The sequence below is a fragment of the Eschscholzia californica genome, unplaced genomic scaffold, assembly GCF_041429995.1.
Source record: "Eschscholzia californica isolate CP2 unplaced genomic scaffold, dmEscCali1.0.p SCAF_6, whole genome shotgun sequence".
NCBI lineage: Eukaryota > Viridiplantae > Streptophyta > Magnoliopsida > Ranunculales > Papaveraceae > Eschscholzia > Eschscholzia californica.
The window spans coordinates 23712194-23782503 of record NW_028238483.1 but is presented as its reverse complement, the minus strand read 5'-3'; the positions used below and the strand labels follow the sequence as shown (position 1 = coordinate 23782503).

At 37.2% G+C, this 70310-nt stretch overlaps 5 protein-coding genes, 1 long non-coding RNA gene and 1 pseudogene across 7 annotated transcripts; 3 read left to right on the top strand and 4 right to left on the bottom strand.

Annotated features, from left to right (window-relative positions):
- Positions 1 to 10574: 10574 nt before the first annotated feature.
- Positions 10575 to 11997, top strand: LOC147532682 (uncharacterized). Its single transcript, XR_015227269.1, has 2 exons — positions 10575 to 10662; positions 11728 to 11997. It is a non-coding gene; the product is annotated as an uncharacterized LOC147532682 (long non-coding RNA).
- Positions 11998 to 14865: 2868 nt separating this feature from the next.
- Positions 14866 to 17234, top strand: LOC147532681 (F-box/kelch-repeat protein At1g67480-like; annotated as a pseudogene). Its single transcript, XR_015227268.1, has 2 exons — positions 14866 to 15825; positions 16261 to 17234. The product of XR_015227268.1 is annotated as an F-box/kelch-repeat protein At1g67480-like (transcript).
- A 513-nt stretch (positions 17235 to 17747) lies between these two features.
- Positions 17748 to 26881, bottom strand: LOC147532680 (mannosyl-oligosaccharide glucosidase GCS1-like). The gene is made up of 22 exons (XM_086645764.1): positions 25775 to 26881; positions 25593 to 25666; positions 25187 to 25438; positions 24269 to 24443; positions 23987 to 24073; positions 23769 to 23837; positions 23567 to 23660; positions 23251 to 23333; positions 22694 to 22801; positions 21783 to 21904; positions 21478 to 21585; positions 21303 to 21376; positions 20830 to 20955; positions 20668 to 20735; positions 20394 to 20543; positions 20219 to 20269; positions 19691 to 19747; positions 19038 to 19190; positions 18813 to 18904; positions 18542 to 18651; positions 18153 to 18216; positions 17748 to 18047 (listed from the first exon to the last, which is right to left on the bottom strand). Exons 1-22 carry the CDS (start codon positions 26081 to 26083, stop codon positions 17903 to 17905), a joined length of 2571 nt encoding a protein of 856 aa, XP_086501890.1. The 5' UTR covers positions 26084 to 26881; the 3' UTR covers positions 17748 to 17902.
- Positions 26882 to 27304: 423 nt separating this feature from the next.
- LOC147532679 (uridine/cytidine kinase UKL1, chloroplastic) lies at positions 27305 to 33749 on the bottom strand. The gene is made up of 14 exons (XM_086645765.1): positions 33358 to 33749; positions 33122 to 33213; positions 32806 to 32875; positions 32572 to 32690; positions 31472 to 31568; positions 31016 to 31095; positions 30093 to 30287; positions 29539 to 29622; positions 29396 to 29456; positions 28479 to 28539; positions 28294 to 28387; positions 28132 to 28204; positions 27754 to 27836; positions 27305 to 27673 (listed from the first exon to the last, which is right to left on the bottom strand). Exons 1-14 carry the CDS (start codon positions 33557 to 33559, stop codon positions 27527 to 27529), a joined length of 1458 nt encoding a protein of 485 aa, XP_086501891.1. The 5' UTR covers positions 33560 to 33749; the 3' UTR covers positions 27305 to 27526.
- Positions 33750 to 34838: 1089 nt separating this feature from the next.
- On the bottom strand, positions 34839 to 37784 carry LOC147532678 (uncharacterized protein At3g27210-like). The gene is made up of 3 exons (XM_086645760.1): positions 37311 to 37784; positions 35744 to 35821; positions 34839 to 35646 (listed from the first exon to the last, which is right to left on the bottom strand). The coding sequence occupies exons 1-3, from the start codon at positions 37507 to 37509 to the stop codon at positions 35162 to 35164; spliced, it is 762 nt and encodes a 253-aa protein (XP_086501886.1). The 5' UTR covers positions 37510 to 37784; the 3' UTR covers positions 34839 to 35161.
- A 5750-nt stretch (positions 37785 to 43534) lies between these two features.
- On the top strand, positions 43535 to 47671 carry LOC147532677 (ribulose-phosphate 3-epimerase, cytoplasmic isoform). The gene is made up of 8 exons (XM_086647961.1): positions 43535 to 43765; positions 44517 to 44521; positions 45544 to 45606; positions 45754 to 45860; positions 46103 to 46200; positions 46778 to 46870; positions 46958 to 46999; positions 47322 to 47671. Exons 1-8 carry the CDS (start codon positions 43652 to 43654, stop codon positions 47466 to 47468), a joined length of 669 nt encoding a protein of 222 aa, XP_086504087.1. The 5' UTR covers positions 43535 to 43651; the 3' UTR covers positions 47469 to 47671.
- A 294-nt stretch (positions 47672 to 47965) lies between these two features.
- EMB3011 (RNA helicase family protein) lies at positions 47966 to 58827 on the bottom strand. The gene is made up of 18 exons (XM_086647960.1): positions 58583 to 58827; positions 58102 to 58214; positions 57868 to 58003; positions 57544 to 57759; positions 57010 to 57083; positions 54999 to 55260; positions 54726 to 54896; positions 54446 to 54591; positions 53937 to 54016; positions 53398 to 53506; positions 52684 to 52861; positions 51645 to 51874; positions 51375 to 51554; positions 51121 to 51192; positions 50836 to 51012; positions 50201 to 50262; positions 49914 to 50066; positions 47966 to 49811 (listed from the first exon to the last, which is right to left on the bottom strand). Exons 2-18 carry the CDS (start codon positions 58105 to 58107, stop codon positions 48212 to 48214), a joined length of 3852 nt encoding a protein of 1283 aa, XP_086504086.1. The 5' UTR covers positions 58108 to 58214; positions 58583 to 58827; the 3' UTR covers positions 47966 to 48211.
- Positions 58828 to 70310: the final 11483 nt, after the last annotated feature.

Here is a 70310-nt window from a genome sequence, read left to right as displayed (position 1 = left end):
GTCTGTCTTCGTTGACTTTGAGTGTTTTTGAACCCTATTGTATTTTTGAAATGTTTTTGAATTTTGTGGGTACATTCTCTGAAAACCCTCACGAGACAAAACTCGTCCACTAGGGCAACCTAGGGGTTTAACGGCTTGTTGCATATGCTAAATGCAACCGGGATTCCTCCGAAAGTGAGTTAGGTTTTTCTTTTATTTTGTTTTGCTCGAGGACTAGCAAAATCTAAGTTTGGGGATGTTTAATGGGTCATGAAAATGTCCCATCTAAGTCGTTTAATTTAGCCAAGTTAGTCGGTTTCGAGTCTTTATTATAATAAAATGGTTGGTTCTCTTGATTAGGTGTCTTTTGCGGAGTTAGACGTGAAAAACGGTTAAAAACGAGGAAAAGATGCATGAAGGGTATTTTGGTCATTTTGAGTCAAGGAAATTCTGGTAATTTGGCCAAGGTCAGTGCTTGGTTGAAAAGTAGAGGTCGAGACGAGTCCGTAGGAGAAAACGGAAGTCAATTCGGAGTCTGGATGAGTGAAAAATGCAAAGTCAAAGTCAGGTCAACATTTGGTCAGCTTTCGGTACACCTTCGGGCAAGTTTCTGGCCGCGGTATGCTTGCGGAACACGTGGCGCGCAAGGGAGGACGGTATATCTAATTCCCGTGTTTCCGCTTAACATTTAAATGGCCCCTATAGGCCTGATCTGGTGTAGCGCGCTGCAAGTTAGTACGATGGTCCCGGTTCCACGTTTTAATCTCATCCGTTGGCTTCCGCGTCCTTCAGATCAACGCACGAGGTTTCTCTGCCGGCCACCGATCCAATGTAGCGCGTTTTAACTAGCTTCGGTAGCCCCATCTCCACGTTTTAATCTCAGCTTCTGGCTTCCGCGTTTTCAAGATCCGACGGCTTCGAATGATCTTTCTCTTTTGCTCTAATCCCGTGCGAACCGAAGCTGTTTAGCTTACTTGCTACCGACGTGTGTCACTCTCTTAACAGCCCAGATCCGCGCGCTTCCAAATCCGACGGTTTCTGTGGCCGATTCACCTTGATAACTAATACCCGGCTACACCAAATCATCTGAAACCCATTATAAACCCTAGCCGCCAACCAGATTGTGTTTTTTTCCCTAGAATTCCAATTTTGACCCTCATCTTCCCACTTTTTACCATTTAACCAAACCAAAACCAAAACCCACCTATAAATAAATCCCTTTCTCCTCCATTAAAACCTAGACTTGCAAACCCTCTCATACTTCCTCTTACCTAATCTTTCTTCTCTACTACTAAATCCATTTCTTTTCCATTCTTTTTCCATCTTCTTCTCTACTACTATTCTTTCTTCCATTAATAGTCTTCTCCTTCTTTCTTCCATATTCTTCTATCATCTTTACCCACTTCATCTCTTCTTTCCAACTTCTTTCTAGATCTAATTTCTTCCTTTTCTTTCTTTTTCTTATTTGGGTTGCAATAAAATAGCTATTACTTGGATTTCTTGGAGTACAATTCTTGAACACAAATGGAGCAATCTTGGATAAATTAGAGATACATGGGAATATGGATTTTGAACATTCTTGGTGATTTCTTTCCATTAATTTCTTAGTATTTTCATTTATTTTACAATGTCAATGAATGTCACTCTAGATTCCATGTATAGTTAATTTAGCAATCTAAGGTTGTGAATGAAACCCATTTTGGATCTTTATAATACTTGTTCTTGATTAATTAAATCCTTTGATGTGCTTTAATGTCTATTGATTGTTTATCTATATGGATTGGATTTTCTTTCCATTACTCATGCCTCATAATTAGATATTTCATACTTTCGTTAAGTTGTTAGATGGAGTATGCTTTTTATACGATGAATAATAGTTTAGCAATCCGAATCTCTATAAGGTAGACAATTAGAATTAGTAATTATAAAATTGTTTTAACTAGAACATCATCCGGAATCCAAATAGTTCATTATATTGGATCCCGAGTAAATACAAAAGAGATTTAAGTAATTAAGTGTTTGTTTTATATAGTGAAATTATGTGGTGGATTTTATAACCTTAGATATCTTCTCCCCTCTCTTAGATAGTTTAGATAGTTTCATTTATTTTCTTATTGCTTATATATCAATCATCAATTTTATGAGGGGTGTGTGTGTGTTTTAGTCTAAGTTAGATATTGACATCTTGATTATTGGGTTAAACTCGCATTCAATATCCGAAGTTACCTACCTATCTCTTGGGACGATACTCGATCTTATTTTCAATACTATAACCTGACCCCGTATACTTGCGGGAATAGACCTATTTTCGGGCCTATCACCTGACCGGCCACACTTAAGGGATTATCAAAATACCCCAAAAGGGTATTTTGGTAATTATCTTTTCTGTGACTCGAAAATAGAAAACCTAATCTGAATGAGATTCTAATTAGGGTTTGTCTATATATTGGGTCAGTTGAGAACAGAAAAGGTGTGGATTTTTCTCTAGTGGAAAAATATACAGCTCTCTCTCTCTCTGAATATACAGCTATTGGAGAGAGAGGAATATAGAGAAAAAGCTCTCGTTCTATCAATCTAGTCAAGAAGAAGAGTTCTTCTCAACCTTCTAGTAAGTCCTAGCAGTCTGAAAGGAAGGGAGATCAAGTCTATTCACTCGGTGTCTCAAGTAGAGGAGCTACAATTGGAGCTCTCGATCTTTGCATGCGATTGGAATGGTTCGAGGGAAAAACGCGTTAAGGTATTTATCCCTCTCTAGTTCATTGATTAGTTTATGCATAATGATCCTGGGCAATCTAGTGTTAAACATATGATGTTTGAGATTCCGCTTACAACACTAGTTAGTGTATAGGATACACAAAACCCCACAGTGGCATCACGAGCCGGTTGCATGAAACTATCTCTGACTAGTCGAATTAGATTCGAGCTTGATTGATTAGATGATTTTATGTTTAAATAGGGATTTAGACATGAAATTGATTAGTTTAAATTGGATTTAAACTTAATCGGATAGAAAATTGAAAGAGTTTCAATGGGAGGACTTTAAAATTTTGAGTTTTTGAAAAGAGTTTTCAAAAGAAAATTTTAAAGTGGATGATTTTTTGAAAAGAGTTTTCAAATTGCTGGTTTTTGGATGAAGATTCATAAAAAACAGCAGCAAAAAGATGGAAGAATCGAAAATTGGAAGGAGATAAGGTGCTATCCAGGAGCCGGACTGACCAGGACGCGTCTGGCCAGTCGCAGACACTCGGGACGCATCCCAGTCCTTCCCGGACTGGGAATCCGAGAGCGTCTCGGATAAGGACGCGTCCGAGTTTTTCTCGGACAGGAAGACGCGTCCGAGAGCGTCTCGGACTGGGAGTCCGAGAGCGTCTCGGACAGGGATCCCGGAAGATCCGCGTCTGGCACTTGAGGCCGCGTCTTCAGGACGCGACCACAGAGAAGTCCGGATGCGTCTCGGATTGAGAATCCGGACGCGACCAGGACTGTTCCTTCCAGAACGCGTCTGGGACGCGTCTGATGAAACCAGTAGCTGTCTCGGACTAGGAGTCCGAGAGGCATGAGCTTGGATAGAGCGTCTAGGACGCGTCTGTGGGTCTGGGAAGTGTCTGGCCTAGGGCCAGGACTCGTCCACCCGAGGGACTTGGCACGGTCTGGAACGTGCCAATCCGGGTCCGACCTTGGCTCGGACCTTGACCGTGACTTGACTGGGTCTAGTCAAAAGGGTCCTTGACCAAGTTTGACTTAAGTCTTTGGAGTTAGACTCGGGTCTTTTGGGCCTTGACTTAAGTGGGAGGTTTCTATCTTCTTCTTCCGACTTTGACCATATTTTTTTTTCGAAAGCGACCCGGGCCAACCAAAGCCTGAAACGGAGTTTTTCCAAAACGATTTCAAAATCTTTTAGGATAAAACCAAACGAGCCATTAGTTAGACTTAAGGCACGTTAGACAAAGAGATGTCGGTAGTATCTCCCGAATAGCTATCTAGAACATAGCAAACCTAGATTCGACCTAAGGAAACGAATCTCATACATACTTGGGTGTTTTATGAGTGTCATATTATTATGTATGTATGGATGTGAATGCGGGTTCTAGTATGGCCATAGAATTTTTCTATCTTGTTTTTAAGCACGGATGGGTGCCCGATGTAATTAATTTAATTTCAAGTTTTATACGATCTGCGAATCGTTGAGTCTTGTAATTAGAGTTAAGGGTACAATAGAGTCCATTGAAGAGCCAAAGGATGAGATCGTGGTTCGAGTGGGAGAATTCAATGGATGTTCGAGGATGGAGATCCAGGCGAACGGAGGCAAAACAAGCAAAAAACCTAAGAAGATTAGATCTTTTAGGTTAGGGGCCATACTAGGATCATATTTGCTTGATTTATTTTCTCGCGCGCATTTACTTATTTACGTTTTGTGTGGTGTATGATTATGTTAGAGTTCACAGTAATGCATGCAAACAAAAACGTAAGAGTCCCCAAAAAGAATTTTGAGTAATGCCTACCCAGATTAAGACACCTGTTGAGCCCTTGTTCATCGATGGTGGGTCATGCCAAAGCAGGGTGTCATCTTTTACCTCGGGACAATACGGGTAGACCTTTGAAGAGGTCTACATGTCTAAATGGTTATTCTCAACGAGTCAGCAAAAGGGTTTTGGATTTCGAGGTAAAAGGATGAATTGAACACATAAGTGTTATTCATCAACCAAGAGTCATATGAGATATGATCAGTAAGGAGTTACTCACCCAGGAGGGTGAAGTTAAGGGCAGTGCCAAAGTACGCTTAACTTCACAGGAATGGGGTCTTGGAATCATATTATTCAAAGGGGGACGGTTTTCACTGAATAATATGGCAAAAACCTGTTTTTGCAATGATAATAAGTTTTAGGATTTTGTTTTATTTTCTTTTAAAAGTAGAGGATATATGACTATTAGAAAATAGTTTTCCAACCTTCGTTCATTCCTTCAGAAGGAATTAAACGAAAATTATTTTCATGATTGGGAAGGAATCCGAGAAGCGTTCTCGAATTCGAAATAAAGAAAACATCCGAGAATATCTCATTCCTAATGTTCATTGTTTCTTCAGACGACTGAGGATATGATTATCCAAAGTCTTTTGTGAACATCCATAAAATTCTTCTCTCACGTAGAGATTAATGATATGGATGCATACACAACCATTCGACAACTAAAGGAAGAGTTCCACTAGAAGTCGTGAATGGAGAGGATGGTGCCTCTAAGAAAGTCGTCTTGAAAAGAACATTGAGGAAAAGTGAATCTAAGAAACGTTCTTAAGATTCAGTTACCGAAAGAATATAAGAAGAGTTCTTATGATTCAAAAGGTTAAAGGGTCGACGTAAAATTTTGGCTAGGCCATTCAAGGAAACTACCCTGAGTACTTGGAAGACGAAAGAAAAGGAATTATGAATTCCGATTCTTGTATCTTTGTTAATTAAGTTAATCTAGCAAGTTTTGTAGATTCCCTTCGTGGAAATAACATACTTGACTGAAAGAAGAAAGGATCCAAGAGGGAGCAGAAGCAAAGAGTTGCTAAGGATGCTGAAAGGGATCAAAGTCTTCTTTTAGACACTAATCTAGGTAGAACTTAATAAGAGTTATTATGTTCTTCTAGAAACATCAGATGTTTTAAAATAGTGTTAAATTAACGAAAGGTTCTTAGAGAACCAAGAGCATTAACAATGATACGATAGGCTATAATCAAAGGATTCGGAGAGGTCAACTCATGTTTTGTCATTGGTCAAATTGACATAAAACACATGAAGAAGATCTAACGGTATGGATTTCTAAGTCTAATGATTTTGAATCATACGACACATGTGAATTTTGTTCAACGTGGCCATTTGACAAAGTCACCTTTTAGAAAGGGATAAAGGGCTAGTAAACTAATAATTTTTGTACATACAGATGTACGTAAAACTATTGGTACACTAACTAGGGTCAACCTGAATCCACTTGACGAAAATATAAGTCATTCGATTGGATCGAGATGATGAATATTTGAATCAGAAATTTGATGACCATCAAAAGAAGTTGAGAAATAGTTTCTCACCTTGCTCCACAAACACATCATATGGATGATGAGTCTAGTGGGAGTAATCGAACATGTGAGACATGAGTCGATATGTGATGGGTTAAGGCCAATCTTCCGAACACTTTCTAGGATATATTCTCAAACACGGTCATTCTTCCTAACTAACCAAATTCCGTCAAAAGCTGAAAAGACACCATAAGAGTATGGGTTTGGAATGGTTCCAAAAGTGGTCTTTTCTGAAGGTCTATAGATATGAAACGTAAATGGTTTCCGAGAACCAAGTTTGCATATCAAGAAAGAATATTTATTTATGGGATAAATAAATATTGGGGATTCTTCCACAAGCAATCAGAGAACAAGTGGTTGTTGCTCATGGCGGTGTCTTCCTTGAAATAAGAGTTATTTCAAGAAGACAAGTGGGAGAAATATTAGATATCGAAGAAATTCGATCTGAGCAACAAAACTGACAGTGATGTACAAATGTCAGAAGTCGCGATTCCTAACTATTCTGAGCCGATAGAAAAGGGAACAGAGGAAGAGATGGTAGATCTCGGAGATCCTCCCGCGCAGAGCGAATGTGATTCGCAGGAGAACTTTCAAGGAGTTGAAAGTGTCTCAAAGTTGCTCACACCCCTTATAGACCTTGAAAGCTCATAAATCTGTCTCAGAGGATGGAGATCCGGCTGAAGAAGAAAATGAGCTAGCTACACAGAAGCTGTGACGAAATCACTCCGAAACATGGCTTGGAGCCATATGATCAGAATAGAATCCATGTCTGAAATCAAGTTTGGAACTTGGTCTATTTTGCTTAAAGGAAGGGTTCCTGTTAAGTCTAAATAGGTTTTTCAAAGTGAAAAACAGACAAGGATGGAAACATTGGTGTTTCCCAGAGCATGACTAAAGATCTAGGAGTTGAAATCTTCGATTCAGCAAAGAATACAAGAGTTGTTTTCTTTGGGAATGAAGAGAAATCTTGAATTTAAGAAGTTCAAAAAGGTTAGTGAGAGTGACCCAGTTTTCTTTGGTCCAGTATGTAGGCGACATACTAGAGATTGAGAACAACATTCTGATGTTGAAAACAGTTTAGAACTGACTCAATAAAAGGACCACATAAAGGTGAAATGCTTTTTGGGCACCAAAGATATATGGAGATGGATCGAGAAGGTGATAAGACTTGTTCAAGAAAAGGTCTTGAAAAGTCCAATGAGAAACACTCAAAACGGAGTATTTCTACCCAAGTCTCATGGCACACAGCTTAGCAAGATTTAGAATCTGAAGGATTCTGATGAGCAAGCACGCATGAGAAAGATGGTTATGCAAAAGGCATAAGATCGGTCATGTGGGACATGATTAGCATTCGCCTCGACGTCGCAAAGTACTTGGAGTATTTATGGTCGTCACCAATCAAATCCAGATGAGCTGATCTGGATCACACAATGTACTTGAGAAGAACTTGTGAGATCTCGGTATGAAAATAAAAGGTTGAAAAGTCATATGTTGCAAACTTCCAGAATAAGATGACAATCTTGACTTGGAAGAACAGTGAGCTGGAAGGGTTCCAGGCAGAGACTGTTGCAAACTTTACAAATAAAAGAAAATAGTTAAAACTTGGGAATTTTTATCTCAGTATGGCGATACTGGAGATTATCATCGAATGATAACAAGCAAAGTCCATATAGATTTGATCTATAAACTAAACTGTCACCTTAACTAAGTATGGTGGTAATACTAAGGTCATAGGCATTAAGCTTTCCTGAAAAGCTTAGACTGGTGAACTTGGGGGTGTAAGGAGTTACACGAGAAGGCTCAAGATTTACAAACTCTTATTATCAGAAATAATTTAATTATTTCGTCGTTAAATCGTGGTTTAGTATTTAATCGACGGTCCAAAATAATGAGGAATTCCAGATAGGTTTATCAAATACGTGATCTAGTAAATGGAACCATACTAAGTGAACATGGAATAGATTCATTATTTAGTCCCTAGTCCAGGTCATTGCATGGACAACAATGACTCAAGAAGACTAGCACGGGAATTGACTGATAGCGCAGTTCCATGGGTTATAGGAATATGGTATTTAAGTCAATTACATGGGTGTAGATTGGGGAATCTACACTGGATAACCCAAAGATGAGAGTTTTTCAAGGAGTTGAAAAACGTCACAAACTCTCATAGGCAAGATTGGAGAGATTCCGTAAACATGAGTGCTCCACTCATCTTATGTAAGGAATGTCGAACTTTGGTACCGTCAAACGCCGCGCCGTAAAAGGAGGTTATAAAGGCGGCATACTGGGGGAGACATGATAGACATGAAGTTAAGTGGGAGTACAAGACTGGATGATGTCCTCCTATTAAGTTAGGATTAAGTATCTCCGGGCCACTTGAGGAGAAGCAACTGGAAAATGTGTGGCCACACTCAAATGGATTAAGAGTTAATCATTTGAATTGACAGTTGTTCCCCAGATCAAGAAAGTCTGAACGGTGTGACGTATCAGATGAGATACTAAGCGACATGGGAATCGAGCATTGCACTTGTTTTAAGTACAAGTGGGAGACTGAAGGATTTATCCATTCGGTCTGAAGGAGATGTCCTTCCGAAGGAGTGTCCTTCGACCAAGGTGGCAATGCGATCAATTTGTCAGTTAGGATAACGATGACCACACGTAAAGATCATCCAGTCCGGTCCAATTAGGGGTCGTAATGCTTTGCTAGAAGCCAACTACGATAGTCGGATCAAGGAGTTGATTCGCGGCTAACATAGACCGGATCCTACAACGGGTTACACATAAGAGTGGTAGCTTGATCGGAGAGAATTGACTAGACGGGAACTGGCTAAAGTTGGATGAGATTCAACTGGAAAGCCCGAAAGGGTCCGAATGGAGATTCGGGACAAGATAGAAGGAAGGCTCATTGGGCCGGCCATGAGATGGCCGACCAGAGTAAGTGGGCCGGCCATATAAGGCCCATGGTGGGCTGCCCTGGCCGGCCACACTTAAGGGATTATCAAAATACCCCAAAAGGGTATTTTGGTAATTATCTTTTCTGTGTCCCGAAAATAGAAAACCTAATCTGAATGAGATTCTAATTAGGGTTTGTCTATATATTGGGTCAGTTGAGAACATAAAAGGTGTGGATTTTTCTCTAGTGGAAAAATATACAGCTCTCTCTCTCTCTCTGAATATACAGCTATTGGAGAGAGAGGAATATAGAGAAAAAGCTCCCGTTCTATCAATCTAGTCAAGAAGAAGAGTTCTTCTCAACCTTCTAGTAAGTCCTAGCAGTCTGAAAGGAAGGGAGATCAAGTCTATTCACTCGGTGTCTCAAGTAGAGGAGCTACAATTGGAGCTCTCGATCTTTGCATGCGATTGGAATGGTTCGAGGGAAAAACGCGTTAAGGTATTTATCCCTCTCTAGTTCATTGATTATGTAACATCCCATGTTTTCGGTTAAAGAAATAAATGACTACGGTTAGAAGAGGGGCTATTTGGCAATTAGAAAAAGTCAAATTGAGGGTCGAATGGTAATTAATGGAGGTTGAATTAGTTGGTATATATATGGAGGGACGTATTTATGAAGTACATGTAAAGGAAGGACTTAAAAGAAATTAAATAATCAACCCATCTCATGGAACGACATGTGGCATCCCATTTGCCTTAAAATGAATCCAACCCGGTTTCTTCCTTTGACCGTGCATGGAGTGGGATGATGTGTTGGTTGGAGAATTAATTTAATTTTCTTTAAATCTTTATGTGGACCCCACTTCACATATTTAATTTAAAACTCAAATTGAGGTTTTCTTTTAATCCACTGTAGAACAGAACCAGAGCAATGAAATAGCCGACTAGTTAATCTAATGGATTTTGGATCTTGTTGGTTCGATTTCTTGGCGGTAGATGGTCGGAATTCAACAAAATTTGTTTCAGGTAATTCCAATCGACTTGTTCTACATATCTATCCGTTCAGAATTTTGAATTTCGTCCGAATTTGGTGATTTTGTGATAGCTATTTCGTATACTGTATAGTGGTACTAATTTCATTTGGGATCGAAATTTGGAGCTATTTAGACGATTATTATTCGACTTCTTCTAATGATTTATGTTCAGGATCATGTTTAGAATGTTATGGACTATTTTGGGGTGACCATATATAGACGAGGTGCTGTCGAATTATTTTACGGCTCGAATTTCATATTTGGACTAGTTTTTGGAATAAATTGGAATAGAGATAGTTACCCGAATTTTGTCATATTTCATAGGAATGGACAGTTTCAGCTATAGATGTATATGGTGTGGTTCATTATATGATTTGTCAGCTTATGGAGACTCTAAAATGAGAAATAGAATTTATAGGAAGTTGGTTGATTGGTTCGTAGGCATTTCCGATATTCAGGAGACATAGGTACGAAGTTAGAGATCGATTCGATAGACACTTGAAGTGTTCCGAAGATAGCGAATTTGCTTTTAAGTTTTCATGGTTTTGTTTTAATTATTCTTTTTATTTACGAAGGTTCTTATCGAAGAACCTAATGTTTCTATTCGGTGTTTTTGGTTATTCTTCCTTATCCCAGAGTATGCGAATGAGGAGGAATAAGGTCGTCTGGTAGGCGGGAGGTCTTTGGTGAGCAAGGACTGAGGTAGGGGTTCTGAATCCTTTATCCAGCATGGTTTTATAGATAATGAATATGCTAGATTATACAGTTATATATGCGCCATTATAACTAGAGTTTAGGTAGCATGAAACTCGATTTATGTGATGATCTGAAATATGCTTGAAATGTTTTGATGCGATATGAGAAATGTTTTCGAACTGTTTTACGATGATTGTGAACTACTGGAGATTTTCTTGTATGTACCTGACTGCGGATTATGTCAACCTACGGGCACGTAGCCATTGAGGGTAGGATGACATGTGGACACGGTTGTGATCCGTGTGAGACCGGTGAGGTGGACGACACTAGTCATGAGACCTGTGGGAGTAGAGTGCTTCACTTGCTGGCCATTGGTGCTCGTGCCTCCAGTTCGAGGCTCAGGGACGTACTCCTGACCGCTCGTCTGGGAGGTGACATTGATTGGGAATCCCTCTGCTTTGTGTGTGATATGGCTATTGGTTGTTCCACTTCCGTGTTTGATAAGATAATGAATTGAATATGAATATTGGTTTTGATATACGAATGAAACTGATTTTGAAAGATCGCATTAGATGCATGACAGGGTACCGAAGAGAATGAGGTTCAGGTCCTTCCATGGGTATTGGGGGACGGCTCTCTTATTCGAACTCGGTGATCAAAAACTTATTTAGATACTTAAGGTATATATGTATCATGAGGTAAACTCTTCAATGATTGCGGAGTCCCTTAGTGGGAGAGGGGCTTACCGGCTAGGGGTAGGTCTCTTTCTCGAGGAGACGTAGTGCATTAGCTAGTGCCATAAATGGGCTGGTACTATCTAACGCACTCTAGGTTCTCCTGAGGAACTCTCCTCTTATTGGGAGCGCACCATGGGTGGGCAGCTAATCACTGCTATTGCTTTCTAGATTAAGGAAAATGGTTTTGTATATAGTATATACAGTAACTGGTTTGATAACTCGTTTTGCCATGATGTTTACAACTTATTAAAGGAACTTTGGAAAACGTGATGGCTTTTGGATTGGTCTTCTACCAGAATAACTCGTGTCGGTGAGTATTCTGACCCCCTACCAGTTGTTAGTGTGCAGGTGCTTTGTTGTAGCCTCGAGGCGGAGTGTGTATTCCAGCCGGTGATCTTGTCTGACGAGGCTAGCAGAGTTATGTCGTTTTATATGATTTTTCGTTATTTTCAAGTTATGTATTTATCGCAGTAACCAAACTCTAATATGTATATACGTAAAACTTAGAGTTGTTTATAAGTTGTATCGGTGTTGTATGAGGCGTTTGTATATTTGTGGTTCGGGTTTCGACCCGAAACTGAGTTGAGTTTGTTTAGCTTCCGCTCGATAGTTTTTTTTTGTGTATGCGAATGTATGGTTTGCATGACAGATTTTACAGGTGCGACCGGTTCGATTTACAGAGGAGACTCTGTCGGATTTCTGTCTCGTCTGTGAATTGCCGGGGCGTGGTCGTGTCTATTTTGGGACACGGGGCGTCACAGATTAGTTTATGCATAATGATCCTAGGCAATCTAGTGTTAAACATATGATGTTTGAGATTCCGCTTACAACACTAGTTAGTGTATAGGATACACAAAACCCTACAGGTCGTAAGTCCGAATTTTACGAAAATTGACTTAGAAGCCCATTAGACATAGATATGTCACAATTTCCCACAAATAGCGAACCTAGATTCGAATCTAGGATACATACTTTGTTTTATGAATGTCATATTTTGTATGTATATGTAGGTGAATGCGTAGAATAGTATTGCCTTTAGATAAGTAATCTATTGATGAACCGAACTATGAGATCATTGTTCAAGTAGGAGTAATCAATGGAGGTTCAAGGACGTAAATCCAAACGAACCATAGGCGAACAAGAAGTAACCTAAAAGATTAAATCTTTTAGGGGTTATACTAGGAACTAAGTAATTCCTTACGCAAACTCACATAAATTTTACGTATTAAGTCATAAGTGGTTACGATAGAGTTCACAGTAACGCATAATTCATAAATTACGTAAAAGTCCCCAAAGTGCCATCTTTTACCTCGGGATAGTACTGGTAGATCTATGAAGAGGTCTACATGTCTAACTGGTTATTCTCAAAGTCACCTTTTCGAAAGGAAGCTATGACTAGTGAACTAATAATCTTCATACATACGGATGTATGTAAAACAATTAACACTAACTAGAGTTAACTAGAATCCACTTGACAAAAATATAAGTCATTTGATTAGATCGAGATGGTGAATATTTAAGACAGAAATTTGATGACCATCAAAGAAGTTGAGAAATAGTTTCTCATCTTGCTCCAACAAACACATCATATGGGTGATGAGTCCAGTAGGAGTAATCGAACATGTTAGACATAAAGTCGATTAATGATGGGTGTAGGCCAATCTTCCGAACACTTTATGGGATATATTCTCAACACGGTCGTTCTTCCTACCTAACCACATTCCTTCTAAATCTAAAGAAATACTGGGGATTCTTCCACAAAGAATCAGAGAACAAGGTAGTTGTTGCTCATGATGGTGTCTCGCTTGAAATAAGAGTTATTCCAACAAGACAAGTGGGAGAAATTTAAGATATCGACGAAATTCAATAAGAGCAACAAACTGACAATGGTATTACAAACCAATGGTGGTATATGAATGTCAGAAGTTGAGGTTCCTATCTATTCTAGCCGATAGATATGGAAAGAAAGGTAGAGATAGTAGATCTCAGAGATCCTACCGCATAAGTCGAATTAGATTCACAAGAGAGCCCTCAAAGAATTGAGAGCGTCTCAAAGTTGTTCAAACCCCTCGTAGGTCTTGAAGACTCATACATTTGTCTCAGAGGACTAAATCCTACTGAAGAAGAGATGAGCTACCAACACAAAAGCTATGACAGAATCACTCCGAAATATGGCTTGGAGTCATAAGATCAGAATGGGATCCATGTCTGAAATCAAGTTTGGAACTTGATCTATTTTTTTTTAAGGAATAGTTCCTGTTAAGTACAAATAGGTTTTCAAAGAGTTTGAAAAACGGACAAGGATGGAAACATTAGTGTTTCCCAGAACTAGACTAGAAGAGAAGGTCAAAGAGTTCTTGGTTTAGACCATGAAAAGACCATCTCTCAAGTCACGATGCTTAAAACCATAATGATCAATCACTAAGCAAAAGAATGTGCACATGACACATTCCGAAGGAGAGTTAACCTTCCTGAAAGCTAAGTGACAATTGCAAGCTTTAGAAATCCTTTGAAGGATTTAAGCATGCAAGTAGGAGTAGGAATCTTCGATTCTGCAAAGTAATCAAAAGTTGGTTTCTTTGAGAATGAAGAGAAATCTTGAATTCAGATAGTTCAAGAAAGTTAGTGGGAGTGACCCAGTTTTCTTTGGTACAGTATGTAGATGACATACTATAAGTTGAGATCAACATACGGATGTTGAAAACAGTTTAGAACTGACTCAATTAAAAGGACCATACACAAAGGTGAAAGGCTTTTGGGCATCAAAGATCCATAGGAATAGATCGAGAAGATGATAAGACTCATTCATGAAAAGTCTTGAAAAGTCAAATGTGAAAGACTCAAGAAGAGTAATTCTACCCAAGTCTCAGGAAACACAACTTGACAAGATTCAGAATTCGAGATATTCTGATGAGCAAGCATGCATGAGAAAACGTGGAGGAGAAGAACCAAATGGAAGATCATCAACCCAATCAAGTCAATAACTTGAGGCTATGGACCAAAAGGTACTCTTCGGCTTATGTTTTCTATAATCTCTATGAATCTAATGGAGTTGTGTATATATGTTCATGCATAATACTTTGTTTGATCATAATCGGATTAGTAGCATGATTAGATTATGATATACGGATAAATTTTTCTAACATTAACTTGTTTTGGTTTGCCAATATTTTCTAGTCATATTCATTGATTGAGAAAAAGGCTTTTAGTCATTTAAATGAGATTCCTAACTCCTTTGGTTATCTTAACAAAAAAAAACTGCTTTCGTCATTAAGATGGTGACTAGAGATGCTGGTGATGGATGGGTCATGGGTGATACTGAATTTCCTCTAATTCTCAACCATTATTTTTAATATATAGTTTTGATATATAGTTTCTAGAAGTTCTTGTTGTAAAGATTTTAGTTAATGAGATGGGATCTTATTATTTTTAATTAGGTTTTGTAATTTTCTTTTCAATTTCATAGCAGCAGAGATTTTGAACTTCAGCAATTGATGCTGCAGGAGGCTAAACTGTGTTTAACACAAGTATTGAACTTGATAGAGATATTGGGGCAATGTTTGGGAAAAGGAGCAATTCTTACAACATAAACTTTGGTGCAATTCTTCATAGATCAATTGGGAAGAAGTATACTAAGAGCAAAAGCTCGGACATGGGATTCGAATTGGATCAGACAGAATCATGGAAGTTTTTCGAATCTAAAACAGGTTTTATCTATTGGTCTAGTAGAATACTTTTAGGTGAAGGATATCATGAATTTCTCTAGTCTCAAGTTCTCAACTCTCTCGTTCCACGATTTCATATTCTTATTTTCTCATTAATCAAAAGTAGCTTCCTGTTTGATGGGGTGTAAGAGTTATAAACATCCGTTATAACTTGTTTAGCTGCCTTCGATTAAGGAAATGCCCGGTGTTGAACGTGGAAAGAAACAAATTACAGATTCAGGAATGTGTTTTTCTACTATAGTTCAGAATAATATACCAACTCATCCAAAAATGAATGCCCAATCGACTCCTAGAGGATCTGTTAATACTTTAACTCTTATTTTACCTGGACTTCCTGACGATTTGGGGAAGTACTGCCTTGCACTTGTCCCTCATTCCAACTTCCCAGCCATGGGTGCTGTATGCAAACGATGGAGATCGTTCATCCAAAGCAAGGAACTGATAAAAGTCAGGAGACTGGCTGGTAGGCTTGAGGAATGGCTCTATATTTTGACTGGAGATACAGAAGGAAAGGGAAGCCATTGGGAGGTCTTGCGTTCTTATGGACAAGAACGATGAAACCTTCCGCCTATGCCTTGTCCTAGAAAAGCCGGGTTTGGCGTGGTTGTCCTTGACGGGAAGCTTCTGATCATGGCTGGCTATATAGTGTCTGAGGGTAAGGGGTCTGTTTCGGCTGATGTTTTGCAGTACGATTCCTGCCTCAACAGGTAAAGACTGTTGATTTTCTCTGGATGTTACTCTTTCTGCATTTTCGTTGTGCATGGCTTAAAAATATCATTTCGGTTATTGTAGGAATCACTATATTTTACAGGCATAAACTCCATCTTTAACACCGTTCATCTTTTCATTCCTTTTAATATACGTGGTTTCATATATTATGCAACTAAGATTGGTGTTTCTTTTTCAAATTCATTTACGAAACCTAACTAGAGATCTGAATCGGGTCAAGTCAGGTTTCAGAACATTTGTTATCTAACCTAAAATGACATGTGTGTCCGACCAAAACCCAGATTCAAACAAGTCCAACTTAGGCGACTAAATTTCAGGCAATAAAAAAACAAACACCACCTAACTTCTAAAAAATTACACATATTATCATATGATTAATTTAAGTCGTCTTCTTTCACTGCAGTTCACTGCAGGTGGGGTACATTAGCAAATATGAATGTGGCCCGACATGACTTCGCCAGTTCAGAAGTCAATGGTTTGATATATGCAATAGGAGGCCATGGATTCAATGGTGAAAGCCTCTCAAGTGTCGAGGTCTATAACCCAGACACGAATATCTGCACTGTAATAGAAAGTCTTCGTCGGCCTAGGTGGGGATGTTTCGCCAGCAGTTTCAAAGGAAAACTCTATATCATGAGAGGAAGATCTAGCTTTACTGTCGGGAACTCAAAGTTTGTCGATGTTTACAACCCTGAGAATCAGACTTGGCTTGAGACGAAGAATGGATGTGTCATGGTAACTGCACACGCTGTGCTGGGAAAGAAATTGTTTTGTATGGAATGGAAACATCAGAGGAAATTGGCAATCTTTAACCCAGATGATAATTCATGGAAGATGGTTCCAATACAACTGACAGGGAGTTCAAGGATTGGATTTCGATTTGGAGTATTAGATGAGAAGTTGTTATTGTTCTCGTCTGAAAAAGAACCTGGATATCATCGAACACTGTTATGTGATCCAGATGCAGTTACAGGTTCTGAATGGCAGACTTCCTCCATTAAACCATCTGGTCTTTGTTTGAACAGTGTTACAATCAAAGCGTGATTATGCTACTGCATTTGCTTGCTGCTTTCATTATACTTTTCTTCTTATGTTCTAAAATTTATTTATGATATTCGTTCGGTCCTCTATTGACTAAGTTAGGAGTTTATATTGATTTTTCAAGATGGGCTGTTTTCTTTTTGCTGTCTCTTTCACCTCATTCTTCGAGTATGATTCTTCTGATTCTGACTCGCTTGATTCAAACCGAGTCAAATTTTGGGTTCCGTCTAATTTTGACCCAAGAAATTGACTCTTCAAAGTGTATGAAATTATGAATCAACTATTTTAGGTTCGATAAAAAGGAACTTATTCTAATCAAAAGTACCACATGTATAACTATTTTGCTTATGGCGGCTTAAACAGAAGGGTTATGCAGACAGATATGGTTGGGTTAATGCACTTTAAAGTTTCAATAACAAACACTAAACTCAAACTGAAAAACTCTAGTATCACCTAGGCTTTTTTGAGTTAAAAAAAAAAAAAGTTCTCAAGTGTAAAATTCAATTCGAGTCTTAAAATAATGTGATGACTATAAATGTAAGAGGTCTCAAGAAGAAACTCAATATTTGAGAATTCTCTTCAGGATCTCAATTGCCTCCTCAATTTTAAAAAACAAAACTACCTATCTAGGAGATGATCTCAATTTAGACTTCACACATAGGATATTAGGAGTTTCTTTTTTTTTTTTTTTTTTGAATTTTGCATGGGAGATAGAATCAGGCTAATTAGATTTAAAACTGTTAAGAAAATAGAAAAGAAAATACATCCTCCAACTTCGTATAACTAACTTCGTCAAAAAAAAAAACTTCGTATAACTATCTAGCTAAATTTCAAGTAATTTATGCGAGAAGGGTAATCATTTCAAAATAAACAAAAAGATCTATGTTATTAGAATGGTGTTGTTTCTTGCCCTCTAAAAGAAGGGGCGTATATCTAAGAAATAATTCATGAAATTTCTCATATCGTTAGTAAAATTAAGTGACCGTCAAGGTATAACTTACAAAATTGAAAGGTCTAGATTTCAGGATAAGCTTCTGCCATGATCAAAAGAACAAGAGAAGTCCAACCTGTGAAAGGTCGTGCTCCTTTGCCGTTCCCCTTCTTTTGTTCGTACTGCTCCCACAGGTACCCTGTCTGGTAATAGTTATCGACTACGTTCCTATCACAGAGACACAAATGTTTCTAAGTAACTTGTTTCTAACTGACAAATCACCGGGTTCGAAGTAAACATTATAATAAATAAAAAAAAAGTAGAAATTAATACTTGATCAGATTTTTCCGCAACTCCTCGTAAATTGTCCTTGATCTCAATTTATGAGGTCCATCCTCTGCCAAAATATGGAAAAAAGAGTATAAAAACGAAGAGTGGTGCCACTCAGTATTCACTCTGTTTACTGCTCTCTTCTGTAACTAAAAGAGCAAATTAGAGAAGTGAATAAAGCAAAGCCTTTGATAGTTTGTGCGTCGAACTACAAATCCATTTTCATATAGTTTTGTGGAGAAAAATGAGTTATTTTGTTTTTCTCATCTGTTTTCCAAGGTGTCAAAATCTATTAATCATTGGAACAGTTGCAACAGCCATGTTTTGATAAAGATATATGCAGATTAATGTATTTAGGCATACGAGTAGTTTGTTTCGTTTATAATAAATACCTAGAGAGTAATGGTGAAGAGCTGAAAGAATCAAGTAGTTCATATTCATCCAAATTGGGCCTCTCCAATATGGTGGGTCATGCTCCGTGTTGCGTTTCATGTACAAAGTGCTGCCACAGAGACAATGTTAATTAGTATTTTTTATGATCCCAAATACATCAAGCAACTGAGTTGTTATAATGAAAAAAAGTAAAAAAAGGAAGTCTCTTTAAGGAAAGATGAATTCTACATAATATCTCAAGAAAAGACTTTTGCTGGAGAAGAATGATACCTCGATTTGGCAAGAGAGCGGAGGCCGTAATTTGTCCACAATGTACTTCGATTTGAAATGTGATCAAGTTGTTTTCCTAGTATTGGAGAATCCTACATAACTCCGGAAGCATGAAGAGTTAATTAAGAGAGAAAAAAGACAAAGTACCTAGTGTCGTTTTGTGACCAGATAAAATTTATCAACATATATACACGAAAGCTGTAATGTTTTCTTAATGAAACTTACAGGCGGAATAATCCCCATCATAAACGGGAAAAGGCTGACATAACCAATATGAGGAACTAGTCTCAACTGTGGTGCTTCCTTAACTTCTCGCACAAGCTCTCGACCGGCATGGTTGCTGCCTAAGGCTCCTGTTTGTCGCCAACTTAACCGAACCTACCAAGTATTAAGCCAGACTTTTGGTTTTGAAAGCAAATTCCGCAAGCAAATAATAGGAATATCTGAACGACGGATTGAAGGTAACCAAACCGAACAATACAAGACAAGGGTAGGTTATGACAGAATAGAAAAAATTAAAATCATGCCCCCAGCTTTCATTGGAGTCACGCAAGTTGATACTAAGCATGAGATTTGGATATCCAAAAATCAAAATAGAATATTTGCTCTGACTTGTGATTTACTCGAATATACTCCATGCTTTTATGAATGTAAACTTATCAGAAAGCCCCATTGAAGTCCCCTCAAACAATTGAGGAATTAGAAACCAAACGAAACTAAGAGGATTGAGGAATTAGAAAATGTGTGCTTTTCTTCTGGTTTGGTGGGGTTCAGATGTAGTGCCCTTAGAACACCAAAAGTCATGACTGTCTAACGAGTATTAACAGAACCATAAACAAGTAGTACTTCCGAACAAACGATTACTTGGTGGAAAATACCTTTTCAGTGTGATTCCCAAAATCAAAATATGCGCCAGAAACATCATCCAAGTGCATCTGCAAAATAATATATTAGTACTTCGGCAAAAAATACATTAAAGCTGCTAAAGCAACTTCCAGATCTTCTTGAATTCTTATAACAACTTCAGGGTTCAGGCATTTCATATCCATAGATAAGATATAGATATTTGAAGTATATATATTTAACTACAAATATCGATAACATAGAACAATGTAAAGGCAGAAAGCCAAAGAAAAGGTAAAAAAATCTCAGCACTAGAAAACAAGTAACATGTTAGCAAGTACGACAACGAAAAGGATGTTTGGATGGCTAAAAACATCAGCAAGATCATAAAGGAAACATACAGTTGATAAGGATCTCAATCACCTATTTTATGAAGATTACATAATCTAGGTTAGATTTCAGTTGTTGAAACAGCTTCATATTTCCTGGATCTCAATTACTTACGTTATAAGATTGGTTGATGATCGAAACCAACATCAGAGGCGTAAGAAAATAGAGACTACCTTATTTAGAAGCTCAAAGTTGGAAAGCAGTCGAGCCATGGATTGATATTCCTGCAGATATTGAAATTCAAGGCCCTTTTAATCCAACAAATAAAGCTTGAAGCTTATAAGTAATAAGATAAATTGTTTTCTCCCTTTTGTTGAGCTTATAAGATGAATTTTTTCATCATAATACCTTCCCCATGTCATTTTTCTTTCCAAGAAGATCGGTGATTGACTGCATGCAATCTGCAGCGAGAAGCATCCAACATCGTAAATCCAAGTGGCGCTCTTCCTCATTGGGGTGTGATGCGCGTGGATAATCATCCAAACCAGAGGAGAGTGTCTGGAAATCGATATACAAATGACTAACATAACATGACAATTGTTGATGTATGTTACATCAGTAACGGATTCAGAGATAGTTACTTATTAAGAGAGTGGAGAACAACAAGGGTGCAATAAGATACCTTTGGATTTAGTTCACGAGTTATTGTTTGGTCTCTCCCATGCCAATAATAGCTGCCGTTATCCTTTCCTGAAGTACATATAGCAGCTTCATCTTATAAAGACTTATAAATGACACACAATGACACTTTCAACCAACATCCAGTATAAAAAATCAAACTTACCTGTCTGTGTAGTATTGAACCACTGGAACCAGGCTTCCAGGCGAACAAAAGCCCTATCTAAGAACGAAGAAATCTTGTTTCTCTCACTGGTAGTAAATTTGTTTTTAATTGTGCCACGAACTAAATCTGAAACAAGTTCTCAATGTGAAAATGGATTCTATCATTCGTATTGACATCATGCATAATTTGCGGGAAATAATTGGAATATGATAATGTATTTCTTTTCCAGCTTCACAATTGAAGGAAAAAGCTCTACTAAGAAAAAACACAAAAAAAAGGATGGAAATAAAACGAGCAAAACAACAACTGGCGAAGTTGTAGAGGTCATCACTTAACCACTTGTTGCAGTGCCAGTATGATGTCCTCTCACCAAAGTGTGTGTAGAGGAACCAGAACGAAACAAAAACTATAAAATAAATTCAAATTGTCATTTACAAAAGTACCAAAATATGAACACAGAAGAGAAACCTAACCTTGTAGGGCGAGGAACAAAGTTGGTGGATTTCCATTTGTTGGGTGTTGAGGAACAAATTCCTGTGGAACTTTACTGCAACATTCCGTATCAAGATTGTAAGGATTATAACTATTGTACATGAAACCTCGATCACATAATATACACATAATTTAGTTTAAAATTACTCATATTACCTCAGAGCTTCAGCACCTAAGATTTGTTCACGGGGTATCCACCCATCAACATTCATCAAGTCTAGCCAGTGTCCAATGATGTCCAAGCAAATTTCTATGTCCCAACGGCTGTGGTAAAAAAAAAAAGACGCAGAACACACAGCACCAGATAAACATTGGAACTGATGACTTCAGCAATAACACCCGAAAGAGCAAATGCATTACTAGTTCTTAACAACACAAGCAACTGAAAAAATGTTCATCAAGTTCACATGGCTAGAAGGAACCATAAAAATGGCCAGAGAAGTCTTAGTAGCAAAACTCACCAGATTAGCAGCTGATGAAAACCTTCATCCCATAAGAAACCCCTTGGAAAGAAGGATCTGCTTGGAACAGCACTATACAGCTCAGCTGGCCAATATGAAACAAAATCTTCACCATACTTAATCTGAAATAGAAAATATCACAGTATCAATACAGGACAGGTGATGTTGATCGGAGAACTTATAAAGAGAGAAAGTGCCATCTGGAAAACATGGATACCACACAACCCTAAAAACAACAGAGTTATATAACACACAAACTTATATCCTGAATTAGAGCCATCGTGAAAATGGTGTCACCATATCAGGCACTAGTTCCATACTCTTTCACAGTGTTTGTACCTGAATCAGTTTATCCATATAAAATGTTTTTAGGTAATGAGCAGGCAAATGCACAGCAAACTCATTTGGCCAACAAGAGAAGGATTTCAAACTCCGATGAGAAGGTTAACTTTTAGTACTGATGGAGTCATGAACGATAAATCACTTCAAGGATCAATCTTGGATCTCCAGACAAAGCAAGGAGCAGACCCACAACTTCAATTTGCATACTAATGAACCAGTACCCAATTTTGCTTTCACTTAAAATTTGTTAACAAACCCAATTAGTATTAGAAAATAGATAGGTGTCTTAAGAGCACCAAACATTGTTCATTGAGACACGTAGGTCAATAAAATTTCAACCTTGGGTCCCCGCAAACAAAAAGGGGAATACTAGCAAACCTACTAATTGGACATATTTCAAATTAAAGTAACAATTGAAACAAGGTCATTTTTTTTACATAAATGCGTACTTAACTAGCAGGGATTTCAAAAAAAAAATTAGTTGATCTGAGATTTACTGGGAGGGTTATGTGTGAGCGCGTTTGCAACTTTAACAGTCTTCAGCAGGGCAATGTAGTTTCAAAACTTACACTCAGGTCTTTTCCGAGAGCAATTTTTGATTGCCCGTAAAAGTAGCCAATACCACCAAGTAGATTTCCAATAGCTGCCCTGCCCGCAGTCACTGAATCAGAATTGACCTGAATGTACAATAAAATGGCTTCAGAATGATTTCTTTTAGGCAGATAATTTGTCAACATAAACTGGAATTACAACACTGAGGAAGGTTGAAACCCATATTTTTATCAACATTCCATTTGTGCACTCGTCAAATTCGACCCTTTGACTTAAAAAAGAAACACTTTGGGTCAGCCATACAACAAATCTTATCATGTTCACCAAGAAATTGTACTACAAGTTATATAAATTGTACTACAAGTTATATGGTCAGGTGTACTTTCTCGCGTCATGAGTCATGATTGAACCGCGACCCGGGCTAGGTCTATTTTCCGTTAATCGTGACTTTAATAGCAACTTTACCACTTTTTTTCATGAGTACAGACAAGAAAGAGGAAAGATATATCCAACAGAAGAATTCATCATATGTGAACTCCAGGGCTCAAACTTTCGAATAAATGTGGATGGATACCTTGTCTGTTAGATTGAATAGTCTTTTATATTTGTCTTCAAAAGCACGTTGTTTCTCAATAAGTTGATTAGTCAGTAGCTTTCCTGAAACTTGGCAACAGCATCACATGAAAACCCGCTGAAGACAAATAAAAATTGGAAACAAATTGCACATTCAGTGCATCATAGACAGCTTAGAAAGGGGCATCAAGATAACATCCTAAACTAGCTGTAGAAGAACGGACAACCTGTAAACCTTTAGGAGTACAGAACCAGTGTCAAAATAAAAGACTATGCAATAAGTATTTGGAAATTGAGATACTGGCTGTAGCTAATACCTGTGATGCTATTGACACGTTCAACAGTTGAACTCTCCGATTCAGTTCCAGATACAAACCCGATATCTACTTTGAAAGGAAACTTGGCGGAAATCTTGTGTAGAAGAGTGCGGAAATATCAAATACGGAAAACATGAGATGGAAATTGTTAGTGCGGTCTTCGAGTACAAGGTGTCAGCAATGCGGAAAAGAAACAGCGTACCTGAAAAACTAAGGTGTTGGGAGAATCATCAGATGTGTCAGGTAGCTGTAGCTTACCCACTCGTCTCGCCTAGGTAACAAATCAATAACTCGAGCCATCAATTACATTTCTAAAGAAACTCATTTAATCTGATAAAGCTACAGTTTAGTCTCCAAAGCAACACCACAGGGGGAATAATACTAATCAAACACAAGTGTACTGTGGGGAATCATACGTACATGGGCTCCCAGAGTTCCCTGGACAAGTTCAGTTAAGTTATGAAAGTGAGGAGTTTTGAAACCAGAATAATGGGTTTCCAAGTTATCCTGCAAAATTGGGAGAAATGTCATCTAAAGTCAGCAACAAAAACCATCTATAATAAAGATCTGATCATTACGATTGGTCACGGCTCCGCATTTCTTACTTCATACAATTTTATCACAACAATCACGACAGTCAAAATATAAACAACAAGCCTGAAACAGAGATTATGGATTAATCATTCAAGCGTCTGTACTTACTGTTGAATCTATATGCAGTTCCCAATCTCCAATATCCGAGTGTGATCCATATGCCAGAAGAGATGAATCGTGACTACCCAATCTCTCTCCACCTGCGTTTAAAGTGTTCCCTTCCTCATCTGCCACGTAGAAGAATAGATGACCAGTTGCCAATATTTCTTCATCTAGTTTAGATCTACAAGAAGACCGTAAAGAACAGTTTACAACGGAAAATCCCACTTTTATGTGCATATTTATATTCCAAATGTTACGCTTCACAGAAAAATAAGTTCTAGAACTAAAAGTAAGAAATACCCGTACAGATTCCTACTATCACAGCACAATCGACTTACAGTGAATCCCTACTAAGACAAACCGTATTCCAGCACTTACGAATAAGTAGGAACAAATGTTGCCTTCTCAAAAGAGAAATGGAAGTTGGCTATGAAGCAAAGGCTTTGCAAGACTTTTGTCCCTGTGGTATGAATTTTCAAGCAGAGGGATATACGTTCTTTCCTACTGACTACAGGTCGTTGATTCATTTGACACATGGAGAAGGGAATCTTCAATTGATAGGTTTTCTTCAACTAACATTGTCCATTGGGTTATTTTCTATAGATATATGCAAATGCTTCATTCACTTTCCAAGTGCATCACTAATCGATAATAAACGATGGGAAAGCATTATAAGCCGCAATAGTCAAGAATCTTTCAAGCGCAAACAGATATGTCTTATGACAAAAAATAAAACTAAGGGGCATAAGACAAATGCACTAAATGGCTTCATACATGGAATTTTATACCCAATTCAGCAGTTATCATTTCCCCGGTGCTAGAAACAAAATTTTGAAATCCTACATTTCAAATTTTATGAACTGAAATGCTTAACATATTTACATGCGGATCTTAAATAAGAAATTACGAAGTTCGGGTATATACTTATCAGTTTGCATATCAACACGAATTGACCAATCTCCACCATAGCCACTACCATCACCTTTCAATTTCAGAAAACTAGTCGCCAAGGTCATATCGTGGTCAACTATGACTTGATGACCATAATCCCGCCCATTGTGATGTGTCCACCCGTAGCTACTGAGCTCATCTGAGTCCTGACAAATATGGCGCATAACATACCTCCCATCCTTTACACCAATCCACATCAATCCAGCAATCAAAGACCGTGGTGTCCTAAACAAAAATTAGTTTCTTCACAATTATTTCATTATAAATCAATGCAAATTATCCTCTCGGATTATAAATTAAGCAACTAAACAACATCCATAAAACACAAACATGATCGGAGATAGCTATAACTCATAGTTCAGTAATGACAACCAAATACCTAGCACGAATCCCTAGGTAAACATGAGGGCGATAGGTTCCCCAGTACAAGCTTTCCTTATGGTCACCTTGAAACTACAATTTTCAAAAATTTCATCCAAAAATCATAACCTAAACTTGAAAAGATATAATAACAAAGCAAAATCACAGAAAACTAAAATGCTAGAAACTTCGATTATTAACCTGTGGAAGATCCATAATTTTTGGTGCAGGAAATGGAGTGATAACACTAAGCTTCTGAACTTCTTCAACATGTGTAAGAAGATAATAAATCATGAAAATGAAAACTAGACACGCAAAAATACCAAATAATAGAAGATATCTAAGATTAACTTTAAGAATCTTAATTGAACTATTATTATTATTATCTCTAGTTCCAGGCTTTCTGTTTCTTGAAATCAGTTTTCGATTAACCAATGGATCATCCTCGTCGACATCGTCTGATGATTTACTCCTGCTTCGAGCAGAAGTTCGTTTTGTACTTCCAGCCATTTCTTAAATTAGAGTTTCAAAAGATCTAAATGATGAAATTAGGGTTTTTGATCATTGATTGAAGCAACTGAATTTGATTCTGATAGGAAGGAGACTGAATTGAGTACTGTAATCTGGGAATTGGTTTTGTTGATCTTCTTGTGTTTTAAGTGAAGATAAATGTGAAGCGGGGAGGGAGGGCTTCTATTGGGGGGACATTGCGAGGGGAGGAAACGCTAATTTCTGGGCAGTTTGTTCACTCACCAGGATGACAGTCGAAGGAGCTTGGCGTTTACTGTTATTGACTAACGGAATATGACGTCCGCGGGAGCGGCTAAAAGAAACCCGAATAACTGATATTAGTACCCATTGACCCTAAACATTTGTTGGCACCCGGGTGTAAAGGTGTCGGATCGATCCGTCCGAAACCAAAGCAAAATCGGGGAGGTTTTGAACTGGTTAATTTGAGACCTTAGGCGAGGTATCGGACTGATCAGTCCGAGACCAATCCTAAAGGATTTTAATGGTGGTTTTAGATCAAGGGTTTGGAACCAAGGCTCTTTTTCTCTCTCTAACTCCTCATCATTGATCAAGGTTGGTTTGAAATCAAAATTCTTTCCATGGTGGTTTTACACTCTTCCTCTCTCTAAAACAAGGTTCTTTCTCCCTCTAACTCCTCTGGATGATGATGGTTTTGGAGACAAATCTGGTTTAAAGCCATACCTCAAAGATCTGGTTCGTCTAGTTTTCAACCGTTTCCGACAAAGGAGCTGCTCCCCTTCGCCAGAAACAGGGGAGAATTTTTTTTGAAGTTTGGTCATCGGTCAACGATCTTTGCCAGAGAAGAAAGAGGTGACATTGCCTCTAACCATACATGGTCAACTTGTTTTGACCAAATTTTGCGAGCAAAAACGTTAATAAAAACACACATTGCTTTAAAACTTCCCATTTACTTTTAATTCTAGTTTTTGAAGTGGCTAAATGGTTTCAGAATGGTCCAGTCCTAGAGGGTAAACAAGGTCTAGACTTACCAATCCGAGAGAATCAGCCAGCTTTGGGGCTTACTCTCTCGACTGAGTCAGTCTGGGGACAGAAATACCTTAGGGCACTTACAACGAGTCAATGTTCCTTGATCCAGTTAGAGTATCACCTCAGTAAACAATTCCTCGCGAGTTAGAAGAAACATTTTCTTCAATACCATGTTCAACTCTCAAAAATATAGTGGAATTATCAAGATACACATTTTCTTCACCAACACAAACAAAACATTAAAGCATTGCCATTACTAAAAATCACATAATTTACTTTCAAAAAGTACTCCTACAAGGAAATGAGATAAACTAGAATGTTTTCATTGATTTCGTCCCAAAAGAGGGTCAGCGAGAAGAGAGAAAGTCTTAATACTCTCAACCCACCACAAGTCAATTCTCAATATCATCTGCTTCAGAGAAATGAAGAGATAAATCAATCATCCGTACCGAAGTAACGATCACCGAACTCTCCTAGTCCTGGAATAACTCGGTATTCTTCATTCAGTGATTCATCAATCTCGGATGTGACAATTTTCAGGGCCGGGAAACGTTTACTTACACAATGAATTCCCTCCGGTGCCTAAAATTAGAATAATTAGAAACCATCAGAAACGATGTTTAGGTAAATTTACGGAGGCATTTGAGTGATGGATCACTTACAGAGATGAGGTTTAGAAAAATTATGCAGGACTCTGGAACTCCTTTCTTTATCAGCAGTTCTATTGCTTGGTTTGCCGAGTTACCTTCAGAGGAAGCATAGACATATCGTCATGAACCAATTAAAATGTAACGCATACTAATATGCATTTCATGGTTCATTTCTTAGGAGTGATTCTTGTGGAACAAGAACTCAACGTTACTGACCGGGGTAGAAAATAAAAGTCAACCATCCTAAGTTCCTAACAACTGTTCAATGTCCCGTCAAAAGGTGGGATTTTCTTGACCAACATTGGAAGAGGATCTTTAATATCAAACTCTAAAATTTAACACGTAAAATGAGCCATAGTTGTGATTTTCACTCTAATTTAAAACAGTTACCTGTAGCAAGCACTGGGTCAAGAAGTAAAACATGTCGTTCAGAAATATCCTTGGGAAGTTTCTCGTATATAAGCTGTTTGTAGAGACAGATTCCAAAAAAAATTGTGAGAAAATCTTGCATCGTCTCAATTTCATTAGTATAAACTTTTAAGAATAATTCACCTGTTTGCCGTTATCTCCGTCACGGTGGATCAATATTTTTCCAATTTTAATTCCCTTGCAACATGCACGTAATGCATTCTCCATGCTTTCGCCGCTGAAATAGAGCAGAAGTGTTACCAAAATCTTTAGGAATTAGGAAGCAACAACAAGAACTGCAAAAGAAGTAATCAAAATTGATAGATTACCTCCGGATAATGGATACTCCACACAATTTCTTACAGAAATCAACTCCTGTATATACCGATCCTGGAAGACGAAAGTAAGGCGATTTCAAATATTTGCAGTACAGATCAGTTTATTTAAGCTAAAAATTATGCCGGGATGAAGAGAACATCATGATGACGACATGGTGATAAAAATATATATTTGGTTGATGATCTTTGGATAAGAAATGAAATGTAATTTGGTATCAAATGGGTAGTAGAGTCAAAAACATATAAAACACAAACCCAGAATAGAGAAAAATAAAAGGGTTTTCTGTTGGTTAATTGGTTGTCATAAAACTCAAGTTTCCTTCTTCCACTGCAAGGTCGCGGGTAATATATGGTCCCACTTCTTATCCTCTCTCAATATCAATTGGTGTATGCCTGGATCGGTGCCTCAGTTGTTTGAGCTGTGGGAAGGCATCACGAAGCCAAAGAACAGGAAAGATATTTGGGACTTGATCCCAGCAGCGATAGTATGGAGCATTTGGAAGGACCACAACAACAAAATTTTCAAAGATGCTAACGCTAACACGAGTTTAGATGTGGACGATGTAAAAGCTGTAATCTTTGGGTGGGCTAGATGCCTACCAAAGTATTATCATTTTTCTTTCATAGATATAGTTAGAAACTGGGAGGCGTGGATGTCCAGGAGATCCATTAGCCGTCCCTACGATTGTATAGTTCGTTTTTTCTCATTATTAATTCAAAGTTTCAAAAAAAAAAAATCAACTTTCCTGATAATATGTTAGAAAGTAGTGAATCTATTTGATAATTCAGGGGGTAAAATGTTCAATAATAAAATATTTAACGCTGAAGAAGTTAATAGAAAAGTATGATACATGGATTATAAGGTACCGACTCCTACGATTGTAAGCCTGATTTCCAATATGACATACCTGTAGGAGTGATTACTTGCATCTCTGTAAACGGCAAATGTCCAAGACCGTGCTCAACAACCTGAGATACTACTCACTCATTAGTACAAACAACTAAATTGGCGATACATATATAGCAAGGAATTCACACATATATGAGATACCAGGCGAATAAGTCGGTCTGAGTAGAAGACAAAGTCATGTTTTGATATGTCCTTATCTCGGATTAGAGTATGCATCCCTCTTATCTGTCATAAATGATTTAGATCAGGGAAGGGAATGTACTGAAAAAAATTAGAAGGAAAAAAGTAAACAAAGAAAATTCCATCTTTCATAGTGGTTCAAATACAAAACAACTAACAGTGTTACAGTGGCCGTTTACACTGACCCTCAAGAGAAAGGCTAAAATGCCCCTCGAAGTCTTCAATATATTTAATCTTTTACCTTAAATTTAAATCTCCGTACCCCAACTGTGGAGTTCTTGTATAGTAATAAAGAATAAGGCCATGTGTTCTATACTTCTATTTATGCATCGTTCGGGCAATCCTGCTATGTACTAGTAACACAGATTAGGCATTTCTGAGCCTGAATAATAGGAAAAATACATATACTGATGGGAAAAAATAAGAGTTGGACTGGAGTGCTGGAGTACAAATAGCTAATGTGCTCCTTGACTCAAACCCCTATGAGTAAAACAGCAAAGAAGAAAAATGAGTACCTGGAATGTTGATTGAATAACATATACATTTGGATATATTTTGCATATGTCATGCTGACCAAGTTTTGTCTGGATATGTTGCACAATCAAATCAATTGCGACATGATTGTCACCTCCTCGTGGTATGATCACATCAGCGTATTTCTTCGATGGCAAAACAAAATCATCAAAAGCAGGCTTCACAAACTTCGCATACTGTAAAACCAACAATACACTTACAAGGTAAGTTGTCCGAGTCTCCGAGATAAACTAGAGCAATCTGATTAGGCCTTTGAGGAGCAATTCAGTATCGAGTTAGAAAAAAAATGAAAAACAAAGAGAAACTGGAAAGGCAAACAAGAAGTAGAAATCATCTGATAGAGTTCTTGGCACATCTTTGCCCTTAACTTACCAGCATGCAGTCTAGGTCTTTTGCGTGTATTTGGAAGGGGAGAGGATAGAGATTTGAATAATCTAGACAGGAGCATTTTAAATGTGAAAGACCGATGAGAGTACAGTGTAATACATTATAATCTACGATTGTCAAAAGTAAGATACACTAGTATGTGGTTAGTTTGTAAAAAAAGATGTTAATGTAACTAACAACTTGGGTGTTATTAATGTAATAACAGGAAGTAAGACACAAATCTACTCCAAAGCAAAAGAAAATGGTGCTTAAAGGATACGCATAGGGGGTATTATAGAGAGCACTAGTAACTGGACAACCTCATTTTTAAACCTTTTGGAGGAATAATTGAACGTAACAACAGCATTATGCAGCGTCGAACACAACTTAATTTTAATTGCCGCGGAGGAAATTGAGAACTTAAAGTTAACCCATGAACTACCTTTCAGGAAAAAAAAGATAGATACCAGTCTTACAGACCAGAGATAACACAACTTTCTGTGAAAATTTAAGAAACTTGCAGAAACGTTCCACTTGCCTGTTCAAGAACGGAGTTTACATCTCTTCCTCGCTCAACAGTGTCACGCCTTATTCTACGAGCAAGCCTCACATCAGCGTCTAGATGACAAAGAAATTCAAAGACATTCATGTAGAGAAAATATCCATAACTAGGAATTAAATAGATATATTGAACTACCATGTGCAGCAACTAGGTCTCAACTAGATAATTTGATCCCAAATCACACCCCATAAGATTTCTATAATGTAGTCACGATTTATTACCGGTCTCAGGTTATCAAAACCAAAAATATAATAAGTATCTTAAAGCCCATTAAGTTTGTGACAAACAAGTTGTTTGACAATCCATTTGTTTAAAATGATGAAGAGAGATATCTAAACTAATATAAACCATAAATTTGTAATCAAAAGATTAGACTTGACAACAGTTTTTCTTGCAAAAGCCATATAGCAAGGCACATTGAAGAAAAGGTACCTGTGTCAACAAAAATTTTCATGTTCATCAAGTTGCGAACACGTTGGTCATGGAAAACCAATATCCCCTCCAAAATAATGACATCAGATGCATTTACCTGAAACAGGTTGTTTAGATTAAGTACCAAATTTAATCTGTCTGTATAGCAAACTCTTCCAGCAACCTAACCTCAAAAACTTATCAAAAAAAAAACCTAACCTCAAAATGCTATGACATGATTCACCAAAAGGAAAATTAACAATGCAGAAGAAATATTAAATGAAACTTAATTGTTCAATGGGACGATGGTGAATCGGTGATAATGGTTATTATAAGGTATCCGATTTTGATGTAATTGCTGGCAATGTATCTATTCAAATTGAATTTATTTATGCAGTTTCACTTCAAACCATTTACAAAACAGAAAAAGTTGAGGGCATTAATTTGCTTCTAGCAAAAAATTAACACCACGTAATACTTATCAGTGAAAACACATATACATCATATAACCTCTCAAACACAAGATTCCATTTATTTTAAGATAGAGAACAAACAGCAAAAGCCAAAGAGTAGTTTGAGGAAATCTTTGCTCTTTGAATCACTGGAATTTATTTAACCTCAGAATCCAAGTAGCCACAAACAAATGGCATCTGATACTCGAATTGGCACACCTAATGACTTGAAACTCCAATATTTCTCCCTGGAGCAAACTGCGGCTACCGAGTTGAAACTCTGTATCCTCCTAAATCTTTTCAACATGTCTTTGCATTGGTATAAATTACATTAACCGAGTTCACCCAACTAGATTTATTTATAAGTACAGCAATTAATTGAAAAATAGAGAACTCTACAGAAGCCTCTTCTGCGAGGGTAGAATGAATGTGGCAATTTTCCACATTTATATTTCTAAATATCTGTAGATGCCCGTCAAACATGGGTCATTATGTGTGGTGCTTCTTCACCTTGTTCAAGTAAACCTTACACAAAATATTATCAAACTAGCTGTTACTTTTCATTCTCTGAAACACAGTTAGCTTATGAGCAATAAGGGTACCTGTCTAAAAGTTTAAGCTCTTTTGTTAGTTACAGGCAACTTAAAACATCTTAAATAGAAAGGGTACCTGTCTAAAAGTTTCGGAACACCGTCGATGGTTCTTAAAATCATAAATCGGTATATGTACAGATTGTCCACTCTTAAGTTTGCCGACACATTCAAGAAGTTGTTCGGTGTCAAAAGCATCTGCAGGTCAACTACTAAACTACTTAGAAACAAAAATAGAAATGAAATAAACCCCAAAATAAAAAGAAAATGAAGCTGTTCGGATTATGATATCGTAAGTCAAAAGATGAATTACCAGGATGATCAAAGTTGTACTCGTGTACACGTTCAGATTCTTCAGCAGTCAAACCACGGTAGAATGAATCCTGTACATTGAGCAACTTATTAAATCAAAATACAGCTAATAGAGAATTAGTACCTTAAGCATCTTTATGACACATAAATCCAACAAAATTAACCCAATAAGTAAGTACACTAGGGTTTCTAGTAACTTACTATCAGTTAGAGGAACTAAAAAACACTCATCAACAGTGAAATGCAAGTTCCGCAGACAATTGGGGGAAGTTATTGATGTCATAATTTTTCCTATTATAACAGAAATTCATGCTCACCTGATTAACAAGTACAACACGATGATCGTGAAGTTGTTGAATAATCATATCACAAACAGTGGTTTTACCAGATGCCGTACCTCCTGAAACTCCTAATTTCCCCCAAAAAGTAAACCAAAAAGACACATCACTGAAGTAGCCATTAGAAAACAATACAAGTAGAAGTTTTCAGATCAAAATCGAGAAAGGTAGAAGTAAAGATAGGGTTTGAAGTAATGATGGTGAAGGGAGTTTACCGATGACGAAGGGTTGTGTGAGAGCAGATTTGTCAATTGAAGTTGAAGATAAAGAAGGGAAAGAAGATGAAGAAGTAGTAGTAGTAGTAGTGGGAGAGGTAACAGGAGTTGAAGAAAGGACGCCGTCGAGACGTAGACCGGAGAAATGGACACCAGATGCTTTTTCCATCGCATCGTCCATCTTCGTTTTCTGATCCGGCATACTTCTCTCTCTTTACTTTCTTCTCTCTCTAACTTTCTCTCTCTAGTAGTAGTAGTTATCCCTCCCTCACTGTATTCGTTTTCTTTCGATTTTCCCTCCTTTCACCACTTTACTCACTCATTTCCTACTCCCTTCAGTGGAACAACAAAAAGAGCATATGCTCTCCTTGACTCCATACGTGTGATACGCCATTTGGCGCTTATTTCCCACGCTTGAACTAATAAAAAGTAGAGGAAAAAAATGTTCATTAGGGGCTGAGGGCACACATATACCGGTTGAATCTTGTCCCTCTACAATCATCGGTTGAAAAAACGTTCGTTAGTGGGTTGAAAAAATGTTCATTTGTGGGACATTTGAAAACAAAAACTTCAGGTCAATATACAAACGTATCTAATGTGGGCACGTGATATTGTTCAACAGTGAGGGCTAGGTTTACAATGCACCCTCTCTCTCTCTCTAACTCTCTTTCTCTCTCCAAACGAAGCGAAGGAAGGTTGAGGGAGATAGATAGTCTGACATATTGAAGGCGAGGGAGAGTTTATAGAGACATTGAGATAGAGAAGTCATTGACGGATGATTTTCTCTGGCGCAACATAAGAGATAAAAACTACTCTCTTGGTATCTTTCTTTCCCTAAATCTCTGTCGCAGTAGAGAAAATCTTTTTGTGGAGTGCGCATTTTGTTTTTCTTATTAGTTTCTCTGTTTGATGTAGGTCGTGATTATGTAGAGGATCTTCGACTGAACCACGTTAAATTATCGTGTCACTATTTCAATGTATCTCTTTCATTATCACATAATCGTAAATTTAGCTACGAACTTGAAAAATAGTTAACCTCATTCTAAAATGAAGCATGGCTTTTGAGATGATAGGGTTGGAAGTACAAAGAGAAAAACAGAATGATGGGAGTCCACAGATAGGTCTTCCGAACTATATTCAATTATAATTCGGTTGGAAATGTTAACTAGAGCCAGAACTAAACAATCACTAGCCTATCAATGATCCAGGAGTGTCATTTTCCCTCACTATATCAATAATGATATAACAAGATAAGTAACTCTTTCGAATTAACAATTATTTCTCAACTTTTTTACGTCCGTATATGGGATAGCACAAGAACGGTTGGATCAGTACTCAGATCCAGGTCAGACATAGGTTCAAAAATTCTCATATCTTGAGCTAGCTTTTGAGGTGAGATTTATAACGTGTCACTAACAGTTCATGTATCTAGTACTGAAATAAGAGCAAGTAAGCAACCATTGAAACCTATAGCAGAAAAATGAACTAAAATGGAAGAGATAACTTCACACTTTCTCAAATATATGTATATATATGATATTTGAACATTAGAGTGGCCTTTGGAAGTCTGTTTACAGATAAAAATACCTTTTCTCTCAAACATTACTCATCTATATATTCATCCGAGAGATCATTCGTCTTCGAGAGCCTTTCTTTCAGAGTTCATAACACAGCAAAATGTCTTCTTGTCTTCACAGCCTCACTATCCTGGAAGGAGATTTTGTTCATATACAATAAACCCATTATGTAATATCCGACGATCCGAGGTTCGGGCTTCTTCTTTACATTAACTAGGAAATTCAAGTCAAGTTCTGATTATTTCGCCGTTTTGGATTGGACTCATTGACTTCTTTTTCCTCTCATTTGAGCTACAACTAGGTATAAAATTAGGCAAGCAACGTTTAACAGTTGATCTCAGTTTATGTTTTTCAGGTTTCGGAGTTCTATTCGGAGTTCTCTGACTACTTGAGAATGAGTTTGTTCCAGATAAAAATGGTGTTCCATTTAGAGATTTTGAAGGGAGATTGTCGATTGATTCACCTTCAGCATTTTCATTAACCATATTATGTGTACCTGCAAGATTTAGGGAGAGTTCGCTAGCATCAAAACTTTCACGAAGAAGTTCGGATAGTTTCTTTTTCTTCCCTGTTGGGGACGGTTCAGGTTCCGAGCTGGGTTCTCTCTCTACAAAAAGAGCGTTGTTGTAAATGCTACTTTGAGGTGTTGCAGTGAAGCTGCTCAAATGTATGGGCGTACTGCCACGAGAACTTCCACGAGAAGAGGAAAAATCTGAAAAAGAAGATTAGAAATTAATACTAATAAACTTAGTACTGATCTTCTATAAACTCGAACAAGATATCTTCGGGTTTAAGGTGTTTGTCCTTACCTCCATTGACACTGTAAAAATCTTCACAGTCCGAATCTAACCAAGGCTGGGAATCGAAAAAGGTCTCTTCTTTACTACCTGCATTGTTGAAGAGACATAACTCAATAGATGCAAATGCATTTACACATATATAAACTTCATCAAAGAAGTGGATGGATTATACTGTCAAGAAGAAGCTCATAAATCACAATGTTAAGAAGAAAAGGTTGACTTCTAAAAGAAAAAGCTTGATGTACCCAAGTGAGCGAAAAATCTTCTAATTTGGTTTCACCTGGAAGAAACTCCAATGAGTAGGACAAGTTTTTATATAGACTAGTCCTAAGGATTAGTAGTTTCCAATGAAAATTGGGTGCACTAATACATGACTGATTTTTTTTTTTTCTTCATTTTGTATGGTATGTTACCAAGATTTATTGAGACATTTCCTGCTAATTACATCCGCAACCCAGTTTCCTAAATTTTTCGCTCTGAATCGACGTTTTCATATTACAATCTTGTAGTTATAGTAAGTTATGAACCAAATCCGTAAGTAACTATGTACTCGCTAACAGCAATTATACACAACATAATTCCCCATAGTGGGTAATATTACTTAGCACCTAATTTACAGTTTAGAACGAAAGATCTGTAATCTAGAAACTTTAAGTCTCCAACTGGTTCTGTTTCTTACTTTTATGTGACTTCACTCAACCAACAACATGATGATAGGATTGCGATTAACAACTCATACAAGCAAATGATCTTTAAGTGACTGGATTTAGGGGTGGGTGGATGATTCGACGCCCCAATCTCTCTGGTCTGAGGCAGCCATGGACGTCGAAAGCCCGTAACAAGTTTACGGTTACCTGATCCGGCCTGAGTGAATTAACGAGCCAGACATTCATTTGGTTCCCTGGCCAAGGGACGGATCAAGTGATCCGCTCGTGTCAGCCCAGAGCATCCAATGTTTTAGTAGCTACTGGTACCGGGCCTGAGCAGATTCCCACCCCTAATTGGACTAAACTCTCTCTTACTCACACACACATACACACAGATACACACACACACACGCCGCACGCGCGCGCGCACACACACACACAAACACAAACAAACAAACACAGAAATTAAAAGAAAGCCAACCCACAATAATTGTAGCATTTCATTCTATCTTTCTAAGTGATTTAAGATTCATATTGGAAATCAACAAAATACTAATAATACTCCATTAAATAGAAAACCCAAATTCCCATATTCTTAAGAAGCAGAAATGAACTGGATCAGAAAAAGACTCATTTGCTATAGATTTTGATAATCAAAAGCAAACAATCATCTTGAGGTTATCTTTATTCCACCAGAACCAACTCGAACTTTAATAAACATCATATAATGAATAACGGATCAAAAATATATAAAAAAAAAAAAAAAAAAAAAAACTATCATGATCCAGGAAAACACCATATCAAAATAAAAAATAAAAAAAATAAAAGCCCAAGTTCTTAAATAAACAATGAACTCTCATAACTAATAGTAGAAAATCTGGTTAAAAATTTGCAGTAATAATGGAGTAATGAGAGAAAAGCTTGGATACCATAATCAGGTAGAGTCTTTACTGGAGTAGGAGTTGAAGAGTGGGAGTCTAAACCAGAATCATTGATCTGATGATCACCATTAAAGGTTTTTGGCTTTGTGGGTGATGGAATTAGTAGCTTCTTCGTTTTAGAAACAATGGAAAAACCAACTTTCATATCTGAATCTGACTGTTTATGAACTGAAGCACAAGAACCCATGTTTAATATGCTTCTCTTTTCATCAGAAAACTTCAAAAATAACTTCTATGACTAGAACCCATGTCAAAGAAACTACCCTTTCTTGTTAAAGAGCTTTGAGAGAGAGAGAGAGAGAGATTACTAGTCTTCAAAGAAGAAAAGGGGTATTGAATTTTCAAGTGAAAGAAAAATCAGAGAAAAAGGAGAGAGATTTTTTTTTTTTGGAAGAAAAAAGGAGAGAGATTGGCAAGCAAGATTTTTGTTTTCTTTTGCTTTTTTGGTGTGTCAAGTGGGGCAGTAGAAGAATGAAGATGGTAAGACTAGTAACCAATAAAAATTGAGAAATAGTGCAAATAATAACCCTGAAAATCTTAAAGGAATAAATAAAAAATCTCACTATAAATTCATTTTTATGCGAAAACATAAGTATAGTCTTTTTTTCTTAAACCGTTTTATTCTTGTACAAATTTCAAGTAATTTTTTTCGTATAATAAACTGATTTATTCCAAACTGGAAAAAATCTTATTCTGACCACTGTATAAAAATGTTGATTGAAAAAAAGAATTTTTTTTTTTTTATAAAATGATTTTTTTTTCTTTGGCAATTAACACAAACCTTATATGACTCTAAAGAGGAGAGAAAGTTCTCCTCTCCTTTTGTTTAATGCAAAAAAAAAAAAAAGTTCTCCTTTTGTGAGGGAGACAGAGAGAGGGAGAAGTGGGTCATCACAACTTTGTCATGTGGTTTGCCTTGGCCTTTGTTTTTCTAATTTGTGTCTATATTTTTGGCTCCTTTTGACATTTAGTATAAAATTTTATATGTTTGGGAATATGGGTTTAATAGTTTATTTAGTTTACTTTTTCTTGTTGTGATTTTCGATATTTTTGTATACACCGAAAAGAACTATTAAAAAAAGTTGAATAATTGGAAAATGATTGTTGATACTTGTTGTTTATAAAAGAGTTAATTCCTATATGGCCCCCTACTTTGTGACCAGCTTCCTTTATGGCCCCCAAATTTCTGTAAATTCAAATATAGCCCCCTATTTTCATGGAAATGTCATAACTACCCTTCCCATTAATATATTTTCAAAATAAAATTAAAAACAAAAACCTAAAATCCACCTCACTTCCCTCTCCACCACTCATCTCTCTCCACGTCACCTCTCTCCAACTCACCTCTCTCTCTCTCTCCAAGTCAGCACTCTCATGAAGGTCGCCGGCCGGAAAATTTTCCGGCCGGCGACCTTCAAACTAAAAAAAAAAAAAAAAAGTTTTTTTTTTTTTTCACTCACCTCTCTCTCTCTCTCTCTCCAATCAGCACTCTCATGAAGGTCGCCGGCCGGAAAATTTTCCGGCCGGCGACCTTCATACTTAAAAAAAAAAAAAAAAAAATTTTTGAACTCATCTCTCTCTCTCTAAAAATTCCGGCGAAGGGGGTTTCCCTTCGCCGGAATCTGGTCTGTTGAAGAACAGACCAGATCTGGTCTGTTCTTCAACAGACCAGAATAGGTCTGTTCTGTTGAAGAACAGACCGATCTGTTCTTCAACAGAACAGACCTCTGTTCTGTTGAAGAACAGATGGTCTGTTCTTCAACAGAACAGACCTCTGTTCTGTTGAAGAACAGATGGTCTGTTCTTCAACAGAACAGACCTCTGTTCTGTTGAAGAACAGATCGGTCTGTTCTTCAACAGAACAGACCTCTGTTCTGTTGAAGAACAGATGGTCTGTTCTTCAACAGAACAGACCTCTGTTCTGTTGAAGAACAGATCGGTCTGTTCTTCAACAGAACAGACCTCTGTTCTGTTGAAGAACAGATGGTCTGTTCTTCAACAGAACAGACCAGATTCCGGCGAAGGGAAACCCCCTTCGCCGGAATTTTTAGAGAGAGAGAGAGATGAGTGAAATTTTTTTTTTTTTTTTTAGTATGAAGGTCGCCGGCCGGAAAATTTTCCGGCCGGCGACCTTCATGAGAGTGCTGATTGGAGAGAGAGAGAGAGAGAGAGGTGAGTGAAAAAAAAAAAAATTTTTTTTTTATTTTTTTAGTTTGAAGGTCGCCGGCCGGAAAATTTTCCGGCCGGCGACCTTCATGAGAGTGCTGACTTGGAGAGAGAGAGAGAGGTGAGTTGGAGAGAGGTGACGTGGAGAGAGATGAGTGGTGGAGAGGGAAGTGAGGTGGAATTTAGGTTTTTGTTTTTAATTTTATTTTCAAAATATATTAATGGGAAGGGTACTTATGACATTTCCATGAAAATAGGGGGCCATATTTGAATTTACAGAAATTTGGGGGCCATAAAGGAAGCTGGTCACAAAGTAGGGGGCCATATAGGAATTAACTCTTTATAAAATCATATAAACCCTCTTATTATGTTGATGATTACAACAATAATTAGGACCTATTGATTAGGATACTATGAAATAAATTTGTGGATTGTCCTCAAATTTTACTTTGAAAATCTTTAACTACTAAAATTTTGTTTGTGGTTAAAAAATTTGTTGAGTAATACTATTCATATTGCACGACTTAATCTCGTAGAGGATAAGATTGAATCGGTATAGAGTCATTCAAATAGAATCAATGAGATCTTCGATATGAATGAATAATATAAGTTTTGATGTCAATAATTTTTACAATATTCCAATGGAAGAGAGCGAAAAAGTGTGTGGTGAAATATAAGATATTCACATTCTTTCTCTTTCGTATAATGTTGGGTAGATTGAACTTGTAACTTGTTGTTTATAGCCTCAATATTACCAGACTAAATCAACCTGAGTTAGTTTTTTTTTTTTTTGATGAAGAACCTGAGTTAGTTGGAAAGCGGTATAATCACAACGAGATTCATCTTGTAACTATCAATGTTATATGATATGATTTATTAACGACTTTAATACTCAAAAATAACAACTTTCGCATTCATTCTCTTTTCAACCAAAGAAACTAACACTTAATTTCGTTGATGATGTTCGTCGGATGTGTAGTTAGATAATGGTAAGCACATCTATTCTCATCATAGTTAAACAATTACCAAACCCTAGCAAAGAGTGGGTTAAATTAAACACACAAAAGTACATAAATAAATAAATAAATAAAATGATTATTATAAGAAAAAATCAACATGCAAGATGAATTTGACTTTGATTGGGTTCCCACTTCCCAGGTAAGTACTCTCAAGTCTCAACTGTGGTAGAGAAGTCATGTCCTAGAACCAAGTGACCTAATTCCGGTTCCCACCTCAAAACAGGATTAACAAATTGCAGTTTAGGATTCTTGTCGGTTCAATTCCAACAGTTATAAAAGAGATGTGCCAATAGTGTTAGTTCACGTTTCACCATGAATGTTTGACTAGCAAGGACTTCAATTTTGACCAAAAAGGCTCTCTCATCATTTAATCACTTTCTGCCCTACACCGTTTTATCTCATGTTTTTTTTATCGAACTAATCTATCAACACAGATAGTTCATGGGCGACAATTAGGTTATTTGAGTCCTGAAGGATAAACAAAGCTACAAGTTTTCAGATACGAGATGTACATCCCAATTACAGTGGGTGTATATGTCTAATTGACACGTGAATCGTTGGACTTATTGGTAGAGAAAGACTACAAATTGGAAAAGGAAGAACTTTTGTGGAATCATATCCTATAAAATAAAGAGGACATTGACATTAAGATGTGCTCAATTATAAGCATGGTGGAATAACAACCCCACGCACTGTGTCGGCAAGCAAGAGGGATCAATTCTGTTTTTATGAGGAATGAGGTCCTAACTAGTTTAGAGGTGACTATGGATAATAGAGTCTCTATCGAGACATGACTATGGATATTAGCAAACATGTCAACCAACTTAGTGAGAACTAATGGTAGGAAAGTCTTCTTTGGGCCTTGCTACAGCACGTAGGCGCTATAAAGCTAGGTCGCCACATAGTTTCGTTTTATTATTATTAGAAATACGAAATCCATCTGATTGAAAGTGTTGAACTTAGAACAATATCACCTATAAAAGAAACACTGTAACTAATAAACTCAGCTCTCATCTATACGTGTAGGTCGCTAGCTGCATGCACAGACAAAAATCGTAGGATACGTAGGTACGAGTGACCGGTGGTTGAACCAGTAAATTTGAATTTGTCTTCCAACCAATAGAAAACACACATATGTGACCAACTAAGGTGGCCCTGATCTATTTCAGCTAACTATTTTTTTTAACAACTAGACATATTAAGATTAAATTTGAACTTTCCGATATACAATTTTCTACTGTCATACTGTCTAAGTTGAATTTTGACTAATTCACAAGATAAGGACCAAGGCAATCAGATAAATAATTTTTCAGTCACCACAAGATATTCTTATTCTCGTCATGTTTAAGCCAACTACCTATCGGTTTCAAATTCAAATAGAGAAATTAAAAAATTATAAATGGAGAGATGTAAGAAAATGCTTCAGTTTTTGTAACCAAGTAATCCAATTTTGTTCTTAATGAGCATTAGGATGATTGGTTTACCTAAATTTTTTATTTATCTCTCTTTCTGAATGGTTGCATCATTTCATGTTAATGGGACCCTCCATAATTCATATCAATTATCAAGAATAGAAATTTTAGTCATGTCAGTATCTAATCTCTCTTTCTTTCATAAATATCAAGAATAGAACAAAATAGTAATGGAAAGATTCATTAGGTTGATTTCAATTAACAACCTACCTAACCTTATTAGTGATACAACCTAATAAACCAAACTCTTAAACAACTAAAGTCATATTATGGCATGGTTCATGCATATCATCAATAGTACAAGAGTCTTATTAGGAAAAATAATGGGCCATGTAGGCCCAAACAATAACTGGGTAGGGTTATTAGTTGAGGCTTGGGCCAAGAAACTTGATGCTAGGCTTTTATCTTCTCCGTCTGAAGAGCATTTTATCAAAGAAAACATATGGGCACCTCCAATAATTTCTCGGGCCAGACCCCCTCTATTGAATTAGCTCATTGGTGTTATGGCGTGTGCCTTGACAATTTCACGTGGACCTCTGAAACTCGAAGGCTGTTGATACCGTCCTAGCTCGCCGAACTATTGCAGGGATTGGGTGAAAATGTCAAACACACGGCTCCTATATCTGCAGTTATCGCGTTTTACTGGGCGCCTTTTGCAGCTCCCATAATTTTTGTGACAAATCATAAGCCACTGCCAGCCTAAACCTGATTACGTTTTGCCTACGTGAAATTTCATCTGTTGGGTTTTGTTTGATTAAAGATAATCTCTTTTTTACTTTGACCAGCTAAAAAGTCAGAGATTACGGGCTCGTCTGCTTGTGTACTTTCGGAGCTAAAGCTCCCAAATCACACATGAGACCTCTCACAATTTGTAATTTCGTCGGGGCCTTAGCCGCATCCATTATTTTAGGCCAGCGTTTTGGGGAAAGCTAAATAGTTTCCGGGGTGTGAAATTTTAAAGGGAATATGCAAAATTTTGAAAAGTGAAAAGTTTCCGGGGAAACATATTTTATAGGGAATATGGTTCAAAATCAAAAACTCTTCCCCTTACCTCCCTCCACCTCACCTCACCTCCCTCCACCTCCCTCCACCTCACCTCACCTCCCTCCACCTCCCTCCACCTCACCTCACCTCCCTCCACCTCATCTTCTCCGATAGGTCGCCGGCCGGAAAATTTTTCGGCCGGCGACCATGATAAAAAAAAAATTTCTGGTCTGTTGAAGAACAGACGGGAACTCGCCGGAGTTTCTAGAGAGAGAGAGTGAGTGAAATTTTTTTTTTTTATGGTCTCCGACCGAAAATTTTTCCGGCCGGCGACCTAATCGGAGAAGAGAGAGAGAAGATGAGGTGGAGAGAGAAGATGAGGTGGAGGGAGAGAAGTGAGGTGGAGAGAGAGAGAGCTGAGGTGGAGAAGCTATTTTACTTTCCCCTAAATAAAATTGTCAAACAAAATTGACCAATTTTTGACCAAGTCTTCTTAGCTTTCCCCAAAGCGCTGACCTTATTTTATTCTTGTTCTAGTTTTGCACCGGCCACTAAAACCACCCACCCACCCACACCCACCCATCAAAATTTCAGAGGGAGAGAGAGAGATCACTTTCTCTTTTTTCTTATTCTTGTGCAAATTTTGTCTCTCATCTTGATATCTAGGTATAGCTTGAAGAAGGTAATAATGGTGTCGGCGAAGATAGCACCGTCGATGTTGTCATCTGACTTCGCTAATTTAGCTTCAGAAGCTGAACGAATGCTTAAATGTGGCGCCGATTGGCTTCACATGGATATCATGGTATTATACCTTATTATATCTCTATTACTACTTGTTTCTTTATCTATTCCTCTAAAATCTAGGGTTTCAACAGACTTATAATGACATATACATCAGTGATCCGAACAAGTACAATACTCCTCTGTTACTCTCCTGTTCGTATTCAATGAAAAGGAGTATCATTTTTGAGGATTCGTTATTGATCAGATGGTTGTAACTTATTTTTATGTTCTATTTGTTGTTCCTGGGTTTTGCTTGTTTTAGCTTCTAATCAAAGGAGGGGAAGTAAAATTTGTAGTAATCAATCAAATTGATACTACAAGTACCCATTGTTCATGATAATTGGCCAAACATTATTTAGTTGATGGGCTTAGAAAGTTATTATTGTGACATAAAATAGTAAGATTGAATGAATAAAATTGAAGAAAGATTGGAGTAGGATGAAAAAACTTCACCATTGAAAAAATGCATTATATCAGCTAAACAAGATACATAGATCTCTATCGATGTTGTTGAAAATGGTTTCTCACACTGTCACACATAGATAGAGGCATAGAGCTCTAATGGGCAGGTCACATAATATGTTATACCTGTTACTTCGGATTTTAGCCTCCTGGTAATTGGTATTTATTTCTTTGAAGGGTGAGAACTATCCACGAAAAAATTTTCTAGAACACATCATTTCATTTATATTGGTCTGCTTTAAACTAGTACTATTATACTGTATTGGTTTAATCAAACTAACTATTTTTGGTTTCTTTTTTGTTTGCAGGATGGGTAGGTGACGATGGTGCTATTCTTTTATTTTAACCTTGTCATATGGAGTACAAAATTAGCTATAACTATAAACTACTACGTCTTGAAGTTTGTACTTACTGAGTTCTACACAGATGCTGCTAATTCTAGGTTATCGTTTACCTTATATAACTAGATGACGAACGTTTTCGTCTTCAATGTTTTCCCCTTAAATAACCATACATTCTTATACATATAAATTTCATATATTTCATAAAAATCTTCCAAAGAAATTTTTTTTTCAGCTATTACTCCTCTCGTTTTCTTTGTCTAGTTTAAGTCGACTCGAGTCAGACTAGTACATCATGTTTTAAGTTGATAAAAAGGTGAGGGGTATCATATTAAAGAAGCGTAATAGAGTTTGAAGTGGTTGTGAAACCTTGCTTATGTGATAGCCAGTAGAAGCAACATTTAGGCTCAATGTTCCAGTTTGGAACCCAGTAAAATTCTTTTATAGAGATGAATTGGGCGATTGTGAACTTCTAGTTCAGTATTCCTAATAGTAACTAAGAAACTAAACCTTTGTAATACTTACCAAGCTGTCAAGTTCTGTTTTTACTTCATTGTATATATTTGTTATTAAAAAGTCTTTATTTTTCTTCTAAGATTTAAACAGAGATAACGTAAAACGAGTCCTAATCCTTTTCAGTTCTTAAATTTGCTTACATGTTCTGATATGCATGGCAGTCCTCAGTTTTCTACTTAGGGCTAAGGTCATCACCATTTTATAGTTACCGGAAGGTAAAACTCACTAACGTCCATAAAAGTTAAACCGTAGAGGGCTTACATATACTTTAGTCTCTTACCTAATCCCAGTGTTCAGCCAGCAAATTCATATCCTTTCTTTCTATGTTTAGAATTTGATCTTTGATGTAATCTTTGGAACTTGATTTCATGAGCCAAATTAGGGGCCATTTACTTCCTAAGGGTTCATTCAATGCAAAACGAGAACATATGTAACACTTTTTTTTTTCTTTGATTGGCAATTTTATAACTCATTGCAGGAACTTTGTCCCAAATCTTACAATTGGACCTCCAGTCATCCAGAGTTTGAGGAAGCACACAAAGTAATACATTTCGTATTCTCTATTTATTTTGATATTTTAGTTGGAAACTATTATCTTATTTTATGGATACACTTCCCCAGTCCAAACATTCTGAGTGACGGAAAGTTCTCTATTTAATTGACTGAGATTCTCCTTTTTGTCTCACAGAGCTTATCTAGATTGCCATCTTATGGTCGCAAATCCTCTTGATTATGTTGAACCTCTAGGAAAGGCTGGCGCTTCAGGTTTTACTTTTCATGTGGAGGTATCAAAAGGTAGGTATAGTTTTTACATCATCTTTTTTATTAAGTAATTTGTAAATGAGTTACTCAATCGAAGTCTGAGTTTCAAAATAAATATTAGCAGATCCTTGTACAGCATAAGATGTGTATATGATTCACTTACTTTCGACCTGTCTGAAATTCTGCATAAGATTTCAATGGTCTGTTTGACACATAAGCAGCACAAAGGTGTTTCTACAAAGTTTGAGTTGACAAAATTTACATGTCTGCTGCAGATAATTGGCAAGAACTCGTTCACAACATCAAGGCGAAGGGCATGCGGCCTGGTGTGGCACTGAAACCTGGAACTCCAATTGAAGAAGTGTATCCACTAGTAAGCATTGTTCTTTTCTGCCGTTGGCTTTAGTGTTTTCAAATACAAAAACTTTGTTTATTTTAACCTTGAAAAAGTCGAAAACGTAGTATAAACAAATGAATCTCCACTAACGAAAGAGTTGGCTACCAAGCATCGTCATAAATGTAGTTTCTAGTTGATACTAGTTTGAAGTACGAATTAGACATTCATTTTGTTATTGTACTATACTACTATTATCTTTCAGAAATGGTTGCGTAAGTTTTATATAACCATAATAATAGAAAGATGGTATCCCATTAGCTTGTTCAATGCCTACTATAACTAGTCATTTTGATTTTCTGCAATTAGTCAGAGATGAAGTACTCGCTTATTAGAAGGTACTACTTACTAACTAAACTATTCATAAAGATATGATTATAAAACCAGAATATGTAGTCTAAAATCATTCCATCATTAAAATAATCTATATTAATCATTTCTGTCCAAAGAGTGAAGTGAGGGGACATCATAAATTTAGAATTTCAAACGTTGTAGCATTTCTTGTATAGGTAGTTAGGTTCATTAAATCGGTGGGATTGCCTTTTTCTTGCTACAGGTTGAAGGTGAAAATCCTGTTGAAATGGTTCTTGTCATGACAGTAGAGCCTGGATTTGGTGGTCAGAAGTTCATGCCAGAGACTATGGATAAGGTAAATTCTGATGCTATTGTTCATCTACTTATCACTAAAATCATGTTGAGATATTCATAACCATTTCTGAATTTCTTGGATGATCAGGTTCGTGCATTAAGGAAGAAGTACCCTTCTCTTGATATAGAGGTAAACTTACTGCAGTTATCTTATAGGATCTTTCTGAACAATCTAATCATGCCTGATCTTCTCAATTCTTGATTTCAAAACTGTAAATCCTCAGCTTTAAGCAGTTTGGCGTAGATGTCATACTTAGAAGAATGAATTACAAATCCCAAGTGCATCTTCTAGAAAAAGAACTCAGAAAATTGCATTTTCATCTGACCTTTATCTTGGTCTTGAAAATGACGAATTAGTTCCAAATTTCCCATATAGCTAACAGGAACATAATTTCGAGATCTTTTCATTTTGCTTCCAAAGAGATTTAGTTAAAGAACGGTTGATTATGCAGGTGGATGGGGGGTTAGGACCTACAACTATTGATGCAGCAGCAACAGCTGGGGCGAACTGTATAGTAGCAGGAAGTTCAGTGTTTGGAGCTCCAGAACCAGCAGATGTCATATCCATTCTGAGGAAGAGTGTTGAGAAATCCCGCTAAATCAGTTGAAAGATCCGAACCATAAAACCTGTAGTCATTGGTTATCTAAGAGAAAACTGTACAATAGTGTTCAAATTCTGATATCCAAATAATGAACCTGCATATAAACTACGAAGGATAATACCTACCTATGGCTATTACTTATTTGGAAGCAGAAACATTGTTTTATATGATTTGATCAGATTTTGAGCTATAACAATAAATGGTGTCCTTGTTTGCTTTCTAACATCTTTCCTTGAATCTGCCCATTTCTGTTACATTAAGTTGAGGTGCTCTGCCTGCCATATCTCTCGATCCCAAAGTGCTTTTCATTAACTTTCTACGCCTTTAACTTTCTACGCCTCAACCCGTTCTCTAGAATTCTTGCCCTTCTCTCTTGTATACTCTCTTTCCATACAACTCTTCCAACTCTCTCAGAAAACACTCCAGAATTATTTGTTCAAGAATAACGAAATCGATGGACAAAATCTATAACAGAAAGTAAATATAACAGATACTTAAATAACCGCATTTTTTCTCAAGCACATTCATCTGTTACCCAGAAAGAAAACATCTGCTGTACTTGCAAAATAGCATATTCATGTTGTTATCCATCTAATGCACTGTTGTTACAGGAATAAAGCAATCTACTAGAACTACCAGAAAGCATACCTAAATATTTTTTTTCTCAATGTTACAAGTTACAACATCAGAACAATAGTTATCTGATGTTCTGATTAAAAACGTAATAGTATTATGTCTATTTACAAACCCATCTTCTTTGGTCTTAGATAAGTAGTAGAGCCTTGTTTCAAACCAGGCATTGATATCTGTTGTTGCTGTTTTGCCCTCTTCTTTTTCTCTCTTTCCTTATTTTCTCTCTCCATCTCTGCTTGCTCCTTCCTCAAGTTCTCCATCTCTTCTTCCATTGAAGTCTTTTCTTGCTTCTGCTTTTTCTTATGCTCCAACATAGATGTATCTGAATCCTTCACGGAGAAGAACATAGGACCCATCTCTGCTAGCCACTGAGGTTCCACCGAAGTCACACATTGCATAAACTCCTTAGACGTTAAAACCAGTTCATGATACACGACATAGTCCGGAGTATAACCTAAACCGTAGAGAGCACTACTTTGTGGGAGATAACATGGCATCCCATTACGACAATTTACGTACTCACCTATACCTTTCAATCTTGCAGCATTATGGAAGTAAGCTGAGCAAATAGCCTTTCGGATGACATCCCAATCCAAACCACACGTGGTAAGTGGAATTTTCAAGGTCTTTAATATGTCTAATAACTGAGACCTAACTTCTCTCGCCTTCCTCAATATCTTCACGTGCAAATAGTGATCGTTACACCAATCACCACGGTATTGATTTGACTTCCATTGCTGGTAGACATTAAGAAGAGTTAGATGATCAGATTCTGGAACGAAAAACTTCTCTCTTGCTGCATCACTTTCCTCTGCACGATCCTTAGGTCGGAAGAATACATTAGTCACTGATAACATGGAGACAATGGTTAATACTTCGTTCAGACACCCAAGTTGTTCACCAACTAGGAGCATCTTAGCTAGTGGTGGATCTAATGGGAACTCAACCATCTTCCACCCGAGTTCTGTCAGACTCCCGACATTGTTCAAGGCACCCAATACCCACAATTGATACATTGAGTTGAGGATATTATCTTGTGGAGGTGGATCCATGAAATCAAAATCCAACAAGTTTTCAATCTTCAACGATTTTAGTAACAGAACAACATTACCAAGATTTGTTCTCTGGATCTCAGGGACAGGGTTGGGTAGCATTTCATTTTGATAAGCTGTGTCAGTAAAAAGGCGATAACATGTACCCGGCCCGGTTCGCCCTGCACGACCTGCCCTCTGTTCTGCCGCTGCCCGACTAACTGGAAAAACTTGGAGAGCATCCATACCCATCCTAGGATTGTAAACTTTCAACTTACTGTAACCCGTGTCAATGACGTAAAATATACCATCCACGGTCAACGACGTTTCTGCAATGTTAGTAGCAACGATACATTTCCGAGCTCCATCTTCAGCTTTCTGGAAGATCTTTGCTTGTAGATCAGCTGGGAGTTGGGAATATATTGGGAGTATCGAGAGTTTAGGGATCCCTTTCTTGGTGGTCGAAACAAGCTGCTCCATTCTGTCAGCAAGGGCATAGCAAGTTGCTTCTATCTCTTCTTGACCAGTCATGAAGATTAAAATGTCCCCAGGAGGGCTAGTGATATGGATAGACATGGCTTGTTTTACTGCAGCTTCAACATAGTCTTCACATGGAGTTTTACTGAACTTGATATCGACATGGAATGTCCGCCCCGGGATATGGAAGATTGGAACACTGCAAAGAAAGAAAACAACCCTAGTTAAAAGACTGAGGGAGAGCCGATGGAGCATAGAGGCGTGTAGATGGAAACGAAAAATGACAAACGACAAATCTCACCTTCCAAAAAAGTCTGAGAACTTCTGTGCATTTAGGGTTGCAGATGTCACAATGAGTTTGAAGTCACGGCGCTGAGCAACCACCTTTTTCATGATTCCAAACAGCACATCCGTGTTTAAAGATCTTTCGTGCGCTTCATCCATGACAACGATACTAGATACAGAAAAATCTTTTAGTAAATCAATGAATGCAGGGTAACTAACTATACTCACTATTTTGCAAAAGAAATCGTAATAGAATGAACTAAATTCTGCGTACAGAACGAGGAAAAGGTCGCAGTAACTAACCGATATTTTTCAAGATCACAATCTTTCAGCGTCTCACGTAGAAGTACTCCATCAGTCATGTACTGCAGATGGAATAAGAGAGTTCAGTGGATAACATTCACGAACAGAAGTTAGAACTACAACGGCTACAAGCAAATACTTGAGTGACTATTAAAAAAAACATGAACAAGAACGGAGTTTATGAATTAGGCTTCTTGTAATCCATTTAAACTCAAACATCATAACGTTAGCCATATGCATATCTACAGTGTCCGCAGGACAGAACTAAAACTATTTCACGTGCCTATCATAAGTAGCCAAAGGGAAAGAAGCGGAAAAATGTGATATCAAAGATTTACTTGCAGACTAAGATGTCAAAAAAAATTTTAATTGGATGTCTTCGGGGGGCAAGAGAAAGGATTAGAAAGCTTCGATCATAATATATATACACTAAGTAATGTATAGAACTAAACTAACAACTTAGAACTGTTCAGATGGAAACCGAATAATCCCCAGCTTAATACTTCGTTGCAACTTACTTAAAAGTTAAAATTAGGCCAGGCACTTTATTTTGCAGGGGGGAAGGCCACCCAAATGAAAAGGGAAAAGAGATAGCATTAGCGACTAGGATATATTAAAGGCCAACAACTGTTCACCTTTATTATGGTATTGGGACCAGTCACGTCCTCAAACCGGATAGCATAACCAACTTTATCCCCTAGCTCAGTCTCCATCTCTTCACTGACTCTCTTGGCAACACTCATGGCTGCCACACGCCTCGGTTGAGTGCAACCAATAATGCCATTCACTGTGTATCCATCCTCGTGCAGATACTGTTGCAGGGTTACCATTCATAAGAAAAAGGATTATGTAAGACACTGAATTCTCATGTGCAGTCTTGAAACCATTAACAAAGAGACTAATTAAGAGCATAAACAGACCTGTGTAAGCTGAGTTGTTTTTCCAGAACCAGTTTCTCCAACTATTACTATTACCTGGTTTTCGCGAATTACCTGATCCATGCAATGGAAATACAGTAAGAACAGATAAAAATAGAAATTTGTCCAATTCAGAAAGCTACCACTATTGATACCAAAATGCTACATCAGTAGTTCCAATTCCACCGCAATTTATTAGCTGATTGAACTAGTTTGAGCAAATATCGTAAGTACATATGATGTAGGGAGGCGCTAACCTGCAACAGTTCATCACGCACAGAAAATATAGGGAGGTATTGCCTTTGTTGTGCCAAGGTTTTTGACTTCGCGAAATCACTGACAGCTTCTCCCTTTTCCTTCATGTGTTGTGCAAACTTCGCATCCTCCTTAAAATCAACTTCACCATCTTCTCCTACTACAGCCTTATCTGCATCAATCTGGTGTTTGAAGAATAAAATTAGGACTTGGGGATTGGGCAGGCAATGCAGGGAATAGTAATTTAAGTGCAATTTTATTTGAGTGAGGACCTGTTCTGCTGTCTTCTCCACACCAAGGATGTTACCAAGCTTAGATCCTGCAAGCTCCCAAAACCGCTGGCGTGATTTATCTTTACTCTGTTTTTCGTGAATTTCTCTAACCAATTTAGATCCTTGCCGTGCTATTATAGCCATGTCTGACGTAGGATCCTTCAACGGCATTACAGGCTCTGCTTGTTTTGTGAAGACAACTCTACCGTCCAGAAAAGGAGGCTTTGTATCTGTTAGGAGAAAAGATGACACAAACATATTTTCATAGTCAATATAACTGCCATGAGTAGATTCAAATAAAATCGAAATAATTAGCATTCAGAATAAAACACAGGCAGTACTAACATAAAGACCTCATCACTTAAGAAACCAGAAAGCTCATATTCATAAAAAGTCAAATTAGAGAAGATGTTTGATGCTGGGAGCATGTCAAGGAAAGCTATGTTCTACGTAAATCATGTTACGTCCCCCGTCTTCTTCGCCTGTTAATTTTCCAGCCAGATGTACTTCCTCCCCAATCAAAGGTGACTTACATATCTTGTGTGACTTCTGTGTTTGAGTTTATTTATAAGATGCGAAGAGACATCTTGAGGTCCTATGCAGGTTGGTGAGAAATCAGGTCATCACCCATTTCGGATTGATAGCACACTGCTACTCGGTCTAGCCAATATAATTTTAAAGATTGAGGTAATAGAGGACATGACTGAAGTAGTCATTTCAGATTGACAGTACACTCAAGCTTCCCGCTCAACTTTTTCTTCCACGTTTTATTGTCCCTTGTTACTATTTATTCGCCAACCGAACCCCCCCTTGTCACTTTCACGGTTATGCATTCAGTCAACTGCTGCTTTCAATTGACCATTGCATAGGCAATACATCTTCTATAAACAGCAAATATCCAACTAATTAAAATAATAATATACCACAATAGAATACAAGTCTACTGAGGATAGCATCATAGCAGTAACAAACTCCCGAACTGAAAATCATGGTAGGTAGCAAGTGGTTAGTTACTATGAGTAAGTAACTTTTATTATACCATGTACAAGAAGAATAACTTTGCGTTCATCCTCATCGTCGAATTCTGTCTGCACCTCTGTCCCTCGAACAGCTCCTGATCTCAGAAGTTGGCGGTCTTCCCACTGAGCATTATCAGCAGTTAACTGGGATAACTTTTTGCTCTGAGCTAGAGTCATCAGTGATCCATCCTTACGAACCTGCAATCACGGCACACAATCTTTTAAGAGACAACAAAATGTAACTTGGAAGCCTAGTTCATTAAATAGTAATCAGCTGAAAGCCTGAAACAATTATAAACTACAAATAAGCTGTAAGCATATGGATCCTATAGATATGATTATGACACAACGAATATAAAATAGAAGGTCCAATGCCTGTTTTGTACTACAGACAACAAAATCTACATTAAGACAAGATTGTGCTCAATTGTGGAGGTCAAGAGGTCATTCAAACTGCTACTTCACATGATACAGTAAGCTATCGCATATCAGTGCAACATATATGCAGCCACTGAGAGGTGGATTTGCATTTGGTTATCTTTTTACCTCTTTCACTCTTTAGGACATAATGGACACCCCCAAAATTAGTCCATGAAGGCGCGACTTACGAAAGCAAATAAATTAGTGACCTCCTTAGGCTACGATGTTTTTAGAAATCTACTGAATATTTTCATGGACAGGTACAAGCTATGTACTTACAGAAAAATAAAATGTACAAAAAGATGTATATGTACCAGTCTCTTGGCCACCTCTGCCTTTTTCTTCTCGAAAGAAGCCTCGTCCCCAAGGAAAGCTGATGATCTATCATCGTCGAACGTTGTATTACCCTCTTCTCTGTCGTACCTACCAGACAAAAATCAAACCCTGAAGTGAGACGACCGTAAGATTCCAAATGGGAAAATTCTGGTCTATAACTTGAAGGAAAATCAAACGGGAACAAATGGAGCCCAAGCATGGGCCTACTGAAAATCATGCCAAAGTTCGAATAACTTGAATAACAAAATGATCATAATGGATTAGCTCTGCAGTCGTAACAACAATGCCATGAAATGACCACACGGATGGTTTGGTGTCCAATCATTTGCAACCTCGTTTTAGTTTAGCAGAATAAAGTTCACCAAGGGAGAGCAATTTTAACACTACAGACAAATAAGTACTCTGAAAGGATAAAACATTATAACTTATAAAGTGGCCATTCATTTCGTTGAAGATATATTTGTTAGAAAAAATTAACGAAAATAACATTAGCAGATAAAATGTTCTAATTCAATACCATGCTCGGTCAGCGTTGTACTCCATTTCTAAGCGTTGCCTTTCTGTAATCTCGTATTTTTGTTTATCTCCAGGGCTTCCCTGATATAAGAAGAAATGCAACAAGATTTCAACAACATTTAAAATATGATTCGTACAGTAGCATAAATAGGCTAATGAGAAGACGAAAATGTCACTGTGAAGTAGTTCACGAAGAACCACAAGTAGAAAGTCTATGGTGCGAATTTACGTACAAGATGAACAAAGAATGGAAAAAAAAACTTATACTGTCCCATAATAAATATAACCTAATCTGAAAAATGACAACACATACAAACGAGATAAAGCTGACCTAAGGTTAGGAAGAAACAGAACAAACTTTTAGTCCTTCAGATGGTAAAAGTAGAAACTGAAGTCAAGAAACCTAACCAAATCCAAGCAGCTATTACCTTGGGCTTCTCTAGTTCGCCACTAAAACAAATCACGCAAGTAAAAGGAAAATAAGAACTTAGACCAAAGTGAACTGTATACCTCGGCATCTGCTCCTGAATTTTCAGTAGAAAAATTCAGTTGGTGGGATCTTTCATAGCGAGAACCTGAGGATCTCACTGAGGCACCTGAAGCGCGTATTGGAACTGGGGATGGAGAGACATAGTCCCAGGGAGAAGCACCAGAGCCTGAAGCATTTCCAATTATAGTTATATAAATGTTAAAAAATTGGTAACAGCAGTAATCTACAATCTCGCTTTGCAAGTTCAGAAGCATGCACGTCTATACTAACATTCATATGATGGACATATTGCTACCATACCTGCAGAGTAAGGTGTATTACCACCCAACCATGGAGACACTAGTCGAGCATCAGGTGACGACCCAAATAACATCGGGGCCGGTGAAGGCCGATGGTTCTTACTAGTAGAATGGCTATCTCGGTGTGGTGTCTCTTCCCATTCCGATCTTCCATTATCCCTCTCAGATCTTCCTGCAATTGTATCAGAGTGTTAGAAAACAGTTTTCTCCAAAAGAAATACATGTAGAAATTGCAATTTGCTAGTAGAAATAAAAAATTACATGGTTACTATACCAGGTGTCCATCGAGGAGAAGAATCGTATTTACTTCGTTTTCTTCCATAATCCCCACCATACTTCTGTTCATGCGGTCGACCAGGGGTTTCTCTTCCACGAAAGCGTTCATAACTGTCTTCACCATGTCTTTCTCTCACTCTTCTATCATATCCAGAATCATCCCGCGAATCTCTTCGTTCACGGTCATGACGATCTCTATCATGCTTCGAAGGGCTTCGAGATCGAACAGTTCGAGAGCTTCCAACAGACGGAGTAGAAACCTTTAAAAGGGAAAATAATGCAAGATAAGCAACAAAGCCAAGTACCAAAAAAGAACCGTGAAGTCCACCACCCTTTGGTGCAGCGGTTGGACACCCCTCTTAAGTCCATGAGGTCGTGGGATCGAGTGTCGGTGGAAGCAGTTTGCAATCAAGATTTATCCCATGCAATTTAGGCAATATATGAAGTAATTAATATAATAAATTTGTTGGGCTTTAGGCCTCTTTCGTTATGGTTTAAAATAGGCGGTTATCGTGCTCATCACATCTTCATGACGTATCAATGCCTTGTAACGACTAACGAAGATCGTAGTCGATTTCTCAAAAAAAACAAAAAAAAGAACCGTGAGGCCTATGTTGTAGGACAAGAAAGGAGAAAGGAATTAAGGAAGAAAGTAATTGTTACATAAGATAGAAAACCACTAGTATCAAACTAGTATACGCTAGGAATCACTCCTAAATCCTTAGGGATCATACCTTTGGGTATACTTAGATAAATAACCCCTAGTATCACACCAATAAAAGCTAGGAATCACTCCTAGAGCCCTTAGGCATCATACTTTTGGGTATACTTGCATCACACAAATACAGATTGCTTGAATAGCTGCTGGAAAACTCTCTGTATGTCCTCAAACAGCAGGAATACAACCCTTATATAGGCATAAAACCAACCCTTGACACCCCATACAACCTTTACTTCTAGACTTTTAAGCTTCTAAACTGCTAGGACACTAAAAAGACATCATAAAAGACATTAAACACATTAAAGTCATTAAGCACATTAAAGACACTTGACCATCCTAATTAATACTTAGAAAGTAGTAGAATTTCCATGAAGACATGTGGATCTAAGTAGGCCATTCATGTAAGACATGCCAAATTAGAATTTGGGCCCTTGAATCTTTCATTTGACGTTACCCGTGTGCCTTTAATAGTTGCTGCCATTCATCTCTACCAGCCTGTAATGGTGCTTATTGTTTACATACTCTAAACTATTTATATAAACAAAAAAAATATTCTAACCATTTCGTCAATTTCATGAATGCTACAAGATGACTAGAATAGAAGACCTAACTGGTCGCAAAAGAACTAAATACCATCTCTAGTCAAACAGGAACTTGTTCCCAACCCCGCGGAATATATTAGCAGTTTTGTGCGTCTCACACCACATTATGTTTTGACCAAATTACCTCAAACTGACACCAGAACATGAGAGGCTTGCACATAGCTCACCATTAAGAACTGAAATGCATCCACAAGGCTGGCATACACTCCAACTACTGCTTAAAAATCTAAATAATGATTTCTCTACAAGTGAAATAGTTAACAAAGAATATGTACTATGATCTCTTCATCACAGGAATATCCGTTTTCTAGCAGATCAGCATATCCAGTGTCAAAAAAAAAAAGTGTAATTCGAAAAATGCCTAACTGAGTTGTGGTGACGGGTGAAATAAGAAAGAAGTATACATTACGTCAGAGTATAGGTCCAAGAAATTTTTAACAGAACCGATTTGTCCTATTTGCTCACTCAAACAGTTCATGATTTTTGGAGTCCCTAAATTGAGGATACTTTACTGCTACACGTTTAACAAAAGTCCAAGCAAACTTTTTCTCTTCTACCATTTAAGCTACAACAAAAGAATATCACTTCTATAATCAAGCTATTCAAACAAATGAACAATTTCATGAATCATATAGCATCACCCCTTCGGATAAACCTAAGATTGTATAAGAAGATGAGCAACTTACTTCAGAACGTAGACGCTTGTTTCCGACATCAACTTCAAATGTATCACTAGCCCCATCACTTGTCAAACCACTTTCTGCAATAAGATTGAAATATGTTGATACTTAAAGTCAAATGACCTTGAAAGAAATACTAATTCTGCCTATACAAGTATTAATATCTATTAGCAGCAAATGGATACGAGGAAGCGTTGATCTTAGTATTTTTGGGGGTATAGAATCTTAGTTACAAGGGCACTAACACTCTTTTTGTCAAAGTGAAAGTCGACAACTATTTAAACATCCTAATGCTAACTGAGCAATCCATTCGTCATGATCTCAAGTCAATTGTAAAGGTATTTACCATCCAAACCAATAGCACCTCGCTGACAGTATATCTGGTGTTTCTAATCATGTTTTAGTTCATGCACAAATGAGCTCGTCAACGTAATTACTCCAATATAATAATGCTATCAGAGATCAGTCCAATTTCATGCATACACAGAAAGTCTGGTGAAGAAAAAGTATAATAGATTAGGGATGGGTAAAAAGCTTTACGAGAACGAGGAGTATTTTCTGCCGTATTTCCACGATAACGACGCCTCGAATGACTTAATCCACAATGAGTTACATCAGTCCCAACCTCATCCACTTCCGAGTACACTGACTTCTCTTCATCATCTACAGAAGCCACGGCTGAAATGGGCCCTTTAGGAACTTTAAATGCATCTTTATCTTTACATTCTCTCTTTGCATTAGCAAGCTTATCTAAACCTGTTAAAAGATTGCATTTTCAGTTCTTTAAGTTGCATAAAGAATAACATTAACTATAACAAAACTAAGGTGAAGAATATGAATCAGCGAGACAACGACTTAACATACCAAGAAGAGATTTCTTTTCAGAAGGTCTAAACACCACTCTATCATTTCCAGAAATAAATAGTCCTCCACTGCTCACTTCATCAGGTTCTAATGTTACAGTCGTCTTATCTAGGTCAATAGCTCCACCATTACATCCCTGAATAGAATAGAGTTCGACGAAGACGGTATATTTATATATAAGAAAAACGATCAAGTTTGCATAAAAATTAATAACTCGTGAAACCCATTACTCACCTCCATATTATTCAATCAATATATATATATATGATGTCAATTCCTCCTTCACCAGATTCCTCTAGCTTAAAGAAAGAAGGGTATTCTTCCTTATCACTCTGTCAGTTCAATATCTAAGCAATAATTGCCCAAAAAAAATTAAATTGGATTAGTATATAAGCTTAACTAATTGAGTTGTCAAATTCTACAATTTAAATGCTTCGTGGGAGAAACAATGAAGAAAAATCCAACATTTGTTTATTTTGAGGTGAGGGATTCATCCAACCCCGATTTCTAGTTCTTATCATGAATCTTACGAATATGAGTTATTCATTGGAAAGTAATCGACAACCAAAAAACTGAACTTTCTTGATAAATCAATAGGATTAAGCGTGAAGAATTTAAACCCAAAACCCTAAATTTATTAACAAATCGAAATACCAAATCTGATGCCCTAGAGATTTCAATGGATGAATAAAAGAAAGAGAGAGAGAGAACCGACCTTGTGTTGGAGTGTGAGAGAGACGAGATTGATGGAGTTGTTAGTGGGAGGAGAAGGGAGTAATCAGAAAAATCCCAAATTTCCTTGCTCCGTCTTCTTTATACTATTAATCTCTTCCTCACTATTTGAGATGAAACTAAAAAAATTGCAAATCTAATTTATTTATTTTCCGCCGACTATAAGGATATAAATTTGTAATGTTAAAAAACTATAGTCGCTCTTGAAGGGGAATAATTTGGTCCCTCAGAGCATCTCCAATGCAAAACTCAAAAAAATCTCTATTAGTCCTATTTGTCAAGTTCCAATTGAGATTCTCACTCCTAGGTGGTGAAAATAGAGATCCTCAATTCTTGTATGTCTCCAATGCAAAACTCTAAACTTTTTTATTTTACTTATGTGGCATGGTTATTTTTGTAAAAAAATAATTAGTTATTTTGGAAATATACGAAGACTTGATTTCTATTGGTTGAAATTTCAATATTGATGAGTTGGACAATTAGAGATATCTCAAGAGGACACTCTATTTTCAGAGTGTCCTCATGAAATGTCTCTAGTTGTCAAATTCATCAATATTTAAATTTCAACCAATAGAAATCAAGTTTTCGTATATTTCCAAAATAACTAATTATTTTCACATTGAATATTATATTTGTAGAAGTTAGTTGTCAACCAAATAACAGAGTTCGTAATTCCACGGAATAATAAATGACTATCAAACGAAAGAACTCTTATTTCCACGGAACAAATTCCGTGAAAGACTTTCCATGGAACTCTTTTATTTCCATGGAATTATTTCCCTGATATCAAACACAACCTAATTAGCGATACCTTCTTTTTTTATCGGGTGAAACCTCCTTTTTTTGTACTTACCCTTATCCTTATTGTTTTATCTATCGTTTTTCTCCGATCTATTATACCTCTTCGATGTTATGCTTACTAACGTATTTTCATTTCTCATATTTTTTTTTTTCTTATCCATCTTTTTCTAATTTACCAACATTATTTGTCGAAAATTTAAAATTAATAAATCATAACAATTTGAAATAAAAATCGTCTAAGAAAAAAAAATCTCATATGTTTTTTTTCGTTTTACGTTAAGATTTATGTTTCCAAGTGTAACCAATTTGATAGTGACCTCTTATATTTGTTGTTCTTTCTATTAATTATAACTCGTATACATTGAAAAAATACAAATGAAAATTGAAATTATGAACTGAACGAAAAATTAAAAATTAAAAATGAAATACTAATTGAACTTGCAAATGAGATTGAATTTAGAAAGACTGAAATTAGAGTATTATGTCAGTCATGAACTTACGAACTAGATAGAAAAATTCATGAGAATCTAAATTAGAGTGGTAGTGATATGAGAGGGGGAAAAAAATATGCTAAGTGCAGGGCTATTTACGTACTTTTAAGTGCAAAAAATGGGGTTTCACTAATATCCAATTAAAAAAAAGAGTATTACTAATTAGACATTAGAGATGAGGGGATATCGCTAAATTCCTCAAATAATAATTTTATTGTAATTTTGTGAACAACTCACAAATTACAATAATATAAGAGAAGTCGACACTTGGTTGCATAGTGTTGACATAAATTCTAAAATTCCATAAATCACAGGTTCAATTGTCAAAGGAGGTGGAATTTATGATTGTTAAATTTGAGTTATTAAAAGGTATAAATAACAAATTTGTTGGGCATTAAGTCTCGTTAGTTTGTTACAATTACATTCTCTTTTTGGGATTTCCTAATGTTGAAAAATAAGATTTTTTTTTTAAATCGTTGAAAAATAAGAATTATTTTTTAGAATAAGTGTTGCTTTTTAATTATTTATTTAAAAAAAAAATTAAGGTTGGAAGTATGTTTTCGGTGGATTTTTAGGTGGATGTCCTTTTTTTGGTGGGATGATCAGATATACCAACATTGAGTTACATTATTTATAAAAGCAAATTTTACAAGTAAGTGAGCACTATTATTCATGATTCGAGCACAATGTCCAAACTCTAATCGTTCGAAATTCTGCGCCGTCAGCTAAACATCCGTCAGGTTTATGATTTTTAGTTATGATTTTCATACTTGAAGAACAAGAACGAAGTTAAAGAAAAATGAAGTTCAAGAAGAACGAACTAGAAGAAGAACAAGAAGAATGAAGAACGAGGTTGAAAAAGAATGAAGTTCAAGTAGAACGAAGAAGAAGAAGAAGAACAAATAGATGACAAAGAAACAACAACGCAGTTCGCTCTCGTCCCCTGGACTCTCTCAAACTTGAAGAACAAGAACGAAGTTAAAGAAAAATGAAGTTCAAGAAGAACGAACTTGAAGACGAACATGAAGACGAACAAGAAGAACGAGGTTGAAAAAGAATGGAGTTAAAGTAGAACGAAAAAGAACGAATAGATGACAAAGAAACAACAATAGATTATGAAGATTTGTTTTTTTAAGATCTATTGTTTCTTCTTAATATTTATTCTATGTTGTTTCTCTTAATATTTATTTCATGTTGTTTGTTCTTAATTGTTTCATCTTGTTTCTTTTTAGAAGGTGATGAAGATCTGTTTTTTTCTTCTCATCATCTTGTTTCATGTAAAACTAGATACCCCCTCACACCAACATGAGTTTGGTTTAGAGAAGAGGGTTTTTGAGGAGAGAGAACCTCTCGCATGACGTCATCATTGCGAATAGTCTTCCCTCTCCTTTTTCCCTGAATAAAACCCTAGTAGGAACCACCATTAACACTGGCAGCAAGCTCTAGAGATCTCCCAACCCACATGCAACCTGTCCTATGCCCTCAAAATCATAGATAATCATCACTTACCAAATTTCTTAGAAAGTGAAGCACTCTACCCAGCAAACCAACCAGAAGATCGAGGAATTCCAAGTTAGAAGTTGTACCAGCTTGTGGAAAGCATCATAACTCACCTCGAGAAACAGCAAGAAGGTGGAGTGATCATCCCAAGGTAATCCTTAACTACTAACTTATTAGTTTTTTAGTGTTAATTCTTTGCATGAACTACATGTGTCAGAACTAAATCGTTAGAATTAGGCTGTTCATTCCTCTCGTTCAAGCGTGAGCCGGTTTTTCGTCTTCTCTATCCCAGTGGAGCCGGTTTATTGGTAGGCTGACGATCAGGTTACAAGTGGTGAGATTTCTGGTTGTGTTGGTCCTTCTCTAGGTAAAGAAGCGCCAATTTGTTTCTTGGATTGAGTTGGATTTGGGGCTGTGAATCTTTCGAGATCATGCAAGGTCATTTAGGATATCCCCCTATCTCATATAAACCCATCTCTCCTCCAGGTCTCATTCTCTCTTTTAAGGACTCTTTATTAAACCTCTTCTTCTCCCTCCTTCTTCTCTGTCTGTTCATGTCGTCCTTCTCCACAGAGACTAGTATTAACGACCTTTCTAAAAGCATGGCTCTTCAAATGAACATTTCAGATTATGGTAATCTCACGATCTCATTTTCTAAGTCTTCTGTGAGCAAAGAGTTACAAGAGATTCAATCGGGTTTTGTGGCTAGGCTGTGTTGTTCGTATGATTTTGGTATTGGGTATATTCGCAGACATCTTTCCGGTCAGTCAAGGTTCTTTCGAGAATGTATTATCTCCAAAGCTCCATTTGGTCCGAATCACTTTTTGATCAAGCCGAGGAGTAAGATAGTAATGAATGAAATCAACCAGGGAAGGCCGTGGATCATTAGGGGTATGCTTGTAGTGATGCAGGAAGTGGACTTCCCGTTGAAAGATGAAGTTCCAGAGTTAACAAGTGAACCTATGTGGTGTAGTTTTTCCGACCTTCCCTCAGCCATTCAAAACCGGCAAGACCTAGATGTCATTTTTTCTTGCATGGGTTATATAATGCAAATCCTCCCTAAGAACTTCAGCATGGTCCCTAATCCAGTGATTCGCATCCAGTTTATGTACGATGTCCGTACTCCATTGTTGGCGACTTTGAACTCAATCTTTTCGGATGGGGGTAAGCCGGTTAACTTTAGTTATTTGAGATTTCCTAAAGCTATTTGTCATCTTTGTCGTGTGGTTGATCATTCGGCTATTCCTTGCATTAAGCCTAATGTTAGAGCATCGAGCTCGAAAATGGATATTTCTCCATCTCCTAGTAACCCCCCTAATCAATGGGCTTTATCTGTGGTGCCTCCTCCTACCTCCATCGTAGAGAACGTTCCTATTCAAGAGAGACTTAGTTTGAGAGGTAAAAGAAAGGAGACAGAACTTTTAATTGATGTTAAGATAGAGGAGGGTGAGATGAGACAATTTATGTCCAAGAAGTATCGTGAGCAAGAATATGGCAGTGGTTCGTCAAGTGATAATAGTAGTTTGGTTCGTAGGCTTGGGAAATCAATTGTGCAGTCAGAATTTGCCAACTCCATTCCACCTAGCTGGTACTGCCCTCCACCGGAATCCTTAGATAGCCAAGAAGAGAGAAGGCGTCATTTGTTCGCGGATTCACTTTTGGAATCTCCTGGGACGATGTCGGTTGCTCGTGGAGAAGGAGAGGATGAACAGCCTAATTCGACTAATTAATCTTAGTTATCCTTGTCAGTTGTTAGTGTCAAGTGTGTTAGTGTTTATTTTCAGTTGTTTTGGGTAGTTAGTCCTGATAATCTTCTAGTATAAGATAGAAGGTTAGATACATTTTGTAGTTTGTTTTTGTACTGTTGTTTCAGGACTGTTAATCATCTTTAGACTCTGTGTTACTCTTAGTTGGTCTGAAGTTTCTCTCTTTCTTTCATTGGTTCGAGTAGTTTTTAGTTTCTTTTATTTGTCTCTGCTTCTTCTTTTGGTTTCTGTGGTTCCTTCCTTTGTGGTTCGAGCCATCTATCAGGCAGTTTGGTGGTTTGCCGGAGCCCTTCTCTCTGGGCTGGCTGACCCTTCACAGGAAGAATTTAGTTTTTAGGCGCTCTTGGGCTGCTTCATCAAATCTTAGCCTTAGTCATGACGCTAAAAGCACCCCCGAGATGCTGCCCTTCTATTCTCAGTTGGAACGTTAGAGGTATTTCTTCTATCCTAACGAGAAAGCATCTTATGAATCTTATCGCTAAGAATAACCCTGACATCGTCTTCTTAGCGGAAACAAAAAATAGATCGTGCAACATTAATAAAAAAGTTCGAATAGGTAAAGAGTATTCGAGTTACTTCATTGAACCGGTTAATAAAGCGGGAGGTTTGGTAATGTTTTGGAAACACCAAATAAAAGCAAACATCGTCTATGCAGACAATAACATTATTCATCTGGAGATTCCAGATAGCAATAACTATAATCAGACTTTTATTACGGGCTTTTACGGTAATCCTTATAACAATAAAAAGATGACTCCTTGGAAAAAACTGCTTGATCTCAAACCAAACAATGACATACCCTGGATTGTGATTGGAGACCTTAATATTATCCTCGACCCGCAAGAAAAAAAGGGAGGTAGGGCGTCCTCTAACTCCAACACACCTAAGGTCAATAATATCATCAATAAACTCGAGCTGATGGATATGGGGTATAAGGGAAACCCTTTTACATGGAGTAATAAGCAACTTGGTAACAATCTTATACAAGAACGGTTGGACAGGGCACTCTCCAACCACTCTTGGCTCCAGAGTTATAATAACTCTAGCATTAATCACCTGGATACGGTAGGATCGGATCACCTCCCTATCCTTCTGAAAACGGAAGAGGTTATTCTGTCCAAACCAAAACCATTCAAATTTATTAGGACTTGGATGTCCCATCCGGAATGCCATGACTTTATAGCCGATAAATGGGATAATAATAATGTCAATCAATCTACAAACAGCATCCAGCAAAACCTGAAAAGCCTTAGCAAACATCTGACGAAATGGAACAAACAGGTCTTTGGCAATATAGAAAATAAGATCAATACAGTGGTCACAAACCTTCAAAATTGCAATAGTAAAGAGGCAAACATCAGACTGCAATTAGAGCTGGAGAAGTTATACGAGCTCCAGGAGAGTCTGTGGAAGGAAAAGTCTCGCAACGATTTTATCTCCCTAGGGGACAAAAACACCAAATTCTTCCACGCTCAAGCTATTCAACGTAACAGGCGCAGCCGGATTATGGCCATTAAAGACCAGAATGACTGTTGGCAAGATGATCTCAGTGAGATTCAAAATGTTTTTTCCAAGCACTTGTTAAACATCAGCACCACAAATAATACGGTTATTAATCCCAAGTTTATGGACCTTTTCACTCCTGCTATCTCGCATAACCAGAACCAGGAGCTTATCAAAATACCGGACCAAATAGAGATAGACAGAGCTATTGGTTGGCTGAAGAAAGATGCGGCTCCGGGGCCGGATGGTTATCCGCCGTTCTTCTTCCAAGCAAACTGGGATACGGTCAGTCCAGACATTTACGACATGGTCAAAAACTTCTTCGTCACGGCAAAACTCCCTGCGAATACTAACCATACACATATTTGCCTTATTCCTAAAACTCCCGCTCCGCAGACACCGGCAGATTTCCGTCCCATCAGCCTGCTCAATACCACCTATAAGATTATCACGAAAATTCTGGCGGACAGATTCAAGCAAACACTCACCAACATCATCTCACCATTTCAATCGGCCTATGTCCCGGGTAGACAGATTTCAGATAATATTATTATAGGGCAAGAGATAATTCATTCATACCGGAAAATGAAAGGGGGAAAAGGATATTTTGGTCTCAAATTAGACATGTCGAAAGCTTTCGATAGACTGGAATGGACTTTCCTAATAGAACTGTTGAAGAATTTAGGGTACTCTAAACATTGGGTTGACATGATATATAATTGCATCTCGACATCATCGATGGCGGTTCTGGTGAATGGGCGCCCGGGTAATATATTCGCTCCCACGAGAGGCATTCGACAAGGCGATCCCCTATCTCCGTTCCTCTTTGCATTAGCTATGGAGGGCCTTAGCCGCATCATCTCCTCCAACGCGGGTTCAGGTAATTTTTTAGGATTTCCGGTTAATAAATCTAATCTTAACATCACACATTTACTTTTTGCCGATGATTGCATCATTTTTGGCGAGAACTCTATAGAAAACATTAGTAATCTTAAAAATATTCTCACCATGTTTTGTGAATCCTCGGGTCAAATGATTAATTATAACAAATCCAATATATTCTACTCAAAGAACTCTCACCCTAAATTTAAAAGGATGATCATGAGAATGCTCAAAGTCAAATACGCGTCCACGTCGGAGAAATACTTGGGCGCTCAAATGTTCATTGGAGCAAACAAAACTAAAGTGTTCAATGAACTGATTGACCACATCAACAGAAAAATAGGAAATTGGAATCATTCTTTTCTCTCGCAAGCAGGTCGCACGGTGGTTATTTCCGCCGTGGTGGCTGCAGTACCCCGATACCAGATGCAATGTTTTGCGCTCCCAAAGAGCGTCAACAAACGCATTATGACTATTCAAAAGTCGTTCTGGTGGGGTAAGCCCAAAGGTATATGTACTAGAGCTTGGTCTTCTATAAGCCTTCCTAAAAGGCTAGGAGGACTGGGCATCCACATCCCAGAGATAGATAATATTGCGTTCCTTAGTAAACTGGCCTGGAGAACTCTTACGGACCCTAAAGCGGCGTGGGTGCAAGTGATGAAAGCGAAATATTATCCAAATAAGGAAACACCCACTCCGGCAAAAGCCCATCACTCTTGGATATGGAAAAACATTAGCAAACACATAAACCAAATCCGCAATCTTTCCTGCTGGGATATCCATCACGGTCATAACATCAACATTTGGGAAGAGAATTGGATACCCAACATGGGTCACCCACCGATAAATTCGAATAATTCCAACCTTGTCAAAGTGGAGCAACTGATTACGAATGGCTCTTGGGACGAGAATACTTTAAACAATACCTTCGACCCCAACACTATTAACTTGATCAAATCGATCCCCATTGACCCCGAGGGAAACGATCAACTCAGATGGACCCTTACGGAATCCGGTAATTTCACTATTAAGTCGATGTATGATCACATCAGAACTAGACATCTCCCTCCACCCTCGGTTAATGTTAACTGGAAATTTATCTGGACTCTACCTACCATTCCTAGAATTCAAATGTTTATTTGGAAGGTTTGCACTGAGTCACTGCCAGTGAAAAGCAGGATCGGAAAATATATTGGTAACAATCTCATGTGTACCAAGTGTACAGTAGTAGAGACCATAGAACATGCACTTTTACACTGCCCCATAGCCAGAAACATTTAGTTCCATTTTAACGTTATCTCGGAAAGGATCTCATCCGTCAAGGAGTGGATCTTCTCCTGGCAAGATTCAACCCATACTAATACCTCTAATGGAACACACTTTGCGACCATCCTCTGGAATATTTGGAAAATGCGGTGCGACAATTGCTTCCAACATACCATAAATGATATCAATACGGTTCTTACAGCGATAAAAAGCTTTCCAGAAAAAACGAACCCCAAGGTTAAGAATAGTAGAAGGCATTTAGAAGGGTGGAAACCACCGATAGATCCTTATCTTAAAATCAATGTTGATGCGTCTTTCGTGTCAGTTGAGGCCCCCATTGGCACGGGGATAATAGTTCACAACGGAGAATCCAGATTTGTGGCAGCTCAGGCCTCCACAGCTAGAGCTAGAAGTAGCGAAGAAAGCGAAGCGATAGCCATACTCAAGGGTCTTCAATGGGCAGAAGAACATAAACAGGACTACATAATCTTAGAAAGCGACAATATCAACTTAATCAAGCATCTTCAAGATCGACGACATTCCATCCACTGGCAATCAAAGGTACACTTGGATAGAATTAGAGCAGTCAAAGATAGACTGAAGCATGTTGAATTTAGCCACACCATAAGACAGAAGAACGAGCAAGCTGACAAATTAGCTAAGTGGGCCAGGAAGAAAAATAAATCCAAGACCTGGAAGAATGTACCTTATTTTTTAATTTCTAAGTACTGTAATAGCTCACTGACTTAATTTAATGTATTTTTCAACCAAAAAAAAAAAAAAAAACTAGATACCCTAAATTTTGCTTCAATTTTGTCCGAATTTTGCACTAACTTTGCCCCAATTTTAGTCTCAATTTTGTCCCCAATTTTGCTCCAAGTTTGTCCCCAATTTTGTCCTAATTTTGGCCTCAATTATTGCCCTAATTTTGGCCTCAGATTTTACCTTAACAATATTAGTAATTTCGGTTTACCCGGTCCGAACCGATACCCGGGTACCCGAAGAAAAACCCGGGCTTGGACAATGGATTTTAGGATTTTGTCCAGCCTAGACCGGACTGAATTTTCAATCGGGGATAGTGTTGTTTGGCCCGGACTGTCCGAACCCGATTAATATTGAACCGCGGGCAAACCCGACTGAACCGATCCGCAACCCTAGGCAGGGGTCACTTTGGTGACATGTCAGTTCATTCCCATAATTAATGCAATAAAAATCTAAGTTCCTGACAAAATTAAAATCATAATATTTTGTGAAAGATTAATCGAAAGCCTAACCTTAAGTTTAATGATTGCCAACATATAATCGCTTGATCATGTTTCCAATTACAGATAAAACAAATATTAACATAAATATTATATCTATGTTAATATTACCATAATTAACGAAATCCAAAATCATATGTGCATAATGTAGTTTTTAGAAACATGTGGTGGTGCCTTAAAACCCCCGGTTATGGTACTCAATATCTACATAATAAAACAGAAGGGAAAACGCTGACTGGGACAAACACCCTTTTTTAATAATGGATATTGTCTAGAAGCCCTTCTCAAAATTTAAAATATAGTCATTCGTAGAGATAAAGTTACCTATTTAAAAAATAATAACCGTATCTTTCTTAGAAATAAAATAACCAATTTAAGAAAAAAAATTCAAGAGTTAAAAAAAGAAATTAAAATCTCTCTCTCAATAAAATAATAACTAATTTAAGGAAAAGAAAACAAAAATAATAATATAAAAAATGAGAGTATCCAGAATATAATAATAAAAATTTCGTCACATTTGATTGATACAATTGTCCGTGACCTAGGGCACGGGATATACCCTAGTAATTCATAATTCATGCATTTATAAATAAAAACTACACTGATGCGTGAAATACAGTATACACGAAAAATGAACAAACAGGAAAAATTTATAGTCGACTAAATTTGATACTCCATGCGCCATATGCACTGTTACAGGCACCCACCCACTTAATTCTAAAAGCGCCCTAAACAATTACTATAAGCACACTAAATTTCTGTTCGCATTTGATTACTATACGTGCCCTGAAATTGCTATAGGCACCTAGAATGCTTGTTTTTTGGCGCTCAAATTAAATTTTATTTATTTATTTAAATGGAATAAGTATTCAATGTATCCTCAAAACAACAAATAAGTAATATCAAAGAAGATTTAATTGGAATTACCATTATCAAAGGTCAACTACAAAAATATTGTTTGATACTGTATCTCTCTGTCAGAGATACCGATAAGATATCAAACAAAGAAAAGGTATCAGTTAGTATCTAAATAACTTTTTATTTAGTCAAAAATCATTTTAATAGGAGTGATAGATACTTCGTTTTGTTAACTAATACTTAATTTTTGTTTGCGGGAGAGAATAAAGGAAAATAACAACTACTTAAATAGCTCACCAAACTCGGATCATATATACAATATTAATCATATAATGTCCACGTAATAGAAAAATCATTAAGAGACTCATCTCGAAATCCATATGTTACATCATAAACTGCTTGTCTGATTGCTCGACCATGATAATTTGGTTTATCATTTTGGTAAAACTCAGAATAATAACGGGTAAAATTGTTGCTTCCAAGACGTCATTCTGCTTAAAGCTCCAACAAAAAATCAAGAATTAAACTCTAATTTTGAATGCTAATTTCAACCTCAAATTTATGAAGCTCACCTTTCCGCTAGCCATATGTCATTGAGGTATGAAAACAGAACCACATATGTTTGGTTCATAATAACATCTTTCTCTATTTTGTCAACCCATTCAAGTCCCGTAGTACCAGGCATATCTAGTTCCGAAAAAACAACAAATATGTCCCGTCAAAATTAAAGGGCGTTTGTTATCATCATGAAAAAAAGGGAAATGCTAAGTGTACAAAGAATCTTTGACAAGATTTTTGGCAAAAGTCTAAAAGAACGGTCCCGATCAAAGTCAATTTTGAAAAACTTTGATCAACTTTCGTCTTTTAATGAAAATGAGTCATTAAGCCGAGAATTTGTCAAAGATTTTGTACATGTAGCACTCCCGTGAAAAAATTTGATAAAACATTGAAAATGCAGCCATCTTTTAATTATCAGTACAGTATGTAATTCTTTTCGTTGTAGGATAAGGTGTCTTTCACGTCTTCACGTTGTGAGGACTACAAGTGCTGCTTGTGGGGAAACGATATTATGCACTACGAATCAATAAGAGAGAGAGAAAGAAGCGTAGTTAGTATATAATATATATATATATATATATATACTAGGTATAACTCGTGTCCATAGAGCACGTGCAATCTTATCTAGCACGTCACAAAAGCTTAATAGTTTTGAAATCGATTGATATGATGAAGAAGTATATTACCATAATGTATAGTATGTAAAAAGATCATGGATACACCCAAACAAAAATAAATAAAAATAAATAAAATTAAGAAATTACAATAGGTTAAAAAATTTGGAAACAAAATCCAAAATCAATTAATGATTTTGAAATTGACAA

Excerpts from the sequence above, each read along its gene's own strand:
- LOC147532680 (XM_086645764.1), bottom strand. The coding sequence starts at position 26,083 with ATGGCTGGAAGTACAAAACGAACTTCTGCTCGAAGCAGGAGTAAATCA. Across the intron at positions 25,439-25,592 it reads TACCTAGGGATTCGTGCTAG|GACACCACGGTCTTTGATTG; the intron begins GTATTTGGTTGT and ends ATTTTTGTTTAG. Across the intron at positions 23,334-23,566 it reads ACGTGTCAATAGCATCACAG|GAAAGCTACTGACTAATCAA; the intron begins GTATTAGCTACA and ends GCCAAGTTTCAG.
- LOC147532679 (XM_086645765.1), bottom strand. The coding sequence starts at position 33,559 with ATGCCGGATCAGAAAACGAAGATGGACGATGCGATGGAAAAAGCATCT. Across the intron at positions 31,096-31,471 it reads GAAAATTTTTGTTGACACAG|ACGCTGATGTGAGGCTTGCT; the intron begins GTACCTTTTCTT and ends TTTGTCATCTAG. Across the intron at positions 28,388-28,478 it reads GGAGTATCCATTATCCGGAG|CGGCGAAAGCATGGAGAATG; the intron begins GTAATCTATCAA and ends GCTCTATTTCAG.
- LOC147532678 (XM_086645760.1), bottom strand. The coding sequence starts at position 37,509 with ATGGGTTCTTGTGCTTCAGTTCATAAACAGTCAGATTCAGATATGAAA. Across the intron at positions 35,822-37,310 it reads AAAGACTCTACCTGATTATG|GTAGTAAAGAAGAGACCTTT; the intron begins GTATCCAAGCTT and ends TCAACAATGCAG. Across the intron at positions 35,647-35,743 it reads TTTTTACAGTGTCAATGGAG|ATTTTTCCTCTTCTCGTGGA; the intron begins GTAAGGACAAAC and ends CTTCTTTTTCAG.
- LOC147532677 (XM_086647961.1), top strand. The coding sequence starts at position 43,652 with ATGGTGTCGGCGAAGATAGCACCGTCGATGTTGTCATCTGACTTCGCT. Across the intron at positions 45,607-45,753 it reads AGTTTGAGGAAGCACACAAA|AGCTTATCTAGATTGCCATC; the intron begins GTAATACATTTC and ends TTTGTCTCACAG. Across the intron at positions 45,861-46,102 it reads TCATGTGGAGGTATCAAAAG|ATAATTGGCAAGAACTCGTT; the intron begins GTAGGTATAGTT and ends TGTCTGCTGCAG.
- EMB3011 (XM_086647960.1), bottom strand. Across the intron at positions 57,760-57,867 it reads TGAAAAGAAATCTCTTCTTG|GTTTAGATAAGCTTGCTAAT; the intron begins GTATGTTAAGTC and ends ATCTTTTAACAG. Across the intron at positions 51,013-51,120 it reads AAACAACTCAGCTTACACAG|TATCTGCACGAGGATGGATA; the intron begins GTCTGTTTATGC and ends ACCCTGCAACAG.